The 64,791-nt window shown below is 38.8% G+C and overlaps 5 protein-coding genes and 1 long non-coding RNA gene across 9 annotated transcripts; 2 read left to right on the forward strand and 4 right to left on the reverse strand.

Moving 5' to 3' along the window:
* The first annotated feature begins 461 nt into the window (after nt 1-461).
* On the forward strand, nt 462-12,041 carry slc7a7 (solute carrier family 7 member 7). Its single transcript, XM_074622953.1, has 11 exons — nt 462-653; nt 2,351-2,400; nt 3,740-4,376; nt 7,466-7,591; nt 7,710-7,854; nt 8,514-8,637; nt 8,724-8,827; nt 8,965-9,061; nt 9,147-9,296; nt 9,386-9,569; nt 11,294-12,041. Exons 3-11 carry the CDS (start codon nt 3,884-3,886, stop codon nt 11,359-11,361), a joined length of 1,491 nt encoding a protein of 496 aa, XP_074479054.1. The 5' UTR covers nt 462-653; nt 2,351-2,400; nt 3,740-3,883; the 3' UTR covers nt 11,362-12,041.
* An 82-nt stretch (nt 12,042-12,123) lies between these two features.
* Nucleotides 12,124-21,932, reverse strand: oxa1l (OXA1L mitochondrial inner membrane protein). 2 transcript variants are annotated; one of them, XM_074622952.1, is made up of 11 exons: nt 21,751-21,932; nt 19,238-19,372; nt 18,987-19,085; nt 18,607-18,775; nt 18,353-18,496; nt 18,160-18,245; nt 16,247-16,411; nt 15,887-15,991; nt 15,022-15,184; nt 14,800-14,880; nt 12,124-12,352 (listed from the first exon to the last, which is right to left on the reverse strand). In XM_074622952.1, exons 1-11 carry the CDS (start codon nt 21,859-21,861, stop codon nt 12,231-12,233), a joined length of 1,380 nt encoding a protein of 459 aa, XP_074479053.1. In that variant the 5' UTR covers nt 21,862-21,932; the 3' UTR covers nt 12,124-12,230. The 2 variants fall into 2 exon arrangements, with proteins under 2 accessions (XP_074479053.1, XP_074479051.1); XM_074622950.1 differs by having other exon boundaries at nt 18,607-18,895.
* A 1,701-nt stretch (nt 21,933-23,633) lies between these two features.
* Nucleotides 23,634-32,088, reverse strand: LOC141761394 (uncharacterized). 3 transcript variants are annotated; one of them, XM_074624774.1, is made up of 12 exons: nt 31,949-32,088; nt 31,760-31,861; nt 31,579-31,681; nt 31,351-31,472; nt 30,364-30,434; nt 30,160-30,285; nt 29,854-29,949; nt 27,621-27,752; nt 27,396-27,524; nt 27,251-27,288; nt 26,150-26,190; nt 23,634-26,057 (listed from the first exon to the last, which is right to left on the reverse strand). In XM_074624774.1, exons 2-12 carry the CDS (start codon nt 31,812-31,814, stop codon nt 24,259-24,261), a joined length of 2,712 nt encoding a protein of 903 aa, XP_074480875.1. In that variant the 5' UTR covers nt 31,815-31,861; nt 31,949-32,088; the 3' UTR covers nt 23,634-24,258. The 3 variants fall into 3 exon arrangements, with proteins under 3 accessions (XP_074480875.1, XP_074480874.1, XP_074480876.1); XM_074624773.1 differs by having other exon boundaries at nt 31,579-31,684; XM_074624775.1 differs by lacking the exon at nt 31,760-31,861 and having other exon boundaries at nt 31,949-32,082.
* A 1,431-nt stretch (nt 32,089-33,519) lies between these two features.
* LOC141761397 (ubiquitin-like protein NEDD8) lies at nt 33,520-35,717 on the reverse strand. Its single transcript, XM_074624777.1, has 2 exons — nt 35,482-35,717; nt 33,520-33,788 (listed from the first exon to the last, which is right to left on the reverse strand). The coding sequence occupies exons 1-2, from the start codon at nt 35,624-35,626 to the stop codon at nt 33,655-33,657; spliced, it is 279 nt and encodes a 92-aa protein (XP_074480878.1). The 5' UTR covers nt 35,627-35,717; the 3' UTR covers nt 33,520-33,654.
* A 754-nt stretch (nt 35,718-36,471) lies between these two features.
* On the forward strand, nt 36,472-39,960 carry LOC141761396 (uncharacterized). Its single transcript, XM_074624776.1, has 4 exons — nt 36,472-36,626; nt 36,885-36,985; nt 38,029-38,202; nt 39,202-39,960. Exons 1-4 carry the CDS (start codon nt 36,536-36,538, stop codon nt 39,655-39,657), a joined length of 822 nt encoding a protein of 273 aa, XP_074480877.1. The 5' UTR covers nt 36,472-36,535; the 3' UTR covers nt 39,658-39,960.
* A 1,285-nt stretch (nt 39,961-41,245) lies between these two features.
* Nucleotides 41,246-41,704, reverse strand: LOC141761398 (uncharacterized). Its single transcript, XR_012592556.1, has 2 exons — nt 41,569-41,704; nt 41,246-41,426 (listed from the first exon to the last, which is right to left on the reverse strand). It is a non-coding gene; the product is annotated as an uncharacterized LOC141761398 (long non-coding RNA).
* Between the last annotated feature and the right edge of the window lie 23,087 nt (nt 41,705-64,791).

A 64,791-nucleotide genomic window follows, 5' to 3' on the forward strand; every position in this document is an offset into this window, starting at 1 on the left:
ATAACAGAACAAGAGGACAACAAGAACAGTGTATACTGGCCTTTTAATAGTATATTTTGATATTAGTAAGTTAGTAACTTACTAGGTAACTAAATAGCCTACATTTACTCAAGTACTTTTGGTACTTTAAGTATATTTTATTTATTTATTATTCTATTGCAAGACAAAAGCATTCTATTGCAAGACAAAAGACAATAATAATAATAATAATAATAATAATAATAAATCTCTAAACACATTTCCTTGCTGTTAATTTCATTGTACCACTTATCAAAGGACTACCAGTATGATTATAACAGCTGTTTGATGTGCTAGATAATCTAATTAAACCCTATGTAACTCTATAATAAATCACTCAGGAGACACAATGCGACTCTATTAAGCCCTCCCCTCCTGTGACTCGTTTCCTTGGTAGTAAAGCACTAGAAACCAGAAGAACATAAAAGCCACAAGTCCATCAGCTGAGGAGCAGCAGAGGAACAGAGCAGAGCGACGTCAACACCAGAGGAAAACAGCTGCGTAAAGACGCACGAAGAGGAGCATTGTTGACTGTAATATCAAAGAGGAAGAACAATGAGAGGTGAATGCAATTAGACATTATTTGGGATCAAGTTGGGACACCAACCAGGAGGAGACACACACGTCTGGAGAAGGTGAATCTCTGCAAAAACAGCTGAGGGCTTTTTCCTGATAATCCATGCTATTTTTTTAAGTTTAAAATGTGTTGTACAATGTTGATAATAGTCTTCTACTGTATGTCTTTATTTAATTTTTTTGTAATTGTATTCATTTATTTATTTAATCTATAAATTAATTGTAATTAATGTAAATGTTGTCATTCACTCAAACCTATTTCTCCCAAAGTCTAATGCAATAATACAATATTTACCTTTTATTTTGAAAATCTGTTGAAAATTAATTTATGCAATTGTGGAAATAAGTATATTTTTTTCAAGCTACATTGTTATGATTCAAAACATATGACCCACTTATTAAAAAAAAAAGAAAGAAAAAAGATGCATCACAAGGGACATTTTTTTCTTCTGTTTTGAGTACTTTTATTTTGATACTTTAAGTGCTAGTACTTTTGTGTTTACACTGTTAAGAATTCCCCAGTAAAATAACAGCAAAGAACTGGCAGCAGGGTTGCCTTTATATTACTGTAAAATTAACATTATTATACTGTCGCTGAAATTTACAGCTTTGTACTGTTAATGAAAAATACAGTTTGAACTTTTTAAAAAAAATTAATTTCACAGTATTTTACAGTTAATTTACTGTTTAAAGATACATTATATAGCTGTTTTTCACCTTTCTTTTACATTATCTTACTGATTTGTTTTAATGCACTATTTAGGTTGTATGTTTTACATACATTTTAATAAACATTATTTTTTGCCTAGATGAATAGATTTAGCGGGTTACAGACAGGAATAGTCACACTAAATACAATTAAAGGCACTTGTTAGGAAAAAGGCTATAATAGACTTGTTGAAACTTTTCCCAAAATGTCTGTCTCTAGCTGGCTACAAGCACAGAATGCAAACCATAACAACATGTGAGTGAAGAACAGAGCTAATTCACTGATTTTACAATCATGTACAATATACAAGCCTCACATGTGCAGATCAGGTCCCAGAAATAAAACAATACTGCATGAAACTGTTACTGATGATACTTCAGACAGTTGATCAGCAGTAAAGTGCTGTTTTTTTAAGAATGCATTATAGTTCAGTTAAAAAAACGGCCTATGAGCGTAATTTAACAGGTTTTCTTTTGTATTAACACTAAAGCACTGTTTTTGGCAATAACAGGTTAATACTGTTGAAATCCTGCTGTAAATTAACAGCTATTGTTTACAGTGTATACTTAAGTTTACAGCAGCCTATTTATCATATCTGTCATGTCAGCCCACTTGTTGTCTTTTAGCACTGTATGTAAAAGTGCCTTGAAATCAAATCAGGTGAAACTAGATTTAGCCTTTAATTCATATTTAAAAAGGAAGATGTAACAAGTCAAATTAGGCTTTTTTCCCCCCCAGCTACTGTTACAAGATACAGACATCCTGCAACCAGGTGATATCTAAATGCATCATTCAGGTATAATTCAAGCTCCTCATTATAATAAAAGGTTAGTTTCAGTGATAAATGACAAGCTGGATCATTTCACTTGAGAGGATTTTCCTGATCCAGGATGTAACCTTGAGTAACTCATGAAGGACTGTACTTATCAGCAGCTTTTTAGACCTTGCACTCTCTTTTGTGTAAGAGCCTCGCCTCTCAGTGTCTGTGGCACGCGTTTGATCACATGCAGGAAGACTCAATCTCCTGTCCCTTCTCCTCCTTCACAGTCACTCCTTGGTGGACCCACGTGCTGCTGATCTGCTGTTGCTGCCTTAAGGTATCTGAACTTTTCATTCTCCACACAAGATTTCACATTTGGTCTTTAATCCTCATTCTTCTCCCGCTGACTTACTTATTTAGCATCTTCTGTTTACTATCTACACACCTCATTGTCCTGTGTTTCTAAGCTCTATTTTATCTGAAGTCACTGTTCTTGGTTGTTTGATCAATCTATGTTGGCCTCTGCTCATCAAGAAATGCCCTGAAGTCATTTTGGTGATTTGAATGTGGAAAGTCACCTGGGTCTAAACATGATATGTATGGTTGAGGGAAAGAAAACGTACAGATAGTCTTGGAACTTACCGTGAAACAACAGTTACATCTGCACTTTCACAACCAAATATATGGATGCTTTGGATGTCCTTTCACCCTTAAATCATCCAAAAAGGCTGTGTTGGCCTTAACGCAGCACGCAGCAACTCATTCAAAACTCCTTTAAATTTAAGGCAGTTGATTTGTAAGTTTGTGTGTGCTGATCTGAATCTGTTAAATCACTTGAAACTAAGTTTATCAAATAAATGTAGTGAGTAAAAAGTATATTTGCCTCTGACATGTAGTTGAGTAGAAGTATAAAGTAGCATAAAATGAAAATACCACTAGTAAAGTACCTCAAAATTGTACTTAAATACAGTACCTAGGTAAATGTACTTAGTTATTTTCCTCAATCAATTCAGCAGATCGCCAATTTGTCTTGAAAATCTTAATGTAATATCACTGCGGTCTTGGCCTTAACGCAGCACGCCCTCTCTCATTCAAAGCTCCATTAATAGTTCATCCAATTTAGGGCAGTTAATTAGTAATTGTGTGTGCTTGTACATCAGATTGTGGCAAGAGTGAATGAGCATCGAGCTCCATACATGCTGAGGATGATAATCTTTGGAAAACATGTGACCAGCCGCTGCGCTGACACTCTCAAACTCTGCATGTGTGTGTCGGTGGATTGTTGGTCTTCTATGACGAGTCAAAATGTCTCGGTCGGTAATTCTTCCTCTAGCTAGTCTGGTTACTAGTGAAGAGCCGGTGTTTTCAGGCATGTGGCGTGTTTGCTCCTCTCCCTCCTCTCTCTGTCAATACACTCAACCTTAAAAGGCCATTTGCTGTGCGGCCCTAATGGCTCTCCAATCCACTAAACTGCCCTCAAATCCAACAACATGGTATTATGTGATTTTTGTTTGCATGTTTGTTCCCACATTAGCGCCCTTGGCATGTAAATAATGTTTTTGTTTGACTACATTTGGACAGGATTGGGACAACACAAGTATCTGCTGCATGTATGCTATGACAAATCCGTCTCCATGGTAACAGCATCACTGATGTGACCTGTGTTTCCTCCACAGATGGCAGGAGATGATCATAGATAACTGGGGGAGGGAAAAGTTGAAGTCTTCAGTCTCACCATCAAGGTCGAAAAACTCTCCAATTGTGACTGTTCAGAAAACAGTTTCACTGATTAATCAATAAACCACAAAAAAACACGAACAATGGCGTCCTACAGCCCCGCCCCGACACAAGAGGCGAACAATGGCGGCCCCCCGTCTTCGAAGCCTAAAAGCTCAGGGGAGTCCATGAAGCTGAAGAAGGAGATCTCCCTCCTGAACGGGGTCTGCCTGATCGTGGGGAACATGATCGGCTCGGGGATTTTCGTCTCGCCCAAGGGTGTCCTCATCCACAGCGCCTCCTACGGCCTCTCCCTGTTGGTGTGGACCATCGGAGGGATCTTCTCCGTGTTCGGGGCCCTGTGCTACGCCGAGCTGGGGACCACCATCACCAAGTCGGGGGCCTCCTACGCCTACATCCTGGAGGCCTTCGGGGGCTTCATGGCGTTCATCCGCCTGTGGACGTCGCTGCTGATCATAGAGCCGACCAGCCAGGCCGTCATAGCCATCACCTTCTCCAACTACATGGTGCAACCCATCTTCCCCACCTGTATCGCTCCGTACTTGGCCAACAGGATGCTGGCTGCTGCTTGTATATGTAAGTACACATCTGGAGTGGGTGCGACGTTGAGAGAGTGAGTCATTGTTTGAGGGACATGATGAGACAATGATGATGCTTGCCACAGTTTCCCGTCTAAAAGAGATCATGTGAGCTTTATAGACTAGAGAAGTGAAAAATGGTGACACCATTGCTGCAGTCAGCAGGTCTGCAGCAGAAAGACGAGCTGAAAGAGGAACTGAGCAAACCCTAAAACGTGTGCACTAATTAGGAAGAGCAAGGGAAAAAAGACATTTTACTCAATCTCAGATTTAGAAATCTTAGCATGATGTCTCGCACGTGACTTTTCTTTTGTTGTGGGAACAGCCAGACACTTTTCATAAGCGTAGAGGTAAACTTCGTATATGGATGAGGCCCAGATTGCCTAGGTAACTAGAACACAATGGCACTGAGAAAGAGCAAAGCTGACAAACTGAATCAATCTAACTAACAAGAAATTCACAAAAGTGCTCACCGAGGCAACCGAGCACAAAGAAATACCAACGCTCAGGCAACCGAGACAAGAAGCCAAACACACAGATAGCTTGTTAAGGTGATATCTCACAGACAAGCCCTGATAGTCAAGATAAAAAAATATACATATTGTGCTAGTTTGTAATTAATATTACTCATTCATCCACCCACCTATGGATGCATGAACACACACTTAAGTGCACGCACACACACACTTGTGCCATGCACCGATAAGCAGTGCTCAGAGGAGGAGAGGCTGATAGCTGTGAGGTAAAGTCCTGCAGTGAGACTCTGACCTGAGAGGCGAACGGGCTGCTGACAGCTCAGCACAGGAGCTTAAAACCAAACACATTTCCTGTCAGTGAGGGACTTTAACTCTCTGGGAAACTGTGGCCCTGTACCCCTGTTTTATGCTATTTTAGTTGAGATTAGAATAAGCTTCATACGGTTATTTTTAAAAGTTCATTTTTACATCCTATTTTTCCTTAGCTCTAGGCTGAACTTCTCTCATAAAACTCATAGAAATGTATGTTAGCTTTAACAGAAGTTGGTTGAATTAGTGCAGAAGCCCTTAAATGCCAAGACAATTTTAAAAAATGATGAAAAGTTATGTATGATAAAAAATTAAATACTCTTTAAATCAAAATTACAACTGCTACCAGATACTAAAAATGATAAGATGTATGTATTTTTGACTACAGCGTTGTTTAGTATCTCATAATTAGGGCTGAAACTACCTACTTTCAAACTTATTTTCATTGTTGATTAATCTGTCGATTATTTTCTCTTTTAAACGATTAGTTGTTTTGGTCTATAAAATGTCAGAAAATGGGGAAAAATGTGAATCAGTGTTTCCCAAAACCCAAGATGACGTCCTCAAATGTCTTGTTTTGTCCACAACTCAAAGATATTCAGTTTACTGTCATAGAGGAGTAAAGAAACCAGAAAATATTCACATTTAAGAAGCTGGAATCAGAGATTTTTGACTTTTTTTTCTTTCAAAATAGTTGGCGATTAATTTAATAGTTGACAACTAATCGATTATGTGTTGCGTTGCAGCTCTAGTCATAATCATCACTTAGTAAGTACAAATCTTGACTCACATACTGTTAAATGGTTAAATCCAGATGTTTACTCAATATCTCAAACTTTTGAATAGTAAGTAAAAGCTTGACTTTGTATCTAATGATTATCTTACTTAGTGCTTTTAACTTTTTATTTTTATTTTTTCTTGGTGGAAATGGGCTTCAACAAATCTCAGACATGAAACCAAGACACTGCATAGGACAGGAATACATTCATTGATCTCAAATGTATCAGAAAAGCAGATTTGCTTCCTGGGTTTCTGAGACATCTGACACAGACATAAAACCTTTAACTTTTACAAAAGGTATTCATAAATAGAATCAAAATTTGTATCTGCAAGCAGTAAGAAAACACCTCCTCATTCACTCACTCAATAACATCATCAGCCATCATCCGAAGTCCTGGATGTCAGAGCTTCCCACCCGCACGTGAGTTCACAGTCAGTGAGCAGCTGAATTGAGTTTTTAAAGATCTCCATTTCACTTCACATCTGGACCATATTTGACCTCCACTACCAGTCAGCCGGCCTCCTACACCTGATCTCACACCTCCCACCCTTCTAACCTTTCACTGTCAACACACCACGCCTCTACTTCTGTGTGGCAAAGCCTCCCTCTCCATCGCTCATCGGACCTCCTGTTGGGAACAAGACCTGTTATGATCCTCTACCTGTCAAAGTGATGGAAGATGATAGTGTTATGATTCATCCCCTCACTGCGGAGGATGAAGGTGGTCAACGTGGAGGAGAGGGCGGTGATGTAACCCTGTTTTGGTCTCTGACGGAGGTCAGTGTGGAGCGATAAGTGTGAGTGGGAGCGCTTTGGCGTAGTGAAATATGTCCACTCAGCTGGTTTGCAGGCGAGTTTGTTTAATCAGTGCTTGTAGAGGATTTACACAAGAAGAAATCCTTTTAACTCGAGGTGGTTTTTCTTTTAAAGAGAGCTCCTGTGCCTGTTGTGCCACGTTTATGAACGTGAAGGGATCAAATGCTGATAAGAAGCCAGAGAAAGATAAGTCACAGAAAGAAGCACGAAAACATGTTTCCCAAGAACGCCAATGCTGCTCAATGTGAAGGAGGGCAATAAGGAAAAAGTAGCACTTTTCCTATCAGTCACTCTTTGGGTCAAACGGTCACAAATCACCAACCTCAAGCAGAAATATACAAGGTCGTCAGATCAGCGGTGGTTTCGCAAACAATCCATTTAAGCTTTTAAAATTGGCCTGACTTCCACAACTGTACCTGTGTGCACTTGTGTGTGTGTGTGTGTGTGTGTGTGTGTGTGTGTGTGTGAGAGGTTGTATGTGCTGCACTCAGCTGTTTCCTCGTCTGGAAAACAACAGGCCAGTAAGCCTGAGTCAGCAGCAGCGTTTCCTTAAATCGGCCGTACTCTCACACGGAAACATGCTGGCACACACTCAAGTTTACAGAGCAAATGTCACCCACTGAGACTGTTAAAGGGTTTCTGTGTGTGTGTGTAATAAATCCATATTTATGCATGTGTGTGTTTGGTTATTTCCACTTACCTTAGGTTTGCTGACCTTTGTGAACTGTGCCTATGTGAAGTATGGCACCCGGGTCCAAGACTTCTTCACCTACGCCAAAGTCATCGCTCTCATCGCCGTCATCATCACCGGCCTGGTGAAGATCGGACAAGGTCATTAACTCTTCTCTTTCATCTTAAATAAATAAGACTTTCATACATGACATCTGCGGTTTAAATGATGAGTTTAAGGTGATGCTTAATATTAAATGATTGTGTTGGTGTTTTCCAGGTCAAACACAGAACTTCGAGGGCATGTTTGAAGGCTCGTCTCAGGATCCGGGACACATTGCTCTGGCTCTGTACTCAGCTCTGTTCTCCTACTCGGGATGGGACACCCTTAACTTTGTCACAGAGGAGATCAAAGACCCAGAGAGGTGAGGATAATTCACTTTGATAGTACATTTCGTTCGTACCCCGTGTGAAACCAGAAGTCAATGTTGAATTAACTTAACTTCCGTACCTAAATTATGCTACTTCTGGAGTTATTTTAACCCAAACCACAGTCTTTTCCTAAACCTAACCAAGTAGTTTTGTTGTCTAAACCTAACTAAATTGTTTCCTGTGAAGACAAGTTTATTTTTATTTTTGTTTTAAACACTTGTTACAGTTAATCTCGTGGGATTATTCCTATAAAACCAAAGGAAACGCTTTCTTTCCAGTGCATTATGAAACAACATAACGGATACAGGTTGCCAGTTCTGGTGTGATTTGATCAACACTTCTCCACGTCAATAAGAAACCACCACAATCACATTGAAGGCATGTGTGTGTTTGAGCCTTTTGGTGTGATTCATACAGTTGATCAAATGAAGCAAGACTACACACGTGATTGGATCACAAGCCTCTCCCAAGAGTTCCCAGGCAGATTAAGTGACAAACACCCCCAACTAATCACAATCCCCATCCTCCCCTCGCCCACGGGGTCGATCTGCTCTTGACCCATGGACTGAAGCTCACACACACACTTCACGTTTAAGGCCTCTATATCTCATCTCTTTTGCTTCCCTCTGCTGTTTGTTCGTGTGAACTACAGGAATCTGCCCCTGGCCATCGCTATCTCCATGCCCATCGTCACCGTGATCTACATTCTCACCAACGTGGCCTACTACACCATCCTCCCCATGAATGCAATCTTAGACAGTGACGCTGTGGCTGTGGTGAGTGCATATAATGCTCAATAAATCACTTTACTTTGGGTCTACATTCATCAAGTGCAGCTTTACATCATTTAATCTCTTTCCAGACGTTTGCAGACCAGGTGTTTGGTGTCATGAACTGGACTATTCCCTTAGCTGTGGCTCTTTCCTGCTTCGGAGGACTCAACGCCTCCATCCTGGCTTCCTCCAGGTGAGTTTGGACATTTGGATATTTTTTATTTTTTAAATGATTCGTCTACATAAAATTGTTATCAATAAACCCGTTAATCCCTATGTTATCAGCACCCACTCATCATCGCTCTGTTGTATATTTCTGTGTCTCTAAAGGTTGTTCTTCGTGGGCTCCAGAGAGGGCCACCTGCCCGACTCCCTGTGCATGATCCACGTCCACCGCTACACTCCCGTCCCCGCCCTGCTTTTCAACGTCAGTCATCTTTTAGTTCCTGTTGTCACGTGGTTTCATTTAGCTGCCATGGGCTCACTAACACATGTCTTGTTCATCTCTGCAGGGCATCATGGCTCTGATATACCTGTGCGTAGAAGACGTCTTCAGGCTCATCAACTACTACAGCTTCAGCTACTGGTTCTTTGTCGGTCTGTCCATTTTGGGGCAACTGTATCTGCGCTGGAAGCAGCCGGACAGAAAGAGGCCACTAAAGGTAAGAAGCAGAACAAGAGATTATCTTTAGACATGTGCTATAGAAATACAGTTTAAATTTGACCATCGTCTCATATCTTCCTCCCTCAGCTCAGTCTCTTCTTCCCCATCGTTTTCTGTCTGCTCACGGTCTTCCTGGTGGTGGTGCCGCTCTACAGTGACACCGTAAACTCCCTGATCGGCATCGGCATCGCCCTGTCAGGAGTGCCCGTTTACTTCCTCTGCTGCTACATGCCAGCCAGCAAGAGGCCAATGCGGCTACGGCGTCTCATTGGTAAGAGATCTGCAGGACTGTCTCATTGTTTTCATACATTAAAACCATCTCTGTTGGATTTTACAGCAGGGGTCTTTAAGTCAAATTACCTGACTGAGGTTTCACTCCTCTTGGACACTTTTTAAAAACAATAAATTGGTGTTGTAGTGTAGATTTATCTCAAATATTTAAGGTAAGAGTCAGGCGCCAGACAGGAGAATAAAGGGCGGGCTCCAGTTTCCAAGGAAGCAATGAGCAATTCAAGGGGCAGTACAAAAATATATAGTAAATTGGCTGAAGGTAGAAGATGCACTTTTACCTGAGGTAGGAGAAGCTGGAGAGTTGCAGATTTATCTTAGCTTGTGTAGGTCCAACAAAGACGAGTGCGTTCACAGTCACATCCGAGCAGGTCACAGCGATAGTTGAACAAGATCAGCACACTTACAGCAGCACTTCGTCGCCCAGGGAAGACCAGGAAACCCAGCCGGCTCTTGAGAAAAACTGCCACTCTGTTCACTTTTACATACGTGACTATTTTTCCTTTTTGAGCAGAAACTGGATTAAGCTTTCAGTTATCTCCTCCTTTAGCTACTCTCACTCCTCTATCTGTTCTCCTCCACACTGTCTCTGTTCCCCAGTTCACAGGTGTGTCTCATTTATCTCCTCACCTTCATTTCCTGTCAAGATTGAAAAGGGCTATTCTGTACTTTTCTCCCCCTATTTCTGCTACAGTGAAATGCTGCTTAAGATTGTATTGTATTGAATGGCAGCTAACAGATGAGTTAGGAAGCAGCAACTCCACTAAAAGAAATACTAATAAATAATTACAGTAAAAATTAATAAAGAAACTAAATAATAATAATTTGCAGGCCAGATATAACAATAAAATTGCACTTTTAAAGGGATCCATTAATATTGTTTAGCATTTACTACATTAAATTAAACACAGTAAATAAAAAATTGGAAGTCAAGTATTTAATCCTTTAATGTTCCCACATGGGACAAAAGCAATGGAAAACTTCTTTATTTATCTATTTATTTATTATTTATATTTATTTTCATTTCTTAGTCCCTTTTGGCATGAACAACAGAAATCTAAATATTTTTAACTGAGCTCACAATTATTTTAAATTAGGAGCATCTAACAAAACAGTCGAGATTTAAAGTAAAAGTACAGTTAATCTGGATTTATTATACTGACAACTGGTTCTAATCAGAAGACTTTGTATCCATGTTAATATTCCGATATTTTTTTTTGTCTGTTTTCATATTATTTATTTTTCCTGGCCATGTTTTCCTAATTTTTTTTTTTTTTTTTTGCAAGTAGTTAATTTTTAAAATATTATAATTGTTTTTTTTTAATTCTTTTAAACATTTTTTGTCCATTGTTGTCTTTGGGCTTCATAATTCTGCTATGAATTGCTGATATTCTAATATTTTGTGAGGATGCATATGTATAGATATTATACCAGATAGTTCAGTTAGCCCTCTAAAAGTAAATAAAATAATTATTTATGAAAATGTCACCACAAACCGCAGTGCACCATGGGAATTGTTTCCCTGGCCAAACTAAAGTGCTAGAGATGGCTCAGCCAGGTTGCTATTTCTTCAACCAGATATCACAGCCACAGAATAATATGCTTGGACTCAACACTCAACTCAACTTAAATTCAACTTGGTGCAGATGTTTGCAGCTGGATTCAGTCTAATAACAGATGAACTTAACCTTTCTCCATCTCTTCCAGCTAAATGCGGCGTGCTGATTCAGAAGGTGTGCTACTCTGTTGTGACTGAAATGGACAAGGAAGAGTAGATGTTTGGTTTTATCAACACGCTGCCGGAGACTGACGAAGCACAAATGTAGAACCTGAACTCATCGTGGCCAGCCGCTGCCGCCACAAGGCCTCGCTGGACGGAACATTTGGGCTTGAGCTGGACCCAGCTCTCTGACCTGTCAATCATCACCCGGTGATCTCGTTAATGAATATGAAGGATGGCGCCCGGGTGCTTGTTGGCAAGATTTCACTCTAGAGACTTCAGAGAGAACATTTTTAATGCACTCCTGAAGAAATCAACACCTCTTTCTATTACAGAACTGCATTAGTAGAGAATTATTTAATTCATATTTTTAATTTTACTGGAAGGTGGCAAATTATTATAGTTAAAAAGTGGACAGGAGAACTGACAGTAGAAACAGCCTTGGTATTATTATTATTATTATTATTAATAGTATTAGCACAAAGAAAATCAAAGAGATTAGAATATAATAAACTTTATTATATAATATGCTCCCATGTTCTCTAATGGAGGGAAAAAGTTCAACTAACGTTTTATACTGTCAGACGCGAGGTCTAGTAAAGGGCTATTTTTTACACAAATTAACTCTTTTTTGCTGCAGCGTCTGACTCAAACGGGCTGTGAAATGTAAAAAGTTTGGGACAGTTGAGCTGCAAAACACGTATTTATAATAAAATTACTTGTTGACAACATAAATCGACTTGTTTCTTTTTCTTTCTGCTTCAAAGATGTTTCTGAGGAAGTGGATTCAATCACAACAATATACACACCAAAGTGGTTGTTTTGAGGCAGATTTTAATTAGAATAATACATAATGACAATCCTTTCCCACACTGTCCTCTCTTCCATCCATAAATATGTACATAAATCATTATAATGTCTCATCTATCCAATAGTGTCCTTCCATGGCCTCGCCTTGTCACTACCTTGCTTGTCTTTAGCTGATGCTGCAGTCATGGGTGGGGGCTGCTGGAGGGGATTGTGAGTAAAAGTCTGCCTCAGTGGACCTGCAGAGAGAAATGAAGAGAAGACGTATAAACACGTCAGTACACAGAGGGTCTTTCTCGTTTCCCGATTTTGTGCCTCCTCGTCTCCTCCGGTTTGTGACCCGGAAATCGGTCGCAGCGCTCCATCTTGAAGGGCATCCCAATTCCTACAATGTATCTCGAGGAGCGAGGGGGGCTTGCCGGAGGAGCTGAGAGCGAGGAAACACTGGTGTATCCTTTGCGGAAGTATTTTCAGCACCGCAACATATAAAAGAGGCTTGACACACAGCTGGAATAATCTCAAATCATGGCAGGATTCTACAACTGTAACTGTTCCTTTTGTATTCATAAGTTGATACAGCTGATGCAGCTGTGCCACGCGTCATATTTAACTGACGTTGCTTTAAAATGACGGCTCCAAGGGCAAAGATGTCTCGTTAAAGGCTTGTTGCCTCGACTCCTCTCTCCTCGTGTCTCTGGAATCGAGGATGTACAAACTGGGAAATGAGAAAGGCCTACAGAGTGTCAAAGCCTTGACAGCACAGAGACAATGATGCCAACGGCTCCATCTAGCCTTCAAGATGGGAATGTAAACTATATAAACACAGTGTTCCCAGCAACTAATTGTTTTCTTTTCTTATCAATTCATCTCCCAATTATTTTCTAAAATAATTAATCTACAAAATATCAACAAATAGTTGTTCAAATGTCTTATTTAGTCTGACCAACAGTCCAAAGCGTTTACTATCAGGAAGATAAAGAAAACCAGAAAACACTCATGAACCAGTGAACTTTTACTAATTTGGCTTAAGAAAAATGCTTTAACAATTAATCTGTCAAAATGACTAATTGAGTAATTATCATCAGTTCTAGTCTGAAGATTAAAAACAAAATGAAGTGCAACAAAACACCAGTAAGGTACTTACTGACTGCAGAGGCTGTGACAAATTCATTTTTGTAAAGTCTTCCAGGTTTCAGCCTGGACAAGTTTACATGCAAAGCTCCAAACACTCATATCAGAGTCCTTTATCACAGTTTTAAGGCCTTGTGGACTCAACAGCAGCACATCTGTAAATCTTCAAAATGTGCATCTGTCTCCTTAGCTGCAACCAGTGTTCACAGAAGTACAAACTGAATATCCAGCTAGAAAGTATTTCTTAAGTTACCGTCAAATGTATGTATGTTTCAGGTAATGAATTATTAGTTTTTTCACACTATTTGCTGGCTATCAGTCTCATAATCCCCATTAATACGCGTGCAATTATTTTTCAGGTCTTATTAATGCAATACCTGGCTGTGGCCACAAGGGGGAGCACCGCTTCCATTTCTACATCGAGACACCACAAAGTACACTGTACTGCATTAGTCAATAATGGCCTTTTGATTAAGCAGTACATTCATTTGTTAGAGCTACTAATCCAACAGGTCCTTCTGAAATCCCAGTAGCTCAGTATTAAAGTGGTAGTTCAGGTGTTTTGTAGTGGGGTTGTTTGAGGTACTTATGCATAGTCAGTGTATTACCTACAGTAGATGATGGTCGGCACGCCCCCAGTTTGGAGAAGCAGACAGGAGTTACCGCACGGAACCAAAGCAATGTACTGCTGTGGACGGATCCGGCAGCAAAATGTGTTTTAGACACCTAAAAGAAAGGCCCACCTAAAAAAAATCAATATCCGTCTAAGTGTACGCTATATTTAGAATATTTTCACGGCTTTACCTTGTCGTCAGACAGCTAAACAGTCTGTTTCTGACGGGGGAACTGAAGCCGTTATCTATTCTCTTGCCAATGCAACCAGACTCCATTGAAAAAAACACGGGGAACACAGGGGTTGCTGGTCTATCGCTGCCTGGATCGGTTAGTTTGTATGTGTTATTGTGTGACTCCGGGCTTTGGCGAGAGCACAGATGGATACGACGGTTTTAGTTCCCCGTCAGAAAGGGCTGTCTGACGGCAAGGTAAACTTTAGAAAATACTCTAAATATAGTGTACACTTAAATGGATATTGATTTTTTTCAAGGTGAGCCTTTCTTTTAGGTGGCTAAAATAAATGTTGCTGCCGGCCCCGTCCACAGCAGTACGTCGCTTTGCTTCTGTGCGGTAACTGCTGTCTGCTTCTCCAAACTGGGGGCGTGCCGACCGTCATCTACTGTAGGTAATACACTGACTATGGATAAGTACCTCATACAACCCCACTACAAAACACCCAAACTATCCCTTTAATAAGAAACCTTTATTTTTAGTAAGTCACGGAGTTATTATGCATACATACATACAGATAATATCAAATATGTTAGCCAACTATAACAGTTGTGATGCCACATGCCAATATGTTTTTCCACCTGTTCAATTTCCACTTCTTTTCATCCTTTATTCTCATTTAGAAACATCCCCAGCCAGCTGTTTTTCAGTGGCTGAAATAAAGTCAAACAAGGAATAAAAAGTCTGTCTATGTGGAGGTGAGACTGACCTTTAGCAGCGAGGTCCAGGTGATTTTTGATTCTTCGTTCTCTCTCTTCCAGCTGCTGGCCCAGCTGAGCGTTTTTCCAGCCTGGTGACCAAAACCACAGTTTCAACACGGAATAATCAGCGTTGTAGTAAATCAAATCATAAATATCTCGGTAGTTTAACGTTACTACTAAAAAAACAATCCTTAAGACTTAATCTATTGGAAGCAAGTTTAGACACCCACCCTTCTTCACGGTTTCGATTAAGCCCTCATTTTGGGCGAGGTCGGAGGTCGGGTGTTTGATCCTCTCCGGGATCCTAAACCTCTCTCTGACTAAGGGGTGTCTGAGGAGGGCCACTTGACCCAAGGAGAAGCAGTTGGAGGTCAGCCAGTAGGTAAACACCGCCTGAGGTTTGAGGAAAAAAAGGATTTCAGACACTGAGGGGCAAATTCACAAAAGGACTGCGCAGTTTGTGCAGCCGCTAAACCTGTAGACAAAAAACATGTAATTCTCAAAGCACCCCTCACTGCACCGCCAAGCAAAAAGCATCTCTGTGCTTCTGTGCTATTTGCTCCTATTTAAATTAGATAATACAGTATATGCAGACATTTGGCGCCAAAATTGGCCCCTTTCTATGCGAATGAGCTCATTGAAAAAGCAGTCCAATTCACAAAGATCAGTGATAATAGCCACATGCAGTTACAGTGGAATTATTAGCATCTTCAGAGAGTTAGTGGTAACTGAAGTGCATCATGGCAGCAGTGATTGTAGCCAGGCGAAGGCATCGTCATGCTCATTCAAACTCATTTATTTTGGGATGCAGTGACAGTTGTGTCATGAAAAATAAATTAATAAAGCTCCCCAAGATGTCATTTTTGAAAATACATGAGAAAAAAAAGTGAGAAGATAGTGAATGAAAAATAAGGTTATTATATAAATGTATAAACAAATTATCTCTTCCCTCTCCCGACGCAAAAAAAGGGCAAATTCACTCCTGAAAAGTCTGCAGCAGCAGGTTTAAGATGCATTTCCTACCCTTTCAGTGTGATGTGATGTGAGGTTAAACCACTAGGAATAAAACCGGATGTGGGTGAATGGCAGACTGACCGTGGGGAAGTTGATAGTGAGGGGGAGGATGACAAGGGGCATGATCCTGAACACAGTCTTCATGGCTCGCAGGTTGGGGTTGTCGATACCGGACTCTGCGCCCAACTAAAAGAGACAAAGCGCCAGTGTGGGGATTATTAAGGAAAAGCACGATTACATTCAACAGTTCAAAACAAGATCATAACACCATCTAACACAAATCTGTCAACCCCAATGATAGTCCTGTTAGTCTCAAAGCGGGCTGTTTGTTTATTCTGGCTGGCATTGAAAGAGCATTGAAAAAAAATACAGATTCAGGGTTGATATCATTTTTACAGTTACTATCTTTCGTTGGGACAAGTTGTGTAGAAGCTGGCTGACCTCCAGGATGAAGAACATGGTTCCAGTGACAGCCAGAGGCAGGATATAAAAAGGGTCTGCTGCCGTCAGGTCTGTAAACCAGAGCAGGCCTCCCGTCTGCATGCTGGGCACCGGCAGATAGGACATCTTCCTCAGCGCGATGAAGAAAGAGACGAAGACTGGTGCCTGGAGGAACACAGGGAGAAGTGATTAGTCCTGATCAGACATTAACTGTGAAAACAGCTGACAAACCTTTGGTCTTAATATGTATTTTAAATAGGGTATTATAGGGGGACTATGCAAAGGTTATGTTTATATTTGCTATTATTCTGTCTTTAAATGCTAGAATATAGGTTTATATATGACAGGTGATAGTACCGCAAGGCAGTTTTTAGTGCGCATGTTCGTAAGATGCAGAACTTTTAGATTGAAATAAACTTTTAAAAGGTGAAACAACATGTTCACCGTGTGATTAGTGTCATGCAAGTCGCAATAGAACATGAAGTTGGTATTGTTTAATGTTTAAATGGACTTTCTCCTCAGCCTTTCTGCAAATACATCAAGCGATTACAGAGCTGCAGCAGATCCACCAGAGCAGCGTCAAGTGGTAATTTGAAGGTTCCACCTCATCACTTTCAAAAGAGCTACCAGATCCTGGTTAATTCAGCAACAAACCTGTACTCATGTCTAGCTTTTAAATGTTTTTTAATGTGTGCTTATTGTATCTTGCTGTATCCTGTCAAAACCTTTTTTTTTTTTTTTTTTTACCTCACTGTTCTAATCTCCTGCAGTAGTTTCAAAAAAAGTCCTTCTAGGGACGAGTGTTGCAAAATATCTTTCACTATAAACACTATGATACATTGCACAGGATATCTGTTTTCCGTTCGGCTATGTATTTTGTATCTGTACCTGCCAAATAAACCATAAATATATAATAATAATAAATAATGGAGATGTAACTTTGGATAAGAATTACCTGCCGTGATCTATATCTTCAAATAAACAATCATTCAATGTTTTTCCTTAGCCTGGATTTGTGAGTGCATTGAGTTTTCACAAGAAAGTAGGATTTAATTCAATGGAGAGTAATGCCTAATTTATACTTCAACAACACACACCTCCTCAAAAATGTGACTACGTACACGCCAGGCACCGCGGAAGTTTGATTGGACATCAGAGCTGGGTTGTTTTAAGAGGCTGCAATACCACCTTTTCATTTGGGTCTCTCTTTTTGCCCTTATTAATTCTCAGCATAGAAGCTCCTCTTCATCATCAAACTCTTCCACATTTTGTTTCCAGCCATGGAGTTGTGTTGGGCCGAACTTATATGGAACTGCTGAATCACGCCTATCAAATAAATCGAAGACTGCCCGACGAAGGATTTGAAAACCGCGGGTTCTTATCAAAAAAGAAATGACATGCTCCGTGTAATCTGCCGCAGTACTATACATGCCTGAGGTGCCCACACAGAACACATAGGTGCACAGCCGCAGGAGTAGAAATCATGCCTAAGTGGCTGTGGATGTGTTTATAGATCTGGTCGATGCTGAGTTGGATGCAAAGAACTTTTATGCATACAGAAGATCTACAATATACCTTTATTTACACAGTCACAAATGGATGTGGAAGTGTAACGTAAATTAGATTTTCAGAAAAGAATGGAAATGGAGGAAATGTTTTAGGTGCACAGAAGAACTACAAAGTTTCTTTCATCCATGCATAAGAAATGTATTCATTGTTAAGTTGATTGTATTTCATTATCTTTTGTCTCCACGAAAGGCCAATGTATAGAAACACGGACATGAAAATGAATCCTGCTTTGATACATAAGAGATACATATTTTTTTTTTTTTATCTTATTGGAAAGTGAATGTAACGGTGTCATAGCCCAGTGCGATATAAACAGAGAAACCAGTATAAAGAGAGAAACTGACCTGCACCATAGGGATTAGGAAGCCGCGGAGAGGATTTACATCGTGCTTCTTCTGGAACAAGTTCAGCTCAGAGTAGGCTCTGGCAACTGTAACATGCGAAACAACAGCTCACGACAAGTTCGATGAGGCACATAAACATCTAAATTGTGACTGAAAAGACAAATGCAATGAAGAAAGAAGAGCGAAACTTTACATTCAAATTTGTTTCCACTCTGTTTGGCCTCATTCATCCTGTTGGTGAGTTTGGTCATCTCGGGCATGACATTGTTCAGCTTGGCTGCCTCCCTCTGGCCCTTCACTATGACTGGAAACACAGCCAGACGAGCCAACACCGTTCCTACAAGAGAGGGAGGGATTAATAGAAACAGGAAGAAGAAAGAACGCAGGAAATACAGCAGCCAGAATGCCTGAATGTTGACGTATTGATTTGTAGTTAGCGTTGCTTACCTACAACAATGGCCCCCCACCAGGGCAAACCAAGATCCACGTGCATGAACTCTAACAAGTTCTGGATCAGCCCCACTGGTGTATTGGCGGCCAATCCCAGCTCCGCTAAACTGGTTTCTGTAGCCGCGGCCTGTAGGACCTCCACTGCAGTCGGTGCAGCGTCAGCCACCTGCGAGAAAACAGCGGCGGGGTCAGCGGACAAAAGCTCAGGGGAGGAATCCAAGACTGGTGGAGGAGGAGGAGAGATGTCCAGTAGTGGTGCTGACATGGAAACGGTTTCAAATGGGATCTGAAAATATCGATGAAAATGGAATCACATCATTCGAGTTAGAAGGTAACTGAAGATAGATGGATGATTTAACTTCAGATGTAGTCTCCACCTGTTCAGTGATCGGGTGTGCGATGACGGGGTCAGCGTGCAGAGAGACGGGGGAGGACTGCAGGACTGGATCTGCCATGGTTCCATCCTCAGGTGGGATCTGGCCATATCATCGGAAACAAAAAGATACAGGTGTAACGATTTATTCAAACAGCTGCTTAACTTTGATATTTCAGCACAGATTCGGCGCGTCATAAAATCTCACACAACAGCAGCTTTCCCATTAGACTGATCACCTGTATGCCAACTCACCTGTGAGCTGTTGTGCCTGACTGCCACGGCGTTCACCCAGAGGAACTTCCCATGTTGTCTGCGGCCCAGCAGAGTCCTGGCGGCAGGGCTGCGACACTCAAACACTGTGTGCAGATGGGACTTCTGGAGTAACCGCTGTTTGTGAACCAGAGAGACAGAGTGTCAGCCAGGTACATGCTTTACACAATAAACTACAACCTGATGTCACATGTGAGGGATGTTTCTGTATCACACAGCATCGCTTAGCTGTGAAACAGATTGGGTTCAGCTAAACTGGAACTTTCGGTGACCCTTCCTTTTACAGTCCCCTAATCACCAAGTATTTACCCAGTAAATACTTGGTGCATAGTAGTGTATTATTGAGTAATCACCACTGATTAATAAGTAGGTAAATACAAAAAAACTACAGCTGAAATACTAAGAAAAGCCTTCACTATTACCAATTGAACTAAGTTCTTTGTTGGTAATAACTCAGATATAATTGCGTACTTTATAGGAAACTCGGCAACCAATTCTTCAAAACACCTCCTCTGTTACGCCTTGTGTTTCCAAGAATTAGTTGACTAGTTTCCTAGAAAGTACGCAATTATATCTGAGTTATTACCAACGTAAACTGGTCACACATGCATAGAAGTTGAGTTGTTACTCCTACTCATACAATATTTAGTAATTAAGGGACTGTAAAGGGAAGGGTTATCGAACTTTCATGGGTATAAATCGCATCTGCTTTCTAAGTTGGACCTGTTCAGAGCAGAAACAAAGCAGAAACAAAAGATCCAGTCGATTAAGCGATTATGTGACAGAAATTATAAGCAAATATTTTGATAGCTAGCTGATCATTGAGGTCATTTGTTAACCAAAAATGATACATTATTTGGCTACAGTTTCTTAAATATGAGGACTTTCTTCTTTTCGCTGTTTAATATGATTGTACAAAATCTTTATGAGAATAAAAAAATAACACATACAATTACTACTTTATAATATTATAACTTAATTCTCTTAATATTATGACTTTATTCTCATAATATTACGACTTTATTCTGGAAATATTACGACTTTACTCTGGAAATATTATGAGTTTATTCTCATAATATTACGACTTTATTCTCGAAATATTATTAATTTATTCTTGCAATATTACGACTTTATTCTCATAATATTACGACTTTATTCTCGTAATATTACGACTTTATTCTCATAATATTACGACTTTATTCTCATAATATTACGACTTTATTCTGGAAATATTACGACTTTATTCTGGAAATATTATGACTTTATTCTCGTAATATTATGACTTTATTCTCGTAATATTATCAAATCAAATCAAATCAATTTATTTTTGTATAGCGTCAAATCACAACAGAAGTTATCTCAATTATGACTTTATTCTCATAATATTACGACTTTATTCTCGAAATATTATTAATTTATTCTCGCAATATTACGACTTTATTCTGGAAATATTACGACTTTATTCTGGAAATATTACGACTTTATTCTCGTAGTATTACGACTTTATTCTCATAATATTATGACTTTATTCTCGAAATATTATTAATTTATTCTCGCAATATTACGACTTTATTCTGGAAATATTACGACTTTATTCTGGAAATATTACGACTTTACTCTCGTAGTATTACGACTTTATTCTCATAATATTATGACTTTATTCTCGTAATATTACGACTTTATTCTGGAAATATTACGACTTTATTCTGGAAATATTACGACTTTACTCTCGTAGTATTACGACTTTATTCTCATAATATTATGACTTTATTCTCGTAATATTAGGACTTTATTCTCGTAATATTATCAAATCAAATCAAATCAATTTATTTTTGTATAGCGTCAAATCACAACAGAAGTTATCTCAATTATGACTTTATTCTCATAATATTACGACTTTATTCTCGAAATATTATTAATTTATTCTCGCAATATTACGACTTTATTCTGGAAATATTACGACTTTATTCTGGAAATATTACGACTTTACTCTCGTAGTATTACGACTTTATTCTCATAATATTATGACTTTATTCTCATAATATTATTACTTTATTCTTGAAATCTCAGATTTTTTTTTTTCCCCTCAATGTGGCCCTAATACTCCTTCGTACCACAGACCTACACACGATGATAAATAAAAATGAACAGTTATTCATTTGCATGTTTATAAATCCACAGGGAGCCACTGGAGAGGAGCTGAAGACACACAGGGTTGCTGACCCCTGATCTAGACTAAACAACATGGTAGCTAGCTTAGATTTAAACCCTTAAGCCACAGCTGAACTAATAGAACAATAGTAGAGCAACAGCCTCAGTATCTTTACTCCTGGATGAATGCTGTGGTAGCTAGGCTGTCTCTGTCAAAGTCACACAGAAGGCATTGCACTCATAGCATAACATAGCATAGCATTAGCAGCAAGAAGTCAGAGTTTGTGTCTTTGTTTCAGCAGCAGGGATAAAGAACCAGATGTGAAACTGTAGAGGAGACCTACGTGCTTCCATATGTGTGAGATGGTGATGCTGCCTCGGCTCTGTTGTCCAGTCTGTATCAGGAAACATCTTGTTAGGCAACCAGGAGTCACCCAGCTCCTCATGGCAGCCATGTTGGAGCAAACCAACCTGCTACGGGAAGCGTGAGGAGTCAAACCTCCTGGCTGCACACTTCGCCTAAAGTTCTTCTTCTTTGGTGTTTATTGGCGGTTGGCAAACCAGCTTAGAGGTGCATTTACCGCCAACATCTGGACTACTGGATGATGGAGCAGGAGATTGTGCAGAAACAAAATTAAAAATAAATAAATAAAAATACTACTACTTTACTGTAGGCCTATACCTCTATTTTACTATATATTTCACAATGTAATGTCTAAAACTACCAAATTCTCAGATTTAAAATATGTTGTGTCATTTCTAACTATGAAATAGTCTTTGGGCAGTGATGGTTTGCATATTGTAATGTATTGATATCAAGTCAACATAACATGGTAAACTATATATCAGTGAAATGAAAACACATGGAATATAAATGCAAGGATTTCTTACTTCCACACAATTTATCTGCAATCAAGTATACATTACATGAAATACAATAAAAAACAGTTCTGTTGTTGTTTCTTTCCTTTTCTGTGATTCAACTGACTCATGAGATCTTCACCTGCATATTACATATTATACAGCGAACCTGCCTTCATTTTAAGGGATCCCTTAAAATGTAAAATCATAGATCTTTCACCTTAATTAAAAATTAATTAAAGTGTTTTGAATGTGTAAATCCCCTTAAAATGTACAAAATACAGTAATACATACAGTTAACCACCCCTTAATTCGTGTCTTAAATGACAAGGAGTATTCAGTTTTTAAGAGGTAGAAACTTCTAAAAATTAACAAAATAACATTACGATCGCCTCCCTCTAATAAGGGAAAAATAATAAAAATTCATCATTATTAAATGATGAATGATATTAAGATCCTGATTTAGATTTGCATTCGCTTTAGCACCATTAAATTAGATGCAGCTTAGAGGGAGACCAAACCTGCTCTCCAGACATCACATGGATTCCTGTAAATGTGACACAGACTGAAAGTGAAAATCAAATGTCAGTGCTATGAACAGTCACATAACACAGTCTATTATTAATTAATTAATTAATTAATTTCCTGGTACAAAGTGTCCTTTAAAAGTGTACATGATATGATCACAGGTGTGGTTAAACCAGAAGAACAAGGGGAAAATGTTGATAGGGCGGAGGCTTGCTGCTCGATCAGATATGGTCAGCCTCTCTCTGACTCACAGGTGTCTGAAGAGTATTTATATCTCAGATATATTTTCTGGTACAACGTGTCCTTTAAAAGTGTACATGATATGATCACAGGTGTGGTTAAACCAGAAGAACAAGGGGAAACTGTTGATAGGGCGGAGGCTTGCTGCTCGATCAGATATGATCTTGTCATTTTACTGTTGTTATTTTTGTCTACGTTGCACACACAGCATCTATTGCATGTCTGTCCATAAGAGAGATCCGTCTTCTGTTGTCCTTCCTGAAATCTATTCCCTTTTCCCCAATAAAGGAGAAAAAATGTCTTTTGTGACTTTGGAAACTTGACTTATACAGGAAAATGTATGGTAATCTCTCCTGCCATCAGAACTTATGACTTTCCACAAATACAGTGCTTTTTAATCAGCATCAGAGTCCTACGAATGACACTAATTACTACACTAGTTTGGTTCAAAGTGATAAACATAAAATCTAAAGCATCTATGACATTACTCAGTGAGCACAGCAGCAATAGTTTACAAGTGTAGTGTGCAAAAGGCCTAATTAATTTAAACGTAATTAGTACTAAACAGTAGAATAAAAGTAAATATCTACACAAAGACTTCCTTTTGAATTTTTATTTCCTCACACAATCTGTTTTAAATCACATTAGATGTTACATTCAGTGTCATCTGTTTATATATGTCTGAACAATTTAACAAGAACATTTTCAAAATAAAATGTAATAGGTCGATACATTTCTTCCACTGTTAAAAAAAAAAGACAAAACATGTTCGATCATTCGGGCTGTGAATATGATGATTTCAAAACGACTGAACATAAATGTGCCTTGACATTTTTCATTACAAGTCAATTTCCATTGCTATATTTTCTATTACAGACTGATGCAATTAATCTAAAACAACCCTCTCTCTCATTAAACCTCTAACATGTGCTGCTCTTCACACAGAAACAATCCTGTAGCAAACAGGAAGTGATGCATTTTACATTAAAACCCAGCAAAGGTGTTGATGTCAAATAGACTAAACCAGACTCAACAAACAAAAGAGTGCTACCAACAGACACAAACTCAAACAATATACATCACACTACTGTCTATAGTGCTCTCTGGCGAGTGCAATATTGCTAAGTATTAATAAGCATTCATAAAAAACTAAAAATATAAACTTGTGGATCACCACAATGACATGCAGTCTTGTCTCTCCTGGACAAAGTATGCATTTCATTTTAATCCGACTCTGAAGTCTGGTCAGCATTTTTTCGGCTTTTCCGAAAAACAGAAAAACACCCAGTAGTTTTGTTGCGTTTCTTTTTTTCCTTTCCGTTTTGTTTCAGAGGGGAAGAGCGACGCCACAAATGTCTTTTCTTCTCACCTCTTTTTTTCTCTGCATGTTTTTTCCCAACAGTTTGTTTTTGTGCATCAGACATTTCTTTGGTTCTGTGTTCCTGTGGCTTTGGTGAAGGTGAGTCATTCAGTTTTAAATTGCCAACACCCTCTGACAATTTGACCTTTGCGTCTGTTTTTGGGTCTGATTTTCTTTTAACACTCCCTTCATTATATACCAAACTCGTAATGCCACCTTGTGAAGTTCCTGCTACAGTTTCTATTGTTATGTTCTTCGTCTCGCTGCTTCTTCGAACACCCTGATAGGTTTCCTCCTCAATTATCTTCACATGCAATGTTTTGGACTGCTTTGAACCATGTCTTCCTTCCATTGTATCTTCATTTCTTGCTTTTGGTTGAGACTTTTCAACACTGCCCCTGTTCTCTGTCACTCTGCTGCTTCCTGCTTGTCTAAAAGAAGAGTCCACTCTTCTTTGATGATGTTCATCATCTCCTTTCTTTTCCTGCTCTTTGGCTTGTTTCGCTGCATCTTTACGTGTTGAAACATGCTCTGATCTGTTCTGTCTAACATCATCTAATCTCTCTAATGTTCCTTTCCTTTGTGCATGTTTATCATCCTCTCTCTTTTGTTGCTCGTCTCCCTTCACATCCCTCGGTTGCTCATGTCTTTGATAAAACCTGCTACTAATTTCTCCTTTACACCTCTGATTATCTTTAGGCATGTTGTATTTACTACCACCACCATTGCGTTGAATGTCATCATAGTAGAGGTCAGTTATTTTGAGGAGCTTTCCTTTCCCTGATTTTCTGTCCTTGTCGACCTGATCATCTATTTCCATCCTCTCCCCATCTCCATGTTTGTCCACACTAACAGGTTTTGGGTCATAATCTTGTCCAACATCCTGTTTACCCCAAAGATCTTCACACATGTTCGGTCTAACATCATCTAATCTTTCGTTTTCCTGATGCTCTGCATACCTGTCGAGGTATTTTTCTGTTCCTCTCCTTTCCGGCTGTTCATTTCCATCCTCGTCTCTATTTCCATCCATTCTTTCCTCATCTTTCTGCATGCCAACATGAACCTGCTGAGGATGCATGCTGCTGTCTTCCTGTTTATGCATCTGAGCGTGATATGACGTGTTGAGCATGTCTTCACCCTCCAGACCCTCCTGTGGTCTCCTCTGTCTAACATCATCTAGTCTTCCACTGTCACGGTCATCCCTCACTTCAAAATGAGTTTCTCTAGATAAAGTTTCTCTCTTTTCTCCCTGGTCGTCAGCCTGTGCATTTCCTCCCATGTCTTCCTCATCATCCAACATTATATCCCCCTCATGTCTTTGTTTTTCTGCACGAGCATCTTGAGGATTATGCAAGTCACTTCTTATGCTGTGCCTGGCATAAACTCCACTGTCCTGATCCTTTACTTCATTATAGCGGGCAGGTGATAGCCCACCTCCTCTAGACCCAACACTAACTGTGTCTTTACTTCCTGTTTCTTCATGTCGGTCAATGGGAACAGTCACTGTAGGTTCATTACCCACCTCTGCTGCTTCCTCAACCTCCTCTCTCTCTTTCCCCTTTATGACATCTGGACACTGGTCATAGTTATCACTGGTAGCTGGCGGGAATTCTTCAGGAATAGACACCTCTCTGTCCTGAGTACAAGCACCTGCAGCACGCACTGGAAAGTAGGTATAAAATATATTCAGGCATCCAATTTGAAGCGTTCACACTAAACATCAGGAAGCATAATGAACATGTTTGCCATCTTACCTGTCTTTTTCCGGTAAAAAAGAAGATAAGCGCTGCTGGATCTAGTGAGAGAAATATGCAAAAGAGAGTAAGGTCATTTTCAAATACAGCTAAATGTATGGCCTGTGTTAGGGGCTTTCTGTTGTGCATGCTCACATGCATGCATCCCACAACTGACCCTGACCCACTAGAGCCCTGTCTCTGTCTCTATTCAGTCTCTATCCATTCATCCATTCGTACCCACCTCCTCACCCTTGGTTACACTGCACTTATTGCACCACAAACTTACGGGTGTGCGGGTGGGTGTAAATTCTCTGTGTATATTCTCTGTTATTTATTTTATAATTGTGTATGTATTCCCTATCTCATATTTATCGACCAATTGCTATTGTTGCTGTTATATTTATATGTTTATAAGGATGATTGTATTTAATTCATTATTGTTATTCAATTGATTGAGAGATCGATTGTTTATTATACAAGGATGACAGAGTAACAAACAGGAACAAAGAATCTCACTGCCATCTCAATGTGTATGTGATCAATAAACTAAACTTGATATGTAGGAATTCATGCATGTGCACATGCAACAAGGGGTACTTCTAGCATATAGAACTCGGTGTGGATACATTCCATAGATATTGGGAGATACACGTATCTGTATATTATACTTGTTTTTATTATTTTTTTTCAGTGGTGGTGTAGGGTAAGTAGGAGTGTTATGGAGATTGGGTTGGGAAATACATAAGAGAAACAAATATCAATTGTGGTTACAGCATGGTGTAATATAGTACTTTAAACATTCTTATGTGGTATATTCAACAAACTGAAAATAATAAATAAATAATCAATTGAGAAATAGTCGCTAACTCCGCCAACCAGTCAAGTTGCAGTTTACATCCATGTCTGTCTAAAATCATTGTATCATGTTAGACATTTTTTCATAATTAGAATATGACTTCTTGAGTTATGGCCAAAAATGTGTTTTGTGAGGTTAGAGTGACCTTTGACCTCAGACAGTTGGACGGATAACCCGAAAACATTATCCCTCCGGCCACGGCTGTCACCAGTGCGGAGGCATAAAAATGTGTGGTGGGGATGAAAAGAAGAACTAAAACTTACTTCTCAATGTTATCCACCTGGAAAGGCTGGTATCCAAGCTGTTGATGAAAAGAATAACCAAACATAATATGATGAATCTGTTTGTGTTTTTTGCGCTGTAATATGTAACTGTCAACAACACTAGAGTTAAAGTGATCAGTCTTACCAATGTGACGCTGTCATCATTGAACTTATACCATCTCTCCTCCTCCTGAGGTTTGATTGTTGCATTGTAATGTCCACTTCTAAGATCTCCAAAATGGTCCACAACCGCATACAGTTCATACGTCTGATTCTGATCACCAGAGGAAAATATGACAGACATTATTATCATGAATGAAAAAGAAACGTGTCATGAATAAATAGTAAAATATACTGTATACATATGTACCGTTGGTATCTGTAGGGTGTAGGGAACATCCACAGTGCGGTTGATTTTGACATATGTCATGTAACGGTAGTCAAACTCAAACCTCTTCAGCAGCAGCATCAAAACCTCTGGATGATGCTTTATTACACATTTCTGAATGAAAAACACAGGTTGCCAACATGTATTATCATATTGTTATAATGCCCTTATAACATCATGAACTATTAATACTGTCATCGCAAAATCAGAGTTAAAGAGGACCTATTATGCTTTTTCTCTTTCTTTTAGTGTGTTATATAGTTTTCTGTGCATGTAAAAGGTCTGCAAAATTACAAAGCCCAAAGTCCACGCCAAAGGGAGTTACTCTCTCCCACAGAAACACTGCTCCTAAAACGCTTTGCTTGAAGTCCCGCCTTTTCTTCTGTAACGTGGTGATGTCATCAAGTCACATATTTGCATAATACCTGCCTAGCAGCTAGTTTGGCACACCCTCAAATAAAGCTAGTTAGAGCGGAGCTGGAGCAGAGTCTGAAGAGTTAGGTTTGGTTGACCAATCACAACAGAGTGGGCCAGCTGACCAATCAGAGCAGACTGGTCTTTTTGGGGGAGGGGGCAGGCAGGAGCTCAAACAGAGCATTTCAGACAGAGGGTGAAAAGAGGTCCTTCAGCACAGCCGGTTTAGCAAAGTAAAGTGTTTTTTGAACATCAAAGCATCTAAACTAGGGCTGTCAAAATTAATGACATAATAACGCGTTAACACAAATTCGTTATAACGCCACTAATTTCTTTAATGCATTAACACAATCGATCTTTCAGAGTGGGGCGCAGTTTTAAATTTCGAGTGAAGATACTGGTATCATATACAACCAAAAAACCTAAGGAACCCATTGGTATCAACCATGGCATACTAGCTTGTCGTGAAGCAGGCTAAACAACATTCCAAACATGTGCCACATTTTGGCGAGGAAACTGTCATGGCATGGCAATCGAAAACTGTCATGGCCATTTTCAAAGGGGTCCCTTGACCTCTGACCTCAAGATATGTGAATGAAAATGGGTTCAATGGGTACCCACGAGTCTCCCCTTTACAGACATGCCCACTTTATGATAATCACATGCAGTTTGGGTCAAGTCATAGTCAAGTCAGCACACTGACACACTGACAGCTGTTGTTGCCTGTTGGGCTGCAGTTTGCCATGTTATGATTTGAGCATATTTTTTATGCTAAATGCAGTACCTGTGAGGATTTCTGGACAATATTTGTCATTGTTTTGTGTTGTTAATTGATTTCCAATAATAAATATATACATGCATTTGAATAAAGCAAGCATATTTGTCCACTTCCACGTTGATAAGAATATTAAAGCTACAGTAGGCAGTATATATTTTTGGCATCATTGGGCAACAATTCCATAATAACCTTTCAGCATATTGTATTTCAACTGTTCTGAGAGATAACTAGACTTCTGCACCTCCTCATGGCTCTGTTTTCAGGCTTTAGAAAATCTAGCCCGTGACGGGAGACTTTGACCAATCACAGGTCATTTCATTGAGAGAGCGTTCCTATTGGCTGTGCTCCGGTCATGTGACTGGAACTTGGCGTTCCTTCACCAGATCTCAACATGGCGGCGGCGTCACAAACTTTATCATTTCACAGCTAAACCGTGCACTACGAGATGATTCTGAAAATATATGAGGCGAGAAATAGGCATTAACGTAACATAATATTGATTCATATTTGATCAGCGCTGCCTAGTTTAACCGTTTGGTCGGAGTTCGCGAGTGATTGACAGCCGGCTCTCATAGACGGCAGCTGGACAGTAGACCTCAGATCAGCTCTTACTGCTTGTTTTCCTCCGGTCTCTGAAATCTTGCAGATGCCTTTAGGAGCACCGGAGGACACAGAGGCACATGATTTTTTTCAGGTTACCTTTCTCACGCACTACTGTCACGATATAGCGACCGTTTTATAAAAATAACTTTTTTTAATCATATTTGCTCCAATGTTGCCTACTTCAGCTTTAAATACTTGACAAATCTCCCTTTAAGGTACATTTTGAACAGAAAAAAAAAGTGTAATTAATTTACGATTAATCGTGATTAATCATGGACAATCATGTGATTAATCGCGAAAAAATATTTTAATCGATTGACAGCCTTAATGTAAACACGTTCTCGTAGAAACCTAAAATACAAGTATGCACCTGAAAATATCATAATTAATATTAATATGAATTAGTATATAATTACTTACAATAGTAGCATCAGACTTGGCATCACACGTTTCACAGTACATCTGGTTTTCTCCGCTGAAATCTGAAGCTCTGAAATACTCCTTAATACCATCCACCTGATAAAAAGCAGTCATGTCATTTGCATCTCTGAAATAAGCCATCTTAACCAGCTTAATCAGTGTTCATATCTGTCTTCTCAAGGAGTTTTTGATGTATCACAAACATTCATGTTAATGGAACTGATGCTCGTCTGCAAATGGCATTTTTAGTTTACTAGATATTTCCTGGCAACAGAAAAATATGCGTCACAGTTTGCAGTTTCTTACCACGCTATAGTCTTCACTGTTAGAATCCACCAATGCAAGAGGAAGATGCCAAAATGCCCCGTCGGCTTCGGTCTCCACACGACATGTAGAACATTTGGTCTTGTGTGTCAACAGTCCGTGGAAAATCTGAAAGCACAAAAACAGAGACTGGTAAACAAGTATTTTACATTCAGAATCTCTTTGATATTGACGATGAATCTTTACCTGTGATGCCTCAGGACTGGTCAGACCTAAAATCTTCTCAAAGTACTCAGCAGCATCACGCTGTTCACACACTGAGGAGAGGAAGAGCAGAAATCAATGTGTATTTCTTCTACAAAATAAGGTGTAAAATGACCCTATATTATTTTCAGATACTACAATACTCCATGTAACCTTAACCCTTACCAAAAAGAAGTTTATTCAAGTGTGCTATTAGTATACTTCTTTTAAACTTAAAATAAGAGAGAATACTTTCAGTATACTTTGTATGTACTTATCAAAGATATACTTAACAAAAGTATACATAAGTATACTTGGCTTATACTGACAAGTATACAGAAAAATCTAAGCATACTTGGCTTATATTAAGAACTATACAGAAAAGTCTAAGTATACTTGGCTTATACTGACAAGTATGCAGAAAAGTCTAAGTATACTTGGCTTATACTGACAAGTATGCAGAAAAATCTAAGTATACTTGGCTTATACTAAGAACTATACAGAAAAGTCTAAGTATACTTGGCTTATACTGACAAGTATGCAGAAAAGTCTAAGTATACTTGGCTTATACTGACAAGTATGCAGAAAAATCTAAGTATACTTGGCTTATACTAAGAACTATACAGAAAAGTCTAAGTATACTTGGCTTATACTGACAAGTATGCAGAAAAGTCTAAGTATACTTGGCTTATACTAACAAGTATACAGAAAAATCTAAGTGTACTTGGCTTATACAAAGAACTATACAGAAAAGTCTAAGTATACTTGGCTTATACTGACAAGTATGCAGCAAAGTCTAAGTATACTTGGCTTATAGGCCTACTTACTCTTAATACTTAATCTTTTGATCGAGATATACTTAAGAAAAGTCTAATTAAGCATTCTTGCCTTACAGGCCTAAAGGAAGGTATACTTGGCTTGTAATTGTGCTTACTTTTGGATAGAGTAGCCCATTAAACCTGTAATTTGTTGTTTTGTGTGCTATCATACCATTGTCGATGCCCAGCATTTTGGTGATATTATAGGTGTATGCCGTATATCCTTTTAACTCATCAAACAAGGACGCAAGATGTCGATCAATACGCTTAGGGCCACAGGTTTCACAGGTGTGCCTACACAAAATTATGACATAGTGGACATGAGACATTCAAAGGTGCAGTGTAGCCACAATACATTTTAACTGCATTATATGGCATGAAGTTGGACTTTGTCACAAACCTTTCCACAGCCTCTCTGAAGTCTTCGGTCATGAACAGCACCTGCAGCACACTGTTCAGGTAGCATGTTGCCCCTTGGTTTAACAAGCCATGGTACTTACTGGCTGCTGGGAGGAGATGCATGTGAATTACAGAACTGTCTTCATACCATCACTGTATACAGCATGTGCAGTATATCTTACCTGGAGAGGACAACATGTTGTAGATATACTGAAAACCATTTTCTAAGACATCCATTTTGATTCCTTTTTGACAAATCTATCAGTCCACTGCAACACTGTCAGCTGCAAAGGAGTTGACAATCAGTTTGTTGACAATAAATTGTACCTGTTTTGGAAACGAACACAAATGCAGAAACAACATGAGCCTACCTTCAGTTGTAAGATTCACACTTTCAAGACATTCCCGCAGCTTGTTGGACAACTTCTCTGTGTTTATTGTCGACGCACAGCATCTTTATCTCCTGTAAAGTACAACCCTCAGTGTACTTTCTCTTTCACTTCTCACACAAACCTGCAGGAATGCTGCATTCAGGGGGTGTCGGAAATGTTTTTTTATTAACAGACGGCTCACATGACTAACAAGGAAATTCAATATTAGGCGATAGCACAAATGGCTCTTTTCTGATGTAGCTGTAAAATAAATCTCAAGCTACGAAAAAGCTTCTTCACTGTGTTCTCTCTCTCTGCTTTACAGGAGGACATGAACGCAGCATATGCAGCTGCTTGAGGCAACACAATTATCATAAAGGGTGGGAAATGGCACATTTCCTATTTGTGGATCACATAGTAGATCTTTCAGCTTAATTAAGTGTAAAACACATTAAAATTTACAAAACAATACAGTTAACCACACCTTCATTTTTGTCTTAAAGGACCAGACTTTTCAATTAAGAGACAAATTTGAGGTTAATTCATGTCTACATTAATGGTGTATATAAGAGGGTTTTAATTGTTTATCTCCACAAGTTTAACCCTCAAATATTTTATTTTATTCTGTCTTTTGTTTTGATCCTACCTGTCCTCATAAGGGTTTATTTAAGGAGTATCTGAACAATATGAGAGGTTTTTAATTATCATATAGGGTGGAAAAATGTCACATTTCCTATTTGTGGATCATATATACACCATATCCATAGAGCTTTTTGCATATTACAAAATCCCTAATGGCACACCACATGTGTGTAGGGCTGCAACTAATAATTATTTTCATTGGAGATTCATTTGTCGATTATTTTCTCGATTTATCGATAAGTTGGTTGGTCTAAAATGTCATGTCTTCAAAATACATATATAAATGCCATATCCATAGAGCATTTTGCATATTACAAAATCCCTAAAGGCACACGACTAGGGCTGAAACTAACGGTTATTTTCATTGTCGATTATTTTCTTGATAAATCGATTAGTTGTTTGGTCTAAAATGTCAGAAAATGTTGATCAATGTTTCCCAAAGCCTGAGATGTCGTCCTCAAATGTCTTGTTTTGTCCACAACTCAAAGATGTTCAGTTTACTGTCATAGAGGAGTAAAGAAACCAGAAAATATTCACATTTAAGAAGCTGGAATCAGAGAATTTTGACCTTATTTTCTTAAAAAATTACTCAAACCGATTTATCTATTATCAAAATAGTTGGCGATTAATTTAATAGTTGACAACTAAATGATTAATCATTGAGGCTCTGTAGTGATTTTTGATATTTGTAAAAATGTGTTTTACAGCCTATTGCTGATTCAGCTAGTATTTAATTATTCAACTTAATGTGATTTAAAATTAAACTCATAAGACAGTTTAAAGAACTGGTTTTACATATGAGATCATTTATGTTTCTTATTTTGTTGCAGGGACCCATGGTGGACTTTCTGTTCCTGTATTTGATGCCCTGTTGATGTGGCTTCAGTGTAGGCTTCCTAATATCTGCACACTTAAACAAAGATGAAGTATTAGACAGAACTTTTCTTTATTTTGAAACAGCTTTTTAAAACATGGGAATATTAAAAGGGTTACTGCAATAAAACAGCCCAAACAGTAAAAGCTTTAAAATGTGTAAACAGCAGCAGGAGGAGAGGAGGTCTCCGTCAAGCGGTGAGTCCTCCAGGAACCTTCACCACCATGTGGAGGACGGACATGTGCTGGATCCCGTATTCAGACAGCAGCACGTCGTCAGCATCCAGATTCTTGTCTGTGAAGATCAGCCGCAGAGCATCCTGTCCTGTACACAAACAGAGAAAGACAGGAATTAGGCTGAATGGTAGTCACTCAAACCCAAACCAGATGTATCAGCTGTAGACTTTTCTATCAGATGTATTTTTTGGATATTGTCCTGAGATGAAATGTCTAGAAATCCAAAAATATATTATTTACAGTTTAGCCCTATGCAAACCTGAATGGGGATAAAATAATTAAATTGTGCAGCTCTTCTAGACTTTCTTAATGTTATCGGATCGAATTGATCAATTCTGTCGCAATAGTAGCGACCAAGTAGGCTACGGTGGAGCCAATGATGCACAAGCTAACTTGGCTGTGATTGGCCAGTGAGCTGGAGCACACACCTAGCACGCTCTCATGCACACCCGGATGACCTTTTTGGATGACGAATACACACTACCGCCACCTGCTGGTGTGGAGAGTTATTTCCTAACTGGCCGTCGGCTGTAGTCTTTGCGGTGTGTTCGAGTGCAACTTGTCGGCTAAAACAAAGGCAACGTGAGGCGACGCAACTGGGGGCCTTCATCGCCGCTAGTTCTTTGATGTCAGCTTGGTGTGTCTGGGCCTTTACGCTTTCCGCAACTGTTACAAAATGTGTTACAACCATCCTTGAACGCTGGGACGGTTGTAACAGTGGAGTTTGCAACCTGTACATATTTCATGAAACCACTTAAAGGGACTGTTTGCAACTTCTTACACGTATAAATCACCCGGGTCGGTGTCCCATGCGCTCGCGTGTGGCTACGCTGTTCAGACTCAGGCTCCAACACAAACTACATGGAAGCACCAAAACCGCAAAGTTATATCTAGTGAAGCCCGTCTGTTAAACAGTGTTGGCCTCGGTCGGAGGACGTGGGGGAGACTGTAGCTTTTGTCTCCAGGACCGGAGTCTCTGCTGTAGTCTGCTCCTCTGCTCCGCTGCCTGTTTGCCTTCACTCAGCTCGCTCCACCTCACGTGCATGCGCACTCACTACACACTGCAGAAGAGTTAGTTTAGCTCTGAGAATATCTAGTAAATGTACAGTTGACGTTTGTGCAGAAATAACTGCAGCAGCTCCTCCAGACAAACAGAGGTTTTCCATGTCTTGTGAAGTGACGGTGCTCCGCAGCGAGAAACGTTATCGTCTCCGACCGGGTGCCGATGTCTCCCTCTGACCGCGGTCGGGAGGCTGAAGCAGGAAAAGCCAACACTAGGATCAGCAGTGATTCATGGAGAGACCTTCATCTGGTCAGCTAACATTACTGCCAAGCAGGTGAAATATAGAGTGATAATGTGATTTTAGCTGACGTGTGTCGCCTCACTGTTTTGAGCGATGCTCGTTCATGTCTATGTAGAGCGAGCACAGGCTCTAGCCCGACACTGACGCAGGTGTCGCTGTTAACAAGCATTTCTGATTCTTACAAAAAGTCCCTTTAAATACATTGTTTCACGAGTTGACACATTGAAGTTTATAAGATAGCAAATTGGCTATTGCAAATGGTTCTTGATTTATTGGGAAAATTGCAAAAAGTGTTACAACTGTCCCTGGTCTCCCCTACTTTTCCTCTAGTAAACAATCTGAGTACTTCTTCCACCACTGCAAACCAGCTTTCAAGGATAAAGTTTAAAAAGTAGGTCACCCTAGGTTCATGGAAATAATCTGTGAATGTTCTGCTGACAGAAGAATAAACAACACCTAAACTAAAGGCTCTCTTACCTGCGTTCGCTGGAAGCTTCTCTGCGATCTTCTCCTTCAGCTGCAGCACCTTCATGCTCTTAAACTGCTCGTCTGTGTTGCACAGGTCGATCATCATCCTCTCCCCCCTCAGTCCGTGCACCACCACCTGGTAGATCTTTCCCATGTTTCTGCTGGTTTTGTGCGCTGCTTTCGGCTCAGCTGCTCAGAGGTAATAATGCAACTAGAGGGTGTTGTTCAGGCTGATGTAAGAGAGGGACTGAGGATACTTTCACTTTCACTGTCTTGATACTATAAAAACAAAACAAAAATTCAGTGGACTGTCAATTTATTAATTTTAGTGGAGGAATTTTACATCCATACAGCTGTTGTTATTATTATGTTTTCAGACATTCCTATAATTACCATATGTCCTGATACATTGGTTAATGAAACCTTTCACTGTTTTAAAGTTTGCCAAGGCATCCCCGTTTTTTTTTTTGTTTTTTTTAATAATTTTGATGCAGTCTCTGAAACATGTAAATAATAAGAACAAATGTGTCTACCATCCATACATCATTATATACAATTATTTTGTCTATCTCTGACTCTTTTCTTTTTCTTCATCTCTATAATGTTTATCTTAGTCTGTCTTTTGTCTTGACAATACATGAAGTCTAGGATGTCTGACTTTATACCATATATTTTCTCAATAAAGTTGTTGTCTTAATGACAACGTATTAATAGTCAAAACAATATTTATTAACATTATCACAGTAGTTAATAGTAATAAAACAATAATTTCGAGATTGTTGGGGTTTATTTTCAAATGACAAAAGAATGACCATGAATAAAGTCTGTCCACAGCATTAATTAGCTTAAATAAAAATATGTATATATATTATGTGATTAAAATGGAAAGTGAATATTACAGGGGGAATTCATAGTCAGCCTGCATTCACGTGACTTCTTGTAACTGCCGAGGCTGAAACTGAAAGTTAAAAACTAAACAAAAACAAATCTTTGGTGGAGTCCGTGAAGGCGACACAGCAGCGGCTCATTACACTTTGTGCAGACGGAGAAGAGGTGAAACAAGATGACTACACAGGGTCAGCAGGAGAAAAGATACGACCCCAAAGACACGACCCTGAAGTTTGTCAACAGGCCGGATGATCTGGATCCACTACGTAAGCACTAAAAACGTTTGCATGCAAGTATAGTGTCTCACTGTGCAAGATGTTTCTGTGCTGTGTACATTGGTAATTAAGTCAATTAAAGAGCTTGCAATGCATTAAATTCTACTTTGTTACGTAATGACAGATGTGAGACATTATTTTGTTATTTTTTCTATAAAGAAAAACATGTGGGATTATCCATGTTGGATGTGCATTATATGTGTCTGTGACGCTGAGTTCAATGTCCGCTCTTGTTGTTGTGCATCTCAGCCCCAGAGGAGGGAGATGAGTGTCTCCGAGCAGAGATGTCCTGCGGTCATGCTGTCACCCCAGAGTCTCTCACTGGCTGGTGTCGCAGCCTGCTGGATCAGGTACTTTCCACCTTCTCATTTGCAGAACATAAAGGTGTGTCTCCTAAGAATGACTTCTCCCTCTGCATTTCACTACCAATAAGAATAAAGCCCATTTTGACAATTTATTTTAGCAGGCATCTAGTGGTGTGGTTGCAGGTTGCAACCAACTGGGTACCCCTCCGCTCACTCCTCCCTTTCCAAGACTGCGGTAACGTAAAGTGCAAAACCGTGGTAATGCCGTTAACCTCACTCAGAGGCCATCAGGGCCGGCTCTAGCCCTTTTGGTGTCCTAGGCGAAATTCAGATTTGGAGCCTGCCCCACTGCCGCTGGAGGCCAACATCATACCTATATATTGGGCTTTCTTTTCCTCCTCCTCTTTTCTCTGTTTTCTTCCTAGCCCACCTGAAGGCATGGACCTTTTCATTATGAAGAAATAAAATGTGAAAATACTAGATAGCTGCACCTCTAGACATCTGTCCGTCTAGCGACCTTATGTCCTGACCCATACTCGGGCTGTTGTGATGCGCACGGCACGGTGTGCCCCCACAACCCTGCACAGCCACAGTGTGACGCTCAAGTGTGGCCCGACATGAAAAAGCGTGAGAAAGAGTTACAGGGGTGCAGAAAATAAGGAAGGGTGCCCACCAACATTTTTCTTTTGAATTAATTCATATTTTAGAGGGCGACCAGCGCCCCCCAGAAGATGGTGCCCTAGGCAACCGCCTGTATGGCCTATGCTTCAAGGTATGGTAAGGCCATCCTTACCATAATAACACTACTTTGGGAACGTAACCACAGTTTCACACTGATTATACACTAATGAAAACAGTTATGAATATTATATTCCATTTCTGCTAATAGATCCCCCAAAATGTTACACACTGTTCCTTTAAGAGATGGGAACAGGACATTTCTACAGTGTCCTCAGTGTGTAAGTGGGACTTTTTGTCCAGGCTGGATGAAGTCGATTTATTATTCTGTATTACGCATTTCCCCCAACTCCCAGTTTTCACCACATGTTGGACTGGCAATTTAGCATAATGTGTCTTTTTAATTTCAGGGCCACCACAAATTTAAGTGCCCTGCTTTAAAGAACAGCACCTTGGAGAAGTGTGATGCAAAGTGGTCTTATCAAGAGGTGCGCAGGCTGGCAGTGCTGACAGCCGAAGAGATGGAGTACTTTGAAGAGAACATCGCCCGTCTGGCTGCCACAGAATACTGTGAATACAAAACAGTGAGTGTCATGGTGTTGTCTCTTCCTTCAACTGATTTAATTATTAGTTCAGCAGATTGTTTCTTCAACATCCAGCAATCATGCAGATAATAGAAAAAAAAATGTAACGGAATATTTTGGGGAAAACACTTATTCACTGTCTTTTGGAGAGTTAGATGAGAAGTTTGATACCACAGTCATATTTGTACCCTATAGCTATAGCCAGCAGCTATGGAGGATGGAACCTGCCTAAATAAAAAATCCATCGATAAATAAAAGAATCAATAGATAAATAAATAATAAATGTAGAAAAAATAATATTAAAAATAAATGTAGCCATTAATTAATTGATAAAATGTGACAAATTGATATTTCTGTTTTAATTTCCTTCATTTATCTTTGTATTAATTCCCTTATTTACCCCCATTTCATTTTCCCTTTATGTATTTATTTTTTATAATTTTTAAAATTAATTTGTTTATATATGCATTTATTTATTTATTTTTGCATTAATGATTTATTTATTTTTACATGTATATATTTATTTCTGCACGATTTTCCCTTTGCTTTTCGACCCTTATTTAGTTCCTCAAACTTATTTATTTCTGTATTATTTTCTTTTTACATTTCTTTATGCATTTCTGCCTCAAATCTGCCTACCAGCATCTTCTAAACCAGTTAGTGGTGAAGAAATAGTCTGGTACATAGAACAGCAGGAAAAAAACAGTATATTTTCATTTTTACTCTCCAGGAGTAAACAAACAAGATATAACATGTTAATTGCTGAGCTTTAAAGGTGCAGGTAGGTAGATTTTCTTACCATTTTTACAGAACCAGGCTAGCTGTTTTCCCCTGCTTTCAGTCTTTCTGCTAAGCTAAGCTAAATGGGTGCTGGCTCCAGTTATGTATTTACTGGACAGATGTGAGAGTGATATGCATTTCCTCACCTGCCAATAAGATTTCCAGATTTCCCAAAATGTAGACCTTTTTCTTTAATGTCTCTCCCATCCTGTCCAACAGTGTCCTGGGTGTAAAACCTATCTGGAGAGAGAGGACCTGAGTAACCTCAGCGTGCAGTGCATAGTCTGCACAGCAGACAACAAGAAAGTCTACGAGTTCTGTTGGCAGTGTCTGCAGCAGTGGAAGGGTGCAGCTCCACGCTCTGACCGCTGCGACAACGACGGCTGTATCAACCACGACCTCGAGCTCCTCAAGAACTGCAAGACCACCGCCCTACCTCAGGTGGAGGGAGTTGACGCCTGTCCCTCCATCCGGGCCTGTCCCACCTGTGGTCAGAGGGTGGAGCACGACAAAACTGGCTGCAAGAACATCATCTGTCCTCGCTGTCAGGTTGAGTTCTGCTTTGTGTGTCTGAAGCTCACTCCTGAGTGCTTGAAGACGAGCTCTTACTTCATCGCCTGCAGTGATGGTGTGGCTCCCAGACAGACCTCCATACCTGTGTGGCGCAGAAACTAAGAGCGAATCTGAACACATTCACTCATGATGTGGCTTACTGCCTTCTTCTGCCACACTATATTGTACTTTTTCCTGTTGGATTTCATTCTACGCTTGTTTTTGCAACTGATGCCAAAAGTGTAGACATGTAGGCGTATCTGTTCATCTACATTGTGAGCATTAAAATATCTGTTGTATTTTCTCATAATGTTGTATAATGCATGTTTGTAACGTTGCCACTGAAGGTTGCTTCCTTAAAATTAATCTCTGTTCATAATGAATCATTGATAACTGCATCACTTAATAAAGTTTCCCTTTACATGAATGCAGAATGTCTATTTGATGTCTAACACAAACAAGTGCATGTATGTGAATACATTTCCTATAGAGGAGCTGTAGCACCCCCTATAGGTCAATCCCAAAATAACAACAATGATAACAAGTCTTAAGACTGAAAAAGTGGTTTAATATCCAACAAAGTCTCACAAATTTACCAAAAAATTCATATTTTATAATATTTCTTTACATTTTAAAAGTCAAACAATTGACCCTTTGATCTAAATACATAATGACACATTTTAAAAGTTTCTTTAGGTCTTTCTAAGTCTGCTATTCGATGAGCTCACAGAAAATACTTCACATCATCAACACTCCTTTTTAAGACACTATGGCCCAATTCCAAACCACCCCTCCACCCTCTCCCTATGATAATGGTGTCTTTTGAACACTAGAAATGATTTATTAGGCTAAATGTTTTAGGGAAAATTTAAATGATGTAACTCATATCAAACCCGATGCTCAGGAATTTTCAGCCTCACATGTGACGATAAATGATGTAAAAAGTGTTGCTGACAGACAGACTCTCTGACTTTAACTGTATCCTTAATAACAGTTAATGGGGGAAATAACATCATGAAAAGAAAAATCTTTCTTATAAATGCAGAAAGTTGTTTTAGGTCTGTTTGTCATGTGTTAAATAGCTCTTTCAGTGACTGGCTGCTTCAGCCGCGGTATGTGAAGCAGAGATACTGCAGGTCCTTCTGCTGCTGGAACACTTTACCATCAACATGGTCCGTTTGTTGTTCACACCTACAGTTAACACAGATTATAACTAGATGGTGAATCAGAAGACAACTAAACTATACAACTTTTAATCTGTTATCTGTCTTCCCTCCGGTATGAAACTCCAGTGATGTTGACGTGTATCAGATCAGTCCGATCATCTGCAGCGTCCAATCAATAACTGACATCCAATAAGGGGTCGGTAAAAGACTTCCGTGAAGGATGCTCTCATGTATCCTCGCTCACGGCTCCTCAGAGATCCCTTCTCGCTCCTTCGTGCAGAAATAAGAGCTTTGGGACGCTCTTCAAGATGGCGCACTAGAAAAACGTCCGGTTCAAGCGAGGATCGAGGAAATGACAAATAAGAGACTTGGGATGCACCCACAGTCTCTGCCCATCAAGCCATTTACCACCACTAGAAGCCGACTGCACTACACAAATCTAAACCAGGTCAAACAAGTTACAACGAGCCCCCAATTTGTTACAACCAGAAATGCTGGAGGTGACACAAGTTTCAGTCCACCTGACCCTTTCAAAGTACGCTGGATATACTACTGCTATATTTGATGGAATCAACCCTAATTCAACCATGTTTCTGTGAGAGTGAAAACAAACTTACATCAGCCAGAACATCTTTCATCCCTGAATGACAGTTGACTTCTTAGCAGAACTTCAGGATTGTGCTGCATTTGTTGTCCAGGGCCTCTCGTTACTTCAGGAAGAGACATCTGTCAAAAGATTAAAAAGGGAAAAAATACCTTAGTGAGAAGAAGAGAAAGGGCCATTCCTCCTCAACCACTGCAATGGCTGGAGAAAACACACTGTTAAGGTGAACATTAAGGTAAACATCTGATCCCCCACTGCCCTCACCATCTCTCTTCTATGTCCCGCTGATGGTCTTGATAATTTCCAACTGCCCTTCGGATTGCTACTGGCATCATATCCCAGTTGAGCTGAAGTCTGCATGCCACAGTCTGCCGAGCTGCGAGGATGAACACAAAGAGAGGAGTCCTGAGTGCATTTGGGAGCTTCATGGTGCAAGAAGTGCTAGAGGACACAGGAACCAGTTCCAACAGGCCTTTTTCCACAGAGGACATTTTGACATGTCACAGTAGGAAAATAACAGGTGTAAATAGTGAAATTAATGATGGCTGAATTCCATTTAGCTGCTTTGATTTCAGGTTCCTGTATTGTGCATGCTGGCTCCCTGTCACGCTCACTGGGACACTTGAATAAAACAGAGCCTCTCTGGGTTTCCAACGCTTTATCTCCATTTTTCCTATGACTAAAAAATGAATGCAAAAATAAATTAATTAATAAATAACACATGCAAAATAAATAAATAAATAAATATATTTGAAAAGTAATAAAAATGAATACATAAATAAATAAAAGGGAAAATTAAACAGAAGAGTAAATAAATGAGGTAATTAATACAAAGATATATAAATAATCTTCTTCTTCTTCTTCTTCTTCTTCTTCACCTTCTCCTTCTTTTTCTTCTCCTCCTCATCGTCCTCCTGCTTCTTCTTCTTAAAATGAACAAAATAAAAAAAATAAACAGGAGTACATATTATACATAGATATAAACAAATTCAATTAGAGGTTCTATAATTTTCCAATAGTCCAATAATACTTTTTTTGTTTTGTGAATTGAAGAATTTGGCAAACAGAATAATGAAATGAATTGCGCCATCATCTGGATTATCATGGTGACAGATAATATCCTTAAAGTTAAAGGAGAAGATGAAATTAGTGGCTTCAAAAAAGTGACACTCGACACACTCAAAATCTGTCCAAACTTTTGGAAAATAAGTGAGAAATAGTTTTTATGTCATGTTTACAGAAGGTACCATAATTATCAACGTGAGTAAACATAGCAATAATATAATTAGCAGGGTATATTTTATGTAAAATTTTGAAATGTTCTTCCTTAGCCTTGTTTGAAATACCGCCTTAGAATTAATCTCTGTTCATAGTTTATTAACTGCATCACTTAATAAAGGTCCCTTTACATAATGATGTCCAACCCAAACAGGTGTATTTCCTGTAGAGGAGCTGTAGCACCCCCTATATACATAAATAACACCAAACAACAATAACAGTCTGGAAAGGTGGTTTAATAATCAACATAGTCACACAAATTACATATTTGTTTAATATTTCTTTACAGATAGGATTAAAACAATAGACCTTTGACCAACATGATGACACATTTGTTTTCTTTAGGTTTTTTTTAGTCTGATATTCCATGAGCTCATACAAAATGCTTGTTAACACACTCTTAAAGTTTGTAATCTGATCTTCCCTAGGGTTGCTATAAATGGTGTGATCATAATCATAAACTGGTAGGCCAAACAACTTGTTTTTACTGGGTTATTGCAAATAATTTGTATATGCTGGTTAATAGTTTGCAGCCATGTCAGTTGGTTACTGTTAGAATGCCCGAGCGGTCAAGGAGGCAATGAGGAGAAGTCCACAACCAGATGGCGTTTCAGCATGAAAGCATTTGATTTTTCTTTCACCACACCCGACACACATGTTGGCCTCCACCTTGGTATTCCTTATTGGACTTAAATTCACCAGCCTTATATAGCCCATTCAATTGGCACATACCATTCCTCATATCACATACAACACACAAATATACAAAAATATACAAATCTATGTACATAAAACCATTACCCAAAATATAAATACTCTTAATAAATATATACACACCTAAATATCTTTACTAAATATTTCCCCTGAATAAATACATTTAAAACAGTCCCGCCGAACTCCCCTCTACCCACTTCCCACTATTTTTACCCTCCCAGAACTATTTATAGGTGGGAAGCCCCCGGGGATCTCTTTTGCAGGGTCCCCCTATGTAAAATACCCTGCACGCCAGCCTCACCCAACTGAAATACATCAACAATAAATGAATTAATCAATAAATACTTCCGTGTGTTCATTTACCTGGTTAAAAACATGTACCAATAAGTGCGTTCAATAACCATTTATGTATTGTAATTGTAGTTATAGCTAAGGTTACCATAATTAGACTCCAGTAACGGCGAGCCGTCGTTACAGTTACACATCAGTTAATGAATACAACAATAAAAGAAAACATAAACATTAACAACTTTTTGTTTGTGCGACGTTGAGAACATTTTGCTGTCCATCTGTGTGGCTTGTTTTTGGTGTCTATGGCTGCACCAAAGACACTGCTCTGCATCCCATAGTGACATTTCTCTTTTACTGAACCTATTGTAGTGTGTGAAAACCAAAAAGTTTCACTATATAAGGTGCGTCACTGCTCCACCGGCTGAACCAGTTCAAAAGCTGGCTCAAGGTTCAAGGCACACCCATCTACTGTCTCTGTTCATACACACTCCAAAGAGCAGACACATACAGCACATAACAATTCAAATTAATTTCAATTATCAAGCACTAAACTCTCTTTTTCTGCTGCTTCTATCTATTATGTCCTGCTTGTATGCAATATATGAATAAATGTAACTACTGTTTCTACTGCTTTTAACAACTGTGTGCCCTTGTCCAACGTATAAACTGCATGTCCTGTATTATGTTTTTTGTTCTGATGTATTCTGTAACACCTTGGCCAGGGACAACATATGAAAAATAGTCTTTTGGCTAATTCTGACATTTTGTATACCATGTGTATGTATTCATTTGCACTGTCCCTTCACAAATAACCTAAACTAAATCCATAAATTTTTTTGGAAATGGGCTTAAAAGATGGGTCAGTGATAACACAAAAAAGGCTTGAACTGGCAATTACTGTAGGCTATATCATCACAGAGTCTTTTAAGTGCAGGGGTGAACATAAAAAAGGGAGGAGGGGGGCTCTTCCCTACGCAGGGTTAGGTGATTCTTTTTCCATTGAAGTGCAGCTCTGGTGTGTTATTAAAGTGTGTCCCAGAAGGGAACAGATATATCCAGAGTAGATTTTAAAAAGAGAGGAGCTTTTCTTTACTTCGGTTTTTGCCCCCTTTGTCACCCATTCCACCGTCTCCTTTCCCCGGTTCAAACGATCCTCCCCGTAGGCACTGAACCACATTAATAGTTGACATGTGTGGGATTCCATATGCAGACATCAGAGAGTGCTCACCCAGCTCTTTGCCTTGCCAGATCAGTCGTATGTCCTCTACAACACGCACGCACGCACGAACGCACACACACACACACACACACACACACACACACACACACACACACACACAGAGAGAGAGAGATTAAAAACACTGACAGCACTTCTCCAAAACAAATCAACATTTATAATTCTTATAAAATAATTGATTCTACCTGCTGGAATGCCTCGGTAATCTAATCTCTCTATTATCTTCTCCTTCAGCTGCAGCACTGTGATGCTCTTGAACTGCTCCTCAGTGTCACACAGGTTAAACACCATGTTTTCCCCCCCTCTTAACCCACGCACGAAAACTGTCACAACCATTTTTATGGTGTTCGTCGGTGACCTTCTCTTCACTCGGTGCAGATCAGTGTGTGGTATTGTTCTGTTCCACCAACAAGGAAACCAACCAGCTGAAAAAACACTTTCACTTTCATCCTTAAAATTAAAGAAATACACACCAGCTTTTCACTTGTCACTGTAATATCATAATTGAACTGTGATTTTACAGCACAGTAGTCTGATGTAGGTTAAGTAGTTTGCTGCTATAGAATTACTGTTTAAACTATACAAGTAATGTAACTCAGTGGCCAGTGTAATGTTTCTGGTTTATGTTGTCATGTGGCAGTGTTTTGTTTTATCCACGAGGGGGCGCCCTTGGTTTATGGTTGTGTTGTGGGGTGCTTTTGTTGGGTTGTGTTGTAGTGGGTTTAAGCTCACTAGAGAATTCAATGAATACTTTGTTGTGTTGGAGTGTTATTTCCCCACTTTACAGCCAGTTTACTGTCAATTTACAATTTAAATAATAGATAAAAAGCTTTGCTTGACATGAATGCAGTATATCTAATTTATGTCTAACCCAAACAGGTGCATATATGTGAATACAAATCTTGTACGATGGACAGGGTTAAACAACAGCTAAATAGTCGCCTAACACTGATCCACATGCAAAATAAAATCCAAAATACAAAGTCAATAAAGTTTGGGGAAGCTGAAAATAGCTGGAAAAAATACTTCATCCTTAATATTAAAGAAATATACACTAGCCTTTCACTTAAAAGAAAACTTAAATATATTTTCAAACAGTAAAAGTCCTGTATTCAAAATCAGAAAAAAAAGTATCAAAAGTAAAAGTACTTATTTTCATGTAGCTTGAAGTGGAGCTAATTTAAACTATTTTATTTAAACTGTTGGGTAGTTTGAAGACGCTGCACACCCATCCAAACCCAGAGGGGTTTCACTTACTGTGCCTAGTGGGTCCTTTGTTTCAGGCCTGTGATAGCAGCATGTTGCTGTGGAATTACAGTATGAAGTGTAAAAATAATACTAAAATAATGTTTAACTGTGTAGCCAGTAATTTACTGTAAATTTACACTTAAAATAATGCTGCGTACATTTCATGTATGTTGGACAGAGTTAAACAACAGTATAATAATAAAATGTATCTGCATGTAATATAAAATTCTAAATATCAAACTTCATCAACATCATATTTTATATATAAACATAAGTGAGAAAATAAGTGAGAAATAGTTTTTATGTCATGTTTACAGAAGGTACAATAATTATCAACGTGAGTAAACATAGCAATAAGATAGTTAGCAGGGTATATTTTATTAGATTTTGTAATCTGATCTTCCCTAGGGTTGCTATAAATGGTGTTATCATAATCATAAACTGGCTCAAGGATCAAGGTTCAAGGCACACCCATCTTCTGTCTCTGTTCATACACACTCCAAAGAGCAGACGCATACAGCACATAACAATACAATTTAAATTAAATTATCCAGCACTAAACTCTCTTTTTGCGGCTTCTATCTATTATGTCCTGGTTGTTTGCAATGTGGTTTTAGATGTATAAATGTTTCTACTACTACGTGTGTGAGTCATTTTACAACGTATAAACTGCATGTCCTGTATTATGTTTTTTGTTCTGATGTATTCTGTAACACCTTGGCCAGGGACAACATATGAAAAACAGACTTTTGGCTAATTCTGACATTTTGTATACCATGTGTATGTATTCATTTGCACTGTCCCTTCACAAATAACCTAAACTAAATCCATAAATTTTTTTGGAAATGGGCTTAAAAAATGGGTCAGTGATAACACAAAAAAAGGCTTGAACTGGCAATTACTGTAGGCTATATCATCACAGAGTCTTTTAAGTGCAGGGGTGAACATAAAAAAGGGAGGAGGGGGGCTCTTCCCTACGCAGGGTTAGGTGATTCTTTTTCCATTGAAGTGCAGCTCTGGTGTGTTATTAAAGTGTGTCCCAGAAGGGAACAGATATATCCAGAGTAGATTTTAAAAAGAGAGGAGCTTTTCTTTACTTCGGTTTTTGCCCCCTTTGTCACCCATTCCACCGTCTCCTTTCCCCGGTTCAAACGATCCTCCCCGTACTATGCGCCGAACCACATTAATAGTTGACATGTGTGAAATTCCATATGCAGACAGCAGATAGTAGTCCTCACCCAGCAGAGAGTGCTCACCCAGCTCTTTGCCTTGCCAGATCAGTCGTATCTCCTCTACAACACACACACACACACACACACACGATTAAAAACACTGACAACACTTCTCCAAAACAAATCAACATTTATAATTCTTATAAAATAATTTATTCTACCTTCTGGAATGTCTCGGTAATCTAATCTCTCTATTATCTTCTCCTTCAGCTGCAGCACTGTGATGCTCTTGAACTGCTCCTCAGTGTCACACAGGTCAATCTCCATCTTTCCCCCTATTATCCCATGCACGTCAAAACTTTCACAACCATTTCTGTAGTGTTTGTCTGTGATATTCTCTTCACTTAGTGCACATTAGTGTGTGGTGTTCTGTTCAGCTGAGAAAACACTTTCAATTTCATCCTTAAAATTAAAGAAATACACACCAGCTTTTCACTTGTCACTGTAATATCATAATTGAACTGTGATCAAGTTTGGGGAAGCTGAAAATAGCTGAAAAAATACTTAATCTTTAATAATAAAGAAATATACACTAGCCTTTCACTTAAAAGAAAACGTAAATATATTTTCAAACAGTAAAAGTCCTGTATTCAAAATCAGAAAAAAAAAGTATCAAAAGTAAAAGTTCTTATTTTCATGTAGCTTGAAGTGGAGCTAATTTAAACTATTTTATTTAAACTGTTGGGTAGTTTGAAGACGCTGCACACCCATCCAAACCCAGAGGGGTTTCACTTACTGTGCCTAGTGGGTCCTTTGTTTCAGGCCTGTGATAGCAGCATGTTGCTGTGGAATTACAGTATAGATTGTAATAATAATGCTAAAATAATGTTTAACTGTGTAGCCAGTAATTTACTGTAAATTTACACTTAAAATAATGCTGCGTACATTTCATGTATGTTGGACAGAGTTAAACAACAGCATAATAATAAAATGTATCTGCATGTAATATAAAATTCGAAATATCAAACTTCATCAACATCATATTTTACATATAAACATGTAGCGTAGCTGAAAATTGGTCAGCTTTTGCCCTTGTAGGTATAGAAGTGTAATAATTTACACACCTGTATGACCTTTCATGCAGAACAAAACCTGATGTAGAGTCAACTTTGCAGAAGACGAGCTGTAGTACCCTCTAGTAAATCTCAAAATAACACTGAACAATGACACTGGTGACAAGTTTTAATACTGGAAAAGTGGTTTAATATCCAACAAAGTCACACAAATTACATATTTTGTAACATGTGTTGAAATATTAGGACTAAAACTACAGATCCTTTGACCTACATACACAATAATGACACATTGTTAAACATTTCTTTGGGTCATCTTCAACACTCCTTGTTGACACACATTTAAGGGTACATTAGGCCAGTCTTTTGGCTCTTACATCAGTCTGATGCGAGTTAGTTAAGACTGACCTATCTTAAGTTAGTCACAGACTACCTCAGAGTTAAGAGCCATGTTTCCATGGTAACAACTGCATTGACATTATTTATACCACTGGAGTTTTGTTTTTTTTTATATTGTAATACTGAATTTTCCCAGTAAAAAAATCTTCCATACACAGGATTAGGATTGTTTTAACACTAAAATCACACCAGAGTGTCACTTGAGCAGACTGTATGGGGACTTGTGCTGCTGAAGTGCAGCTCTGGTGTGTTATTAAAGTGTGTCCCAGAAGGGAACAGATATATCCAGAGTAGTTTTTAAACACAGAAGTGCCTTTCAGGCCCTCCACCGTCTCCTCTACCCGGTTCAAGTCCTCCGGTTCCTCCCGGTAGTTCTACAACCGCGTGAATGACTGACATGTGTTTGATTCCATATGCAGACAGCAGAGAGGAGTCCTCATCCAGATTTTTGTCTATGAACATCAGTCGTACCGTCTCTACAACACACACACAGACAGAGAGAGAGAGAGAGATTAAAAACACTAACAACACTTCTCCAAAACAAATCAACATTTATAATTCTTATAAAATAATTGATTCTACCTGATTGACGGATGGGAAACCTCTCTTTTATCTTCTCCCTCAGCTGCAGCACTGTGATGCTCTTGAACTGCTCCTCAGTGTCACACAGGTTAAACACCATGTTTTCCCCCCCTCTTAACCCATGCAAGACAACTTTCACAACCATTTTTATGGTGTTCGTCGGTGACCTTCTCTTCACTCGGTGCAGATCAGGGTGTGGTATTGTTCTGTTCCACCAGCACTTAAACCAACCAGCTGAAAAAACACTTTCACTTTCATCCTTAAAATGAAAGAAATACACACCAGCTTTTCACTTGTCACTGTAATATCATAATTGAACTGTGATTTTACAGCACAGTAGTCTGATGTAGGTTAAGCAGTTTGCTGCTATAGAATTACTGTTTAAACTATACAAGTAATGTAACTCAGTGGCCAGTGTAATGTTTCTGGTTTATGTTGTCATGTGGCAGTGTTTTGTTTTATCCACGAGGGGGCGCCCTTGGTTTATGGTTGTGTTGTGGGGTGCTTTTGTTGGGTTGTGTTGTAGTGGGTTTAAGCTCACTAGAGAATTCAAGGAATACTTTGCTGTGTTGGAGTGTTATTTCCCCACTTTACAGCCAGTTTACTGTCAATTTACAATTTAAATAATAGATAAAAAGCTTTGCTTGACATGAATGCAGTATATCTAATTTATGTCTAACCCAAACAGGTGCATATATGTGAATACAAGTCTTGTACGATGGACAGGGTTAAACAACAGCTAAATAGTCGCCTAACACTGATCCACATGCAAAATAAAATCCAAAATACAAAGTCAATAAAGTTTGGGGAAGCTGAAAATAGCTGGAAAATTACTTAATCTTTAATATTAAAGAAATATACACTAGCCTTTCACTTAAAAGAAAACTTAAATATATTTTCAAACAGTAAAAGTCCTGTATTCAAAATCAGAAAAAAGAGTATCAAAAGTAAAAGTACTTATTTTCATGTAGCTTGAAGTGGAGCTAATTTAAACTATTTTATTTAAACTGTTGGGTAGTTTGAAGACGCTGCACACCCATCCAAACCCAGAGGGGTTTCACTTACTGTGCCTAGTGGGTCCTTTGTTTCAGGCCTGTGATAGCAGCATGTTGCTGTGGAATTACAGTATGAAGTGTAAAAATAATACTAAAATAATGTTTAACTGTGTAGCCAGTAATTTACTGTAAATTTACACTTAAAATAATGCTGCGTACATTTCATGTATGTTGGACAGAGTTAAACAACAGTATAATAATAAAATGTATCTGCATGTAATATAAAATTCTAAATATCAAACTTCATCAACATCATATTTTACATATAAACATAAGTGAGAAAATAAGTGAGAAATAGTTTTTATGTCATGTTTACAGAAGGTACAATAATTATCAACGTGAGTAAACATAGCAATAATATAGTTAGCAGGGTATATTTTATTAGATTTTGTAATCTGATCTTCCCTAGGGTTGCTATAAATGGTGTTATCATAATCATAAACTGGCTCAAGGATCAAGGTTCAAGGCACACCCATCTTCTGTCTCTGTTCATACACACTCCAAAGAGCAGACGCATACAGCACATAACAATACAATTTAAATTAAATTATCAAGCACTAAACTCTCTTTTTGCGGCTTCTATCTATTATGTCCTGGTTGTTTGCAATGTGGTTTTAGATGTATAAATGTTTCTACTACTACGTGTGTGAGTCCTTTTACAACGTATAAACTGCATGTCCTGTTTTATTGTTTTTGTTCTGATGTATTCTGTAACACCTTGGCCAGGGACAACATATGAAAAACAGACTTTTGGCTAATTCTGACATTTTTTATACCACGTGTATGTATTCATTTGCACTGTCCCTTCACAAATAACCTAAACTAAATCCATACATTTTTTTGGAAATGGGCTTAAAAGATGGGTCAGTGATAATACAAAAAAGGCTTGAACTGGCAATTACTGTAGGCTATATCATCACAGAGTCTTTTAAGTGCAGGGGTGAACATAAAAAAGGGAGGAGGGGAGCTCGATTAGGTGATTCTTTTTCCATTGAAGTGCAGCTCTGGTGTGTTATTAAAGTGTGTCCCAGAAGGGAACAGATATATCCAGAGTAGATTTTAAAAAGAGAGGAGCTTTTCTTTACTTCGGTTTTTGCCCCCTTTGTCACCCATTCCACCGTCTCCTTTCCCCGGTTCAAACGATCCTCCCCGTACTATGCGCCGAACCACATTAATAGTTGACATGTGTGAAATTCCATATGCAGACAGCAGATAGTAGTCCTCACCCAGCAGAGAGTGCTCACCCAGCTCTTTGCCTTGCCAGATCAGTCGTATCTCCTCTACAACACACACACACACACACACACACACGATTAAAAACACTGACAACACTTCTCCAAAACAAATCAACATTTATAATTCTTATAAAATAATTTATTCTATCTTCTGGAATGTCTCGGTAATCTAATCTCTCTATTATCTTCTCCTTCAGCTGCAGCACTGTGATGCTCTTGAACTGCTCCTCAGTGTCACACAGGTCAATCTCCATCTTTCCCCCTATTATCCCATGCACGTCAAAACTTTCACAACCATTTCTGTAGTGTTTGTCTGTGATATTCTCTTCACTTAGTGCACATTAGTGTGTGGTGTTCTGTTCAGCTGAGAAAACACTTTCAATTTCATCCTTAAAATTAAAGAAATACACACCAGCTTTTCACTTGTCACTGTAATATCATAATTGAACTGTGATCAAGTTTGGGGAAGCTGAAAATAGCTGAAAAAATACTTAATCTTTAATAATAAAGAAATATACACTAGCCTTTCACTTAAAAGAAAACGTAAATATATTTTCAAACAGTAAAAGTCCTGTATTCAAAATCAGAAAAAAAAAGTATCAAAAGTAAAAGTTCTTATTTTCATGTAGCTTGAAGTGGAGCTAATTTAAACTATTTTATTTAAACTGTTGGGTAGTTTGAAGACGCTGCACACCCATCCAAACCCAGAGGGGTTTCACTTACTGTGCCTAGTGGGTCCTTTGTTTCAGGCCTGTGATAGCAGCATGTTGCTGTGGAATTACAGTATAGATTGTAATAATAATGCTAAAATAATGTTTAACTGTGTAGCCAGTAATTTACTGTAAATTTACACTTAAAATAATGCTGCGTACATTTCATGTATGTTGGACAGAGTTAAACAACAGCATAATAATAAAATGTATCTGCATGTAATATAAAATTCGAAATATCAAACTTCATCAACATCATATTTTACATATAAACATGTAGCGTAGCTGAGAATTGGTCAGCTTTTGCCCTTGTAGGTATAGAAGTGTAATAATTTACACACCTGTATGACCTTTCATGCAGAACAAAACCTGATGTAGAGTCAACTTTGCAGAAGACGAGCTGTAGTACCCTCTAGTAAATCTCAAAATAACACTGAACAATGACACTGGTGACAAGTTTTAATACTGGAAAAGTGGTTTAATATCCAACTAAGTCACACAAATGACATATTTTGTAACATGTGTTGAAATATTAGGACTAAAACTACAGATCCTTTGACCTACATACACAATAATGACACATTGTTAAACATTTCTTTGGGTCTTTCTGAGTTTGTGCTTCACATCTTCAACACTCCTTGTTGACGCACATTTCAGGGTACATTAGGCCAGTCTTTTGGCTCTTACATCAGTCTGATGCGAGTTAGTTAACACTAACCTATCTTAAGTTAGTCACAGACTACCTCAGAGTTAAGAGCCATGTTTCCATGGTAACAACTGCATTGACATTATTTATACCACTGGAGTTTTTTTTTTTTTATATTGTAATACTGAATTTTCCCAGAAAAAATTCTTCCATACACAGGATTAGGATTATTTTAACACTAAAATCACACCAGAGTGTCACTTGAGCAGACTGTATGGGGACTTGTGCTGCTGAAGTGCAGCTCTAGTTTGTTATTAAAGTGTGTCCCAGAAGGGAACAGATATATCCAGAGTAGTTTTTAAAGACAGGGGGGCTGTTCTCCACTTCGGTTTTTGCCCACTTTGTCACCCATTCCACCGTCTCCTTTACCCAGTTCAAGTCCTCCGGTTCCTCCCGGTCGTTCTACAACCGCCTGAATGACTGACATGTGTTTGATTCCATATGCAGACAGCAGAGAGGAGTCCTCATACAGATATCTGCCTTGGAAGGTCAGTCGTACCGTCTCTACAACACACACAGACAGAGAGAGAGAGAGAGAGATTAAAAACACTGACACTTCTCCAAAACAAATCAACATTTATAATTCTTATAAAATAATTGATTCTACCTGATTGACGGATGGGAAACCTCTCTTTTATCTTCTCCCTCAGCTGCAGCACTGTGATGCTCTTGAACTGCTCCTCAGTGTCACACAGGTTAAACACCATGTTTTCCCCCCCTCTTAACCCATGCAAGACAACTTTCACAACCATTTTTATGGTGTTCGTCGGTGACCTTCTCTTCACTCGGTGCAGATCAGGGTGTGGTATTGTTCTGTTCCACCAGCACTTAAACCAACCAGCTGAAAAAACACTTTCACTTTCATCCTTAAAATGAAAGAAATACACACCAGCTTTTCACTTGTCACTGTAATATCATAATTGAACTGTGAATTTACAGCACAGTAGTCTGATGTAGGTTAAGCAGTTTGCTGCTATAGAATTACTGTTTAAACTATACAAGTAATGTAACTCAGTGGCCAGTGTAATGTTTCTGGTTTATGTTGTCATGTGGCAGTGTTTTGTTTTATCCACGAGGGGGCGCCCTTGGTTTATGGTTGTGTTGTGGGGTGCTTTTGTTGGGTTGTGTTGTAGTGGGTTTAAGCTCACTAGAGAATTCAAGGAATACTTTGCTGTGTTGGAGTGTTATTTCCCCACTTTACAGCCAGTTTACTGTCAATTTACAATTTAAATAATAAATAAAAAGCTTTGCTTGACATGAATGCAGTATATCTAATTTATGTCTAACCCAAACAGGTGCATATATGTGAATACAAGTCTTGTACGATGGACAGGGTTAAACAACAGCTAAATAGTCGCCTAACACTGATCCACATGCAAAATAAAATTCAAAATACAAAGTCAATAAAGTTTGGGGAAGCTGAAAATAGCTGGAAAAAATACTTCATCCTTAATATTAAAGAAATATACACTAGCCTTTCACTTAAAAGAAAACTTAAAAATATTTTCAAACAGTAAAAGTCCTGTATTCAAAATCAGAAAAAAAGAGTATCAAAAGTAAAAGTACTTATTTTCATGTAGCTTGAAGTGGAGCTAATTTAAACTATTTTATTTAAACTGTTGGGTAGTTTGAAGACGCTGCACACCCATCCAAACCCAGAGGGGTTTCACTCACTGTGCCTAGTGGGTCCTTTGTTTCAGGCCTGTGATAGCAGCATGTTGCTGTGGAATTACAGTATAAAGTGTAAAATAAGGCTACTCAGTAGCCAGTAATATACTGTAAATTTACACCTAAAATAATGCTGCATCTGTTAATAAAGTTTCCCTTTACATAATGCAGAATGTCCATTTGATGTCTAACTCTAACGGGTGCATTTCATACATTTCATGTACTGTATGTTGGACAGAGTTAAACAACAGCATAATATAAAATATATCCACATGTAATATAAAATTCTAAATATCAAACTTCATCAACATCATATTTTACATATAAACATGTAGCGTAGCTGAAAATTGGTCAGCTTTTGCCCATGTAGGTATAGAAGTGTAATAATTAACACACCTGTATGACCTTTCATGCAGAACAAAACCTGATGTAGAGTCAACTTTGCAGAAGACGAGCTGTAGTACCCTCTAGTAAATCTCAAAATAACACTGAACAATGACACTGGTGACAAGTTGTAATACTGGAAAAGTGGTTTAATATCCAACTAAGTCACACAAATGACATATTTTGTAACATGTATTGAAATATTAGGACTAAAACTACAGCTCCTTTGACCTACATACACAATAATGACACATTGTTAAACATTTCTTTGGGTCTTTCTGAGTTTGTGCTTCACATCTTCAACACTCCTTGTTGACACACATTTAAGGGTACATTAGGCCAGTCTTTTGGCTCTTACATCAGTCTGATGCAAGTTAGTTAAGACTGACCTATCTTAAGTTAGTCACAGACTACCTCAGAGTTAAGAGCCATGTTTCCATGGTAACAACTGCATTGACATTATTTATACCACTGGAGTTTTTTGTTTTTTTATATTGTAATACTGAATTTTCCCAGTAAAAAATTCTTCCATACACAGGATTAGGATTGTTTTAACACTAAAATCACACCAGAGTGTCACTTGAGCAGACTGTATGGGGACTTGTGCTGCTGAAGTGCAGCTCTGGTGTGTTATTAAAGTGTGTCCCAGAAGGGAACAGATATATCCAGAGTAGTTTTTAAAAAGAGGCGAAATGTTCCATACTTCGGTTTTTGCCCCCTTTGTCACCCATTCCACCGTCTCCTTCACCCGGTTCAGGTATTTCGCCTCCTCCCGGTACTTTTGCAACCAGGTGAATGACTGACTTGTCTTGGATTCCATATGCAGACAGCAGAGAGGAGTCCTGATCCAGACTTCTGTCTAAGAAGATCAGTTTAAAGTCCGCTACAACACACACACAGACAGAGAGAGAGAGAGAGAGAGATTAAAAACACTGACAACACTTCTCCAAAACAAATCAACATTTATAATTCTTATAAAATAATTTATTCTACCTGGAATAGTATACTACTAGTACATTGATATTAGTATACTTATTACATAAAGTATACTTGGGATTATACTTGAGGGACCCACAGTAATGTTAGACATAGTGATGGACACCCCCCATTCTCATTCTCATGTATATGTTATGTATTGTTTTACTCTCATTCTCATGTATATGTTATGTATTGTTTTATTTTTAATCTGATATGTGTATGTGCACTAGCAACTAATATTCTGGTAGGATTATCTGTGGTTATAAAGTGTAAAAATCACACAGGCACTTCGGGCAGCTAAGGGGTCCTTGGGTGAGATGCAGGAGCGCATATGCGTCATTCAGCAGACGTATCGGCAGTATGTAGCCGCGCAATGCTAAGGTGCTGTGTTTCTGTGTTTCCAGAGAAGAAGTAAAGATTTATTTTAAACTCATGCATGCCTGGAAGTCACTTTGTGTCCAAGTGTGCAACATATGCTTAAGTTTAGATCATCATTCTTTTTTGTAAGGTACTGGATAATAGGATAGAGTTCAAAATAGTGGTTTCATGGAAAACTAAAATTGAAAGCCTTTATTCAGCTCCTACGTCAGATATCATCATATCATCATCATATCATTTCACTAGCAAGCTTTCTGCTATCAGATGGCAAATCAATTCTGGCTCTTACCTGCACCCGCGGAAAACCTCTTTGCTACCTTCTCCCTCAGCTGTCCCACTGTCGTGCGCTTAAAGCCCTCCTCGTTGTCGCTCACGTCAAGGGACAGTCTCTCCCCTAGGTCCCTTCACGAAGACCTGGTAGATCTTTCCCATTTTTGCGCTGTTTTTTTAGAGTACGAGTTGTTGCGTTGCTTTCGACTCTGCCTCTCAGATGTAATAATGCAACTTCAGGGTGATCAACGTGATATAACGCAAGGGAGGGACTGAGCCTATACTTTCACTTTCTTCATTTTCCTGATTGTTTTTGTGGAACACACATGCACGTATAACCATCTGTAAGGTACATGACACATCATTTCCATGTTATTATGATAGGCTGATTCATAGAATTTCTCAAGGGGTTGACCTACGGTCTGGGTCTGGGTATCATCGGATATCATGAAGATTTAGTTTCTTCAAGTTTCTTTCTGTCATTTTCTCTTCTGAATCGAAGAGCGGAGAACGGCAGTCACGTGACCCGGAAGTGAAGGCAAACATGTCAAAATAAAAGCCAAGAAGATAGTGTGGTCATTCTATAAAAGTGTAACATTATTTAAGCACAGGATCAAAGTAACAGTAGAAGATAAATAGGCTAAATAAATACACAAATAAATACATACATAGATATTTTTTTGTTTTGTTCTTTTCATTAACACATGAATGTCTTTTATCCAAAAAGTGTGTGATAAATTACAAGGAGGGTCTCTACAGATGTTATTCAGATCTCTCATGTAATTGACAATTTTCTCTCTCACACCCTCACTATGGGCTGTTTCTTTATGTCTGCAGGTGAGAAGCACTATGTGGCTACTCCTTTCAACACACCTGACACTTCCACCTGATCCCTTCACTTCATTAGGAAGACTGCAGCCGAGTAGTTCTACATCATGATAATGCTGATTTTTCAACCAGCGATTATGACATTAATGCCAGCTAGACAGAATAAAGCTCTGTCTGTCATGACAATACTGTACTGGACTGAAGGCCACTCCATCACTCCAGATACTGTAGATTTAACAGATACCTGCTGTCTTCAGACGGCTGTAAAGAGTCACCCGAGTAAAGGAAAGGCTTTCAGTACAGTTCTATTGTCATGACAGACAGAGCTTTATTCTGTCTAGCTGGCATTAATGTCATAACCACTGGTTGAAAAATCAGCCTTATCATGATGTCGAACAAATTAACTAAATTACATATACTAACAAACAGACTAGAAATGATTGAAAAGCATCATAAACTACCAAATAGACTAGAAATGATTGAAATGCATCATAAACCCCCAAACAGAATACAGAAAGTTAGTGATTTCAGTTTTTTAGTAAACTCAGGCTGATTAATCCTCATATTAGGCTATGATGTCTGAAGGTTGGCAAACATGCTGATCAACCATACTTCTCTATCATTGACCATGATTATTGACTTGACTTTTCATCTATTAATGCGTCAAAATTCAAAATTTGACTGAAAAGAAAATCCTTGGTGATTGAGGAGTGGTGACCTCTGACCCCTACGGTGGGTAACGTCACAGAAGGCCTACTCATAAAATGCACTGACTTCACTGATACCGAATCTCCCTCCAAACTAAATTGTAAAGCTGACGGCCCCTCAATATGATCTGATCAATACAATACAATACAACCTTATTGTCCACCAGGCTGGAAATTTGTCTTCAGCTCACAAAACACAGAAAACAACAGACATTAAAAACCAGACAGCAGTTAGTAAAAAACAGAGACAGGTTATGTTACACATTAAAACAGTTCATGTCAGTGTCTGTGGCTCAGATCTGCTCAGTCACTGTGTTGAGTTTAGAATATTGATGGCATTTGGGATGAAAGACTTTTTAAACACATGTTTAGTTGCCAGAGGGGCTCTATAGCGCCTCCCGACTGGCTGCAGAGAGGATGGGCGCTATCTGCCAGGATACTCCTCGCTTTCTTCCTCGTCCTTTCTGTAAAAAGTTGACTTTTGGGGTTTACCAACTATTTTGCCTGCCATTGACACAATCCTAGACAGTTTATTCTTTTATCTGCAGTGTAGGTGACCGTACCAGGCAGGAAGGTTAAAGGTTAAAACACTCTCAACAATAGTTTTGTACACTAATTCTAAAATCTGCCGGCTGACACCGAGGCCACTAAGTTTCCTTAGAAGATAAAGTCGCTGTGAGCATCTCTTGAAAATATACTCTGTATTTACAGAGAAGCTCACCTGGGTGTCCAGGACTGTACCGAGGTATTTAAAGTGTTCCACAGTTTCAACATGTTGGCCATCAAGTGAAACTGGCTCTGTGATCAAATGTTGTTTTGTGCAGCACATGATTAATTCTTTCTTCTCAGCCACATTGATTTCTAGCTGGTTAGTGTGACACCATGTCTGAAGGGCTGTAGCGTGGGTCAGATAGGCAGCTTCACCTAGTGGGCCTGTTTCCTGTAAAAGGCCAACTAAGGCCATGTCATCCACATACTTAAACAGTCTAAAATGTTTCTCATTGATCATAAATTCATTAGTAAAAAGAGAGAATAGCACAGGGGAAAGAACACAGCCTTGTGGGCAGCACGTCTGATATGTTCTCCCTGACACAGACCCTCTGATCCACACAACTAACCCTGTGTTGATGTTGAGATCAATGAGCCTTTTCAGGAGAATATGCGTCTTCATTGAGTTAAAAGCTGAGCTAAAATCCGCGAATAAAGCTCTGGCATAACCTTTAGGATGCATAAGGTGTTTTGTGACTGTGTTAAGCAGAGTCAGCACAGCGTCGTCTGGGCCTCTGTTGCTCTTATTTAAGCGAACTGGAGCAGATCTAGCACTGTGCTGGTCAGGTGGCTGGCAAGAACTCGTTCCATGGTTTTACACAATATGGAGGTTATTGCGATAGGCCACAGATCACTTGGCTTACTTGCGTCGGCTTTTTTAGCACAGGCCTAATTATTGTGAATTTCCATGATTTTGATGAAGTGGCCTTCAGTCCAGTACTATTGTCATGACAGACAGAGCTTTATTCTGTCTAGCTGGCATTAATGTCATAATCGCTTGTTGAAAAATCAGTATTATCATGATGTAGAACTACTCGGCTACAGCCTTCCTAATGGAGTGAAGGGATCAGGTGGAAGTGTCAGGTGTGTTGAAAGGAGTAGCCACATAGTGCTTCTCACCTGCCGACATAAAGAAACAGCCCATAGTGAGAGTGTGAGAGAGAAAAGTGTAAATTATGTGAGAGTTCTGTATAACATTTGTACAGACCCTCCCTGTAATTTATCACACACTTTTTGGATAAAAGACATTCATGTGTTAATGAAAAGAACAAAAAAAAAAATATCTATGTATGTATTTATTTGTGTATTTATTTAGCCTATCTGTCTTCTACTGTTACTTTGATCCTGTGCTTAAATAATGTTACACTTTGTGTATCCTGTTGAACAGACCAAGCTCTCCCCGTGCTGTTATTCTACCCACAGCCCTACAGGAGTTTAATTAAGTAATAGGTAAGGTTATAGTTAAGGTAGCAAAAAGTCTGCCTTACAATAACTTAACTCTAAAATTCTAAATTTACTAAAACTATTGAATTGTTTAGACATTTCAAATTTATTCCAATTGTTTAACAGACCCCGAATGTTTTTTATTATTATTATTATTATTCATATCCTTTCCTTACATTTTATTTGTTGTATAATTTATTTATATATATATATATATTTATTTATTTATTTATTTATTTATTTTTACTGTAAAATATATTTGCAGAATTGTAATGAAATGTTTGGTCATTTATATGAATTTATTGTATTGAACTTTTGAAATAAAGTATTATTAAAAAAAGAAATGTGCCGTGTATGCGACTGTGATGCTGAGTTCAATGTCTGCTCTTGTTGTTGTGCATCTCAGATCCGCACAATCTCCGAGCAGAGATTTCCTGCGGTCATGCCGTCACCCCAGACAATCTCACTCAATGGTGTTGCCACCTGCTGAAACAGGTACTTTCCACCATCTCATTTATAAAGCACAAAGGTGCGTTTCAACTCAATTTTAATAGAGTTAGGTTCCAGAATTACTTGTTCTTGTCTGGAAGGCATTTTAATAAGCTTACCATGTTTATTTGTTGGCACACATGGCCTATTCCCTTCAAATTAGCAGTAGGCACACAGTTGTGCTCATTTGGCGCCCTCTAGCGGCGAATGGACTTTTCCATTTGCTGTGGCAAACACATTTGCTATGGACAAAGCATGTCGTCAGAGTAAAACAGGAGAGCAAAATAGAAATAAAACAATTTAAGAATATGCTAAGAGCACAATGACAACACAATAACAGAATTGGTAAAAATATTGGCAAATCTAAATATACAGCCAAAACCACCGAAAGCATGACATGGTCTCATCTAATATATTTTATATCCGTTTATATATATATATTGTATTTTATTCCTATATTTTAATTTTTGCACTCTATCATGTTTAGTCTTAGATTATTATTTTTTTAATGTAATTTTCTTTTTATACACATGTAGCATTGTTGGAGGGAGCCTGAGAATTAAAGATTTCATTGGCGACGACTGCTTCACTGTAATTGTTGTGCATATGACAAAGAACTTTGAACTAAATAAAGTAGGCTGCTGCTGAGAGCCACACACTGTAAGTCACTGTACCATAGTGAGCAATGGCCAGTTAACCCAGTAAGCAAGGACTTGGCATCATCTTGTAGCTTAACAACAATGACACCCTGCTGTCAAGACAATACCAGCCAGGTTCTCCGCATCTTCGACTGACAATACATAATCTGTGCTTTTCATTTCAGGGCCAATACAAATTTAAGTGCCCTGCTTCAGAGGACGGCACCGAGGGGAAGTGTGATAAAGAGTGGTCTTATCAAGAGGTGCGCAGGCTGGCACTGCTGACAGCCGAAGAGAGGCAGTACTTTGAAGTAACCATCATTCGTCTGGCCACAGCAGACTGTGATTTCAAAACAGTGAGTGATCCCAGTGTTTTATAGACTGGTTTGACCATGAGTTTAACAGATTGATGGATGTTGTAGAAACAAACAATCATACAGATAATAGATATAATGTCAAGGAATAGCTTGGGTGAGGAAAAGAAGTGGAAAAATAAAAGAAAATAGTGATCTTTACTACAGAAGGCGTTAGACATATGACAGGAAGAGGGGGTTTGAGGTGTGGTCCTGCTCCTGAATTTCAGCTAAAACGATCTTCAAATACAAGAATGGTATCATTATTGTCATTCAAATATCTTCATGGAAGCCAATAAGCTTGTTTCCCAAAATATTGATCTATGGATTTTGAATGAGTCTCCCATCCTTTCCAACAGTGTCCCGGGTGTCAATCCTATGTGGTGAGAAAGGACCCGACTAACCTCAGCGCGCGATGCACAGTCTGCACAGCAGACAAGAAGGAAGTCTACGAGTTCTGCTGGCAGTGTCTGAAGCCTTGGAAAGGAAGAGCTCCACGCTCTGACCGTTGCGACAACGAGGGCTGTACCAACCACGAACTCCAGCTCCTCAAGAACTGCAAGAACTCCACTCTCACTAGGGTGGAGGGGGTCGTGTGTCCCTCCATCCGGGCCTGTCCCACCTGTGGTCAGAGGGTGGAGCACGACACAACTGGCAGCAAGAACATCATCTGTCCTCGCTGTCAGGTTGAGTTCTGCTTTGTGTGTCTGAAGCTCACTCCTGAGTGCCTGAAGACGAGCTCTTACTACGACGCCTGCAGTGATGGTGTGGCTCCCAGACAGACCTCCATACCTGTGTGGCGCAGAAACTAAGAGCGAATCTGAACACATTCACTCATGATGTGGCTTACTGCCTTCTTCTGCCACACTATATTATACTTTTCCTGTTGGATTTCATTCTACACTTGTTTTTGCAACTGATGCCAAAAGTGTAGACATGTAGGCGTATCTGTTCATCTACATTGTGAGCATTAAAATATCTGTTGTATTTTCTCATAATGTTGTATAATGCATGTTTGTAACGTTGCCACTGAAGGTTGCTTCCTTAGAATTAATCTCTGTTCATAATGAATCATTGATAACTGCATCACTTAATAAAGTTTCCCTTTACATGAGTGCAGAATGTCTATTTGATGTCTAACACAAACAAGTGCATGTATGTGAATACATTTCCTATAGAGGAGCTGTAGCACCCCCTATAGGTCAATCCCAAAATAACAACAATGATAACAAGTCTTAAGACTGAAAAAGTGGTTTAATATCCAACAAAGTCTCACACATTTACCAAAAAATTCATATTTTATAATATTTCTTTACATTTTAAAAGTGAAACAATTGACCCTTTGATCTAAATACATAATGACACATTTTAAAAGTTTATTTAGGTCTTTCTAAGTCTGCTATTCGATGAGCTCACAGAAAATACTTCACATCATCAACACTCCTTTTTAAGACACTATGGCCCAATTCCAAACCACCCCTCCACCCTCTCCCTATGATAATGGTGTCTTTTGAACACTAGAAATGATTTATTAGGCTAAATGCATTTCAGACAGAGGGTGAAAAGAGGTCCTTCAGCACAGCCGGTTTAGCAAAGTAAAGCGTTTTTTGAACATCAAAGCATCTAAACTAGGGCTGTCAAAGTTAATGATATAATAACGCGTTAACACAAATTCATACATTTTATTATTATGCTGTTGTTTAACTCTGTCCAACATACAGTACATGAAATGTATGAAATGCACCCGTTAGAGTTAGACATCAAATGGACATTCTGCATTATGTAAAGGGAAACTTTATTAACAGATGCAGCATTATTTTAGGTGTAAATTTACAGTATATTACTGGCTACTGAGTAGTCTTATTTTACACTTCATACTGTAATTCCACAGCAACATGCTGCTATCACAGGCCTGAAACAAAGGACCCACTAGGCACAGTGAGTGAAACCCCTCTGGGTTTGGATGGGTGTGCAGCGTCTTCAAACTACCCAACAGTTTAAATAAAATAGTTTAAATTAGCTCCACTTCAAGCTACATGAAAATAAGTACTTTTACTTTTGATACTTTTTTTTTCTGATTTTGAATACAGGACTTTTACTGTTTGAAAATATATTTAATATAAGGTGCGTCACTGCTCCACTGGCTGAACCAGTTCAAAAGCTGGCTCAAGGTTCAAGGCACACCCATCTACTGTCTCTGTTCATACACACTCCAAAGAGCAGACACATACAGCACATAACAATTCAAATTAATTTCAATTATCAAGCACTAAACTCTCTTTTTCTGCTGCTTCTATCTATTATGTCCTGCTTGTATGCAATATATGAATAAATGTAACTAGTTTCTACTGCTTTTAACAACTGTGTGCCCTTGTCCAACGTATAAACTGCATGTCCTGTTTTATTGTTTTTGTTCTGATGTATTCTGTAACACCTTGGCCAGGGACAACATATGAAAAACAGACTTTTGGCTAATTCTGACATTGTTTATACCATGTGTATGTATTCATTTGCACTGTCCCTTCACAAATAAACCAAACTAAATCCATAAATTTTTTTGGAAATGGGCTTAAAAGATGGGTCAGTGATAACACAAAAAAAGGCTTGAACTGGCAATTACTGTAGGCTATATCATCACAGAGTCTTTTAAGTGCAGGGGTGAACATAAAAAAGGGAGGAGGGGGGCTCTTCCCTACGCAGGGTTAGGTGATTCTTTTTCCATTGAAGTGCAGCTCTGGTGTGTTATTAAAGTGTGTCCCAGAAGGGAACAGATATATCCAGAGTAGATTTTAAAAAGAGAGGAGCTTTTCTTTACTTCGGTTTTTGCCCCCTTTGTCACCCATTCCACCGTCTCCACTGGAGTTTTTTGTTTTTTTATATTGTAATACTGAATTTTCCCAGTAAAAAAATCTTCCATACACAGGATTAGGATTGTTTTAACACTAAAATCACACCAGAGTGTCACTTGAGCAGACTATTAGGGGATTTGTGCTGCTGAAGTGCAGCTCTGGTGTGTTATTAAAGTGTGTCCCAGAAGGGAACAGATATATCCAGAGTAGTTTTTAAAAAAGTAAGAGCTGTTCTTTACTTCGGTTTTTGCCC

Source organism: Sebastes fasciatus, chromosome 22 (assembly GCF_043250625.1).
Source record: "Sebastes fasciatus isolate fSebFas1 chromosome 22, fSebFas1.pri, whole genome shotgun sequence".
NCBI lineage: Eukaryota > Metazoa > Chordata > Actinopteri > Perciformes > Sebastidae > Sebastes > Sebastes fasciatus.

Excerpts from the sequence above, each read along its gene's own strand:
- slc7a7 (XM_074622953.1), top strand. The coding sequence starts at position 3,884 with ATGGCGTCCTACAGCCCCGCCCCGACACAAGAGGCGAACAATGGCGGC. Across the intron at positions 4,377-7,465 it reads GCTGGCTGCTGCTTGTATAT|GTTTGCTGACCTTTGTGAAC; the intron begins GTAAGTACACAT and ends CACTTACCTTAG. Across the intron at positions 9,297-9,385 it reads ACAGAAAGAGGCCACTAAAG|CTCAGTCTCTTCTTCCCCAT; the intron begins GTAAGAAGCAGA and ends TTCCTCCCTCAG.
- LOC141761396 (XM_074624776.1), top strand. The coding sequence starts at position 36,536 with ATGACTACACAGGGTCAGCAGGAGAAAAGATACGACCCCAAAGACACG. Across the intron at positions 36,627-36,884 it reads GGATGATCTGGATCCACTAC|CCCCAGAGGAGGGAGATGAG; the intron begins GTAAGCACTAAA and ends TGTGCATCTCAG. Across the intron at positions 36,986-38,028 it reads GTCGCAGCCTGCTGGATCAG|GGCCACCACAAATTTAAGTG; the intron begins GTACTTTCCACC and ends TTTTAATTTCAG.
- oxa1l (XM_074622950.1), bottom strand. The coding sequence starts at position 21,861 with ATGGCTGCCATGAGGAGCTGGGTGACTCCTGGTTGCCTAACAAGATGT. Across the intron at positions 19,086-19,237 it reads TCAGGCACAACAGCTCACAG|ATCCCACCTGAGGATGGAAC; the intron begins GTGAGTTGGCAT and ends TGATATGGCCAG. Across the intron at positions 15,185-15,886 it reads TCACTATCAACTTCCCCACG|GCGGTGTTTACCTACTGGCT; the intron begins GTCAGTCTGCCA and ends CTCAAACCTCAG.
- LOC141761394 (XM_074624773.1), bottom strand. The coding sequence starts at position 31,814 with ATGGATGTCTTAGAAAATGGTTTTCAGTATATCTACAACATGTTGTCC. Across the intron at positions 31,473-31,578 it reads TTCAGAGAGGCTGTGGAAAG|GCACACCTGTGAAACCTGTG; the intron begins GTTTGTGACAAA and ends AATTTTGTGTAG. Across the intron at positions 30,435-31,350 it reads AATGCTGGGCATCGACAATG|TGTGTGAACAGCGTGATGCT; the intron begins GTATGATAGCAC and ends TCCTCTCCTCAG.
- LOC141761397 (XM_074624777.1), bottom strand. The coding sequence starts at position 35,626 with ATGGGAAAGATCTACCAGGTGGTGGTGCACGGACTGAGGGGGGAGAGG. Across the intron at positions 33,789-35,481 it reads GAAGCTTCCAGCGAACGCAG|GACAGGATGCTCTGCGGCTG; the intron begins GTAAGAGAGCCT and ends GTTTGTGTACAG.